The sequence below is a fragment of the Eleutherodactylus coqui genome, chromosome 10, assembly GCF_035609145.1.
Source record: "Eleutherodactylus coqui strain aEleCoq1 chromosome 10, aEleCoq1.hap1, whole genome shotgun sequence".
NCBI classification, from domain to species: domain Eukaryota; kingdom Metazoa; phylum Chordata; class Amphibia; order Anura; family Eleutherodactylidae; genus Eleutherodactylus; species Eleutherodactylus coqui.
Genome location: NC_089846.1, coordinates 58,115,365 through 58,187,453, shown reverse-complemented (window position 1 = coordinate 58,187,453; position 72,089 = coordinate 58,115,365). Strand labels below are relative to the sequence as shown.

The 72,089-nt window shown below is 45.7% G+C and overlaps 1 protein-coding gene across 5 annotated transcripts; it reads right to left on the bottom strand.

The window, feature by feature from the left end:
* Positions 1 to 29,099: 29,099 nt before the first annotated feature.
* Positions 29,100 to 69,889, bottom strand: LOC136580482 (N-acetyllactosaminide alpha-1,3-galactosyltransferase-like). Of its 5 annotated transcripts, XM_066581077.1 has the most exons (6): positions 46,469 to 46,496; positions 37,544 to 37,617; positions 36,568 to 36,656; positions 33,284 to 33,421; positions 32,620 to 32,890; positions 29,100 to 30,190 (listed from the first exon to the last, which is right to left on the bottom strand). In XM_066581077.1, exons 3-6 carry the CDS (start codon positions 36,573 to 36,575, stop codon positions 29,783 to 29,785), a joined length of 825 nt encoding a protein of 274 aa, XP_066437174.1. In that variant the 5' UTR covers positions 36,576 to 36,656; positions 37,544 to 37,617; positions 46,469 to 46,496; the 3' UTR covers positions 29,100 to 29,782. The 5 variants fall into 5 exon arrangements, with proteins under 5 accessions (XP_066437174.1, XP_066437173.1, XP_066437172.1 ...); XM_066581076.1 differs by lacking the exons at positions 36,568 to 36,656; positions 46,469 to 46,496 and adding an exon at positions 69,578 to 69,889; XM_066581075.1 differs by lacking the exon at positions 36,568 to 36,656 and having other exon boundaries at positions 46,469 to 46,581.
* Between the last annotated feature and the right edge of the window lie 2,200 nt (positions 69,890 to 72,089).

The window sequence follows — 72,089 nt, the reverse complement described above, 5'->3', positions numbered from 1 at the left end:
GGGTACCCATGCTGCTTGCCTGTCATACTTTCAGCGTGTATGGCCGGAGGAGGAGGAGGATCCTGAAAGTGATCTTCCTAGTGAGGACAGCCATGTGTTGCGTACAGGTACCCTGGCACACATGGCTGACTTCATGTTAGGATGCCTTTCTCGTGACCCTCGCGTTACACTCATTCTGGCCACTACGGATTACTGGGTGTACACACTGCTCGACCCACGGTATAAGGAGAACCTTTCCACTCTCATTCCCGAAGAGAAAGGGGTTCGAGAATGATGCTATACCACAGGGCGCTGGTGGACAAACTGATGGTAAACTTCCCATCTGACAGCGCTAGTGGCAGAAGGCGCAGTTCCGAGGGCCAGGTAGCAGGGGAGGCGCAGAGATCAGGCAGCATGTACAGCGCAGGCAGGGGAACATTCTCCAAGGCCTTTGCCAGCTTTATGGCTCCCCAGCAAGACTATGTCACCGCTCCCCAGTCAAGGCTGAGTTGGCGGGAGCACTGTAAAAGGATGGTGAGGGAGTACGTAGCCGATCGCACGACCGTCCTCGGTGACGCCTCTGCCCCCTACAACTACTGGGTGTCGAAGCTGGACACGTGGCCTGAACTCGCGCTGTATGTCCTGGAGGTGCTTGCTTGTCCTGCGGCTAGCGTCTTGTCAGAGAGGGTGTTTAGTGCGGCTGGGGGAATCATCACGGATAAGCGTACCCGCCTGTCAACCGACAGTGCCGACAGGCTTACACTCATCAAGATGAACAAAGCCTGGATTTCCCCAGACTTCTCTTCTTCACCAGCGGACAGCAGCGATACCTAAGCAATATGTAGGCTGCACCCGCGGATGGAAGCATCGTTCTCTATCACCATCAAAAACGGGGAGATTTGTGCTTCATCAATCTGTGTATTATATTCATCCTCCTCCTCCTGCTCCTCTTCCTGAAACCTCACGGAATCACGCCGAACGGGCAATTTTTCTTAGGCCCACAAGGCTCAGTCATGTAATTTTTCTAAACAATTTTTATACGTTTCAATGCTCATTAAAGCGTTGAAACTTGCACCTGAACCAATTTTTATTTTAACTGGGCTGCCTCCAGGCCTAGTTACCAATTAAGCCACATTAACCAAAGCGATTAATGGGTTTCACCTGCCCTCTTGGTTGGGCATGGGCAATTTTTCTGAGGTACATTAGTACTGTTGGTACACCAATTTTTTGGGGCCCTTGCCTACAGTCTAATCCAATTAATTTTTTGCCCACCTACATTACAGCTGACGTTACATCAGCTGTGCTGGGCACTGCAATGGGATATATTTATGTACCGCCGGTGGGTTCCAGGGAGCCACCCATGCTGTGGGTCCACAGGAAGTTGTAACTACATGTGTCCACTTCTAAAGAGCCCCAGTCTGACTGGGGCATGCAGTGTGGGCCGAAGCCCACCTGCATTAAACATGACATTACCTCAGCTGTGATAGGCAATGCTATGGGATATATTTATGTGCCGCCAGTGGCTTCCTGGCACCCACCCATGCTGTCGGTCCACAGGGACTTCACAATAGGGAGTTGTACCTGCCTGTGTCTTTGAATTAAAAAGCCCGGTCAGGTTGGGGCATGCAGTGTGGGCCGAAGCCCACCTGCATTTAATCTGACGTTAGCTCTGCTGTCCAGGGCACTGCAATGGGATACATTTATGTACAGCCGGTGGGTTCCAGGGAGCCACCCATGCTGTGGGTGCACACGGAATTCCCATTGCGGAGTTGGGGATTCCCAGTTGTACCTGCCTGTGACTATTTATAAAAAACTGCGGTCTGACTGGGGCATGCAGACACCTTGACAGAATGAATAGTGTGTGGCACATAGGTTCCCCATTGCTATGCCCACGTGTGCAGCTCCTGATGGCGGTGGCACAGGATTATATTTCTCATTGCTTCTGTACAGCATTGTGGGCTATCGCCCCGCCCCTTTTAAAGAGGGTCGCTGCCTAGCCGTGCCAACCCTCTGCAGTGTGTGCCTGCGGTTCCTCCTCATGGCAGACGCACTTATAAATAGACATGAGTGTGGCGTGGCATGAGGGCAGCTGAAGGCTGCGCAGGGACAATTTGGTGTGCGCTGTGGACACTGGGTCGTGCAGGGGGGGGGGGGGTTGGGCAGCATGTAACCCAGGAGAAGTGGCAGCGGAGTGTCATGCAGGCAGTGATTGTGCTTTGTTGGAAGTAGTGTGGTGCTTAGCTAAGGTATGCATTGCTAATGAGGGCTTTTCAGAAGTACAAATTGTTGGCGGGGGGGGGGGCCCACTCTTGCCGCTATTGTGGCTTAATAGTGGGACCTGGGAACTTGAGATGCAGGCCAACATGTAGCCCCTCGCCTGCCCTATCCGTTGCTGTGTCGTTCCCATCACTTTCTTGAATTGCCCAGATTTTCACAAATGGAAACCTTAGCGAGCATCGGCGATATACAAAAATGCTCGGGTCGCCCATTGACTTCAATGGGGTTCGTTACTCGAAACGAACCCCCGAGCATCGCGATAATTTCGTCCCGAGTAACGAGCATCCGAGCATTTTGGTGCTCGCTCATCTCTATTGGGCAGCATTCAATTCCGAGAAGGCTCTGGTACTATCAGTGCGCAGAATCCTATAGTGAGTTTATCTTTATAGTTCAAATACTAACTATATAAACTTATACTTCCTATAAACTAAACTGTATCTTTACTATAGTATCTATATAGTAAGTATAAGCCACTTTTAACTCTGGACACCTGTTCTCAGAAAAGACATTGCCGTGCTTGAGGGGGTACAAAGAAGGGCAACTAAATTAATAAATGGAATGAGGGGACTGGAATACCCAGAGAGGCTATCAAAAATTGGGATTATTCACCCTAGAAAAAAGACAGCTAAGGGGCGACCAAATAACTATGTATAAATACATGAGGGGACAATAGGAGGATCTCTCCCATGATCTGTTTATACCCAGGACTGTGACTGTAACAAGAGGGCATCCGCTACATTTAGAGGAAAGAAGGTTTCATCACCAACACAGAAGGGGGTTCTTTACTGTAAGAGCAGTGAGACTGTGGAACTCTCTGGCTGAGGACGTGATGATGGCAAAATCAATAGAGGGGTTTAAGAGGGGACTAGACTTTGTTTAAAGAGCTACAACATTACAGGATAAGGACATTAAATAACCAGTGGGGTAACCAGGTAGAAACTTCAGAAACGTTGATCCAGGGATTATTCTGACTACCGTTATGGAGTCAAGAAAGAATTGTTTTCCTCCAAAAAGGGCTAAATTGGCTTCTGTCTCATTGGCGGTTTTTTTTTTTTGCCTACCTCTGGATCAACAAGGGGGGTGGAAACAGGCTGAAGTGGATGGACATTGTCTTATTTCAGCCTAGCATACTATGTTACTATGCTTTATAGTATAGTCATTATTTATACTATAAAGATAAACTCACTATGAAGATTCTGCGCACCGGTGCCTTCTCTGAATATAATAGTCACATGACCGTCCCTGCGCTGTGCAGCATGGCTGGTCACATGACTGTCATTCACTGAAGGTTCTGAAAGTAAAGAACCGCTTGCAGGTAAAGGTTAGGGCAGCAGTAGTGGCACTGCTAGAGTGAAATGACTGTGCTGCGCATAGTCAGGTCACAGTCTGTGGACCACAAGATTGTCGAGACTAGATATAATTAAAACAAACCCTCACCTGTGAGCATTATTAAGGGGCTTTCCAACACGGGGGCCATAAATGTCTTAGGGATCTTTCACACGGGATGTAATAGGTTTGTGGCAGTGTAATTCCTATGAAGCTTAAATTCGGCCTGTCTTTACTTCAAAACCGCAAGATTAAATTCCGCAGCGGAAAAGCTTTGTGCTGTAGAATTAAGAACGTCATGTGAAATTGTTTTTGTGGATCTCTAACATACAAGAAAATGAAATTCCACAATTAAAGAATGTGGAAAAAAACACAATAAATTCCGCAAGATGTTCTGCAAAACGCATTCCACAGTTATAAAACGCAACAAAATCCGCACTAATTGACAAACTCCACACCTGCGTTGCGTCGTGCTGTCAATTCAGCCCTGTGTGAAAGTTCCCTTAGGGCTCCTTCTCACTGGCGAGGGCGATATCAGGCTGTGAATCTTGGCCCGATTATTTCCCCCGTCATCCATGTGAAAGCCCCGAGGATACGAGCGATTTCCACGTGGTAACAGCCGCGCATCACTGCAGAGATGAAGGAAATTCCCCGCTATGGCAGTCACAGCCGCAGCAGAAGATCGCGGAGTTTTCCCATTGTTTTCGATTGGGTCGACGCTGCTGCCACCCATTGAAAACAATGGGCGATATCGCACAAAGAAAGAACAAGCTGCAATTTTTTTTTTACGCAACATCACATGAGTGAACAAAAAAATCGTAAATGGGAATGAAGCCTTTGAAAATCATCGCATAATGTGATTTTATCGCCACAGCACAGGTGTATTTTTGCAATAATTTTCGCAACATTTAGTGAGAAGTGAAATAACAAAAAAAATTTAAGTAGTAGAATCCTGTATACGCGCAGCATCAAAAAACATTTTAACCCTTTGCAATCCAATTTTGGATTCAGGGATTCCTAGGGGGTTTCCTCTTTCTGCCGTTTTACAATGGCGCCATCTTCTGGCTAGAGGCAGTACTGTGGTATGGGACATGCTGGAAAAACCCCCGACAACAAAGCGGCCAGTAATCTACAGTAGGAATACCCTGTTGGACGTCCTCCGACATCAAAGCTGTACAGCTTTCAATCAGAATGTCTTTAAACGTCAGACAGTGGATTGGAAAGGGTTAACTTAGTCTTCCCCAAGCTTCCTCCTTACATGCAAGCAATGATTGTCCATTGTTTCAGTCATTGATTCATTAAAGAAGCACACTCTATCCCAATCTTCAGAACTCAAATTCTTAGGCCTCATTTACAAGAGTGTGAAAATCACGCCAAAGTTACCCGTGCTAAGAAATTGGAGTGAATGGATGATTTACTGAAATCAAGCCACGAGCGTAATTAGCAATGAAATTGCCCATTTACAGGATCAGGAGCTGCCCGCTTTTTCCTTTTTCTCCCCTGCAGTCTTCTTATGCAGCATAGTGGGTAACGCGGCTGCAGGGGACTGGGGGCGGAGCTTTAGGGTAATAGCGAGCTAGAAAGGGGGGAGGAGCTTAGAACGGAAGGGGGGAAGAAGAAAGGAAGAGGAACAGAAGTGAAGAAGCAAGTGAAGAGAGAAGACGGAGCCGGGCAAGACAGTGACGAGATACGTGGATTACAAATTCGTGGATTACAATATTCTTAAAAACAGAGCAAGCGGAGCGGAGGAGTAGTTTAAAGAAAAACGAGAAACTTACTGCGGAGGACGGGAGACGTCGGGAGAAGAGGAGAAGAGGATTCCGGCAAGGAGACAAGAAGAAAGAAAATGGAGGACCTGCGGGCGAAAATTCAGGAGGCGGTTATCCAGGATGGCACTGGCTGGCTGGAGGAATTGCTGCTGAGCTGCAGGACGATCGCGGGTGCAGCAGAGCCGGAGGGATCCGGGACGCCACGGAGCGGAGCCAGCGAAGCGCCGCCGGAAGGAGAGGAGCAGCTGCGGGGAAGACCGCAGCGAAGGAAGCAGCCGCCAGCGAGGCTCAGCCCGAGCCCGGCGAACAAGCGACGCGGGCGGAGGAACAGCAAGGGAGAAGACGGAGCGGCGGCCGCCGCAAAAACCGGAAACAAGATGGCGCCGGGTTCAAACCGTTTGGCGGGAAAACGGCCCGCCACGAGGCAGCGCTCACCGCCGGCGAGCGGGAGCAGAAGAATAGAAATTCAGTCATCTGCTGCAGCAGCGGCAGCAGCATCCACAACAGCAGGGCAGCGCGCGCCGGGACGCAAGACAGCGCAGACAAGGAGTGGTGAGGCCAGGAACCAGACAGAGATGAGAGGGAACACGCGGGGAGGGCGCGTACCCCGCCAGCACCACAGAGCATCGCAGCCAGAGCGCAGCGCGGCAGAAGGTAGGCAACAGAAAGGCAGGGGGCCAAGTAAGAGGGGGAACATCCCGAGAGCAGCAGCCACCTGTAGCACCCCCACTAGCAGCCCCACGAGCAGCCCCGCTAGCAGCCCAAGCCCTGCCATTTTAAGCCCAGGAAGGGCACAACGAGGGGGAGGTAGCCAGTTTTCGGGGTCACGTAGCCCGACCCCGAGCCCCCATGCAGCTACCCAACCGGGACATATCCACAGTATGCCATCTTACTATGGCGGTAGTAGACCGGAGGCTTCCCTATATCCGGGACAGCAAGGGGGGGTATACACCACCCAGAGGCCAAGCAGACACACTTCATTAGTGCAGCCACCCGCTACGGGCATGCAGCATCGGTGTTTCGTTAACCCGAGATACCTCGACCCAAGGCTGCAAGAAACGTTGGGTTATTCATCCCAAGCATCTGGCAATTACGCTAGCAGTGGCCGCCAAGGGCAGGGCGCTAGGCGCAGGGACAGAACCAGGGCAATAAGACAAGAAGCCAGGCGTTCTGGGCAGCTAGAGCAGGCGAGCAGCGCTTCAAGTAGCAGCAGCGGCAGGGCAAGAGGAGACAACAGAATAGATAGGAGCAGCTCAGAAGATAGACGGGACTCAGAAGAACGTCGGCACCCACTCAATGTACAAGCCAAGCAAAGCTCAAGAGACTACAGGAGCTACAGAAGTCAAGGCCACTCGCATGGACGGTCGTGCGGACACCAGCCTGGTTTGGCCCATCGGCAGAGGGCGCAGGAGGCTACGCAAAAGGACAGTCGTCAGCCGACGCCAGACCACAGGATCCGGAGGAGGAATACGGCTGGGACATCACCCTTGGCGTTGCCGGAGGTCGGTCGAGCTGGTGAGTTATCATTACATAATGCTTGGTGTAATGTGATGGATCCCGCGAAGGGCGCGGAAAAACAAGATTTGGTCACGGTGTTGAAGTCATTGTTGAGCAAGGTGGATCCGCAAGAAGGGCTTGCAGGATCCGGTGGTTCACCGGGGGGCAGAGGCCCGCCTGGGAGTAATGTGTCTGGAAGCTCAACCTTGTGTATGGAGGGTGACCCAACGGAAGGTTTAAAATATGCAGATTCAATGTTCTGCGGTGTTGCCCCGCTAGGGGTAGGTTTGGCTGAGGATGTTACGGAAAGGATCAAAAAAGGTTTATACGTGGATATTTGGTCCTTATTGTCGGTGGACCACGTTATGGTGGACAAGGAACGGTTGTCCGAACGTGGAACAGAAAAGAAGCCAAAGATTGCCAAGACGTTCGGCAATTGGCTTCAAGCGTATTTGGTTTTGGCTCATGTGGTGTGTCAGCATCAGCCGAGTAAAGGACCGGAGTTGATGGTCTATTTAAATACTATATACAGCGCCTACAAGCTGCACGGTGGGTCAGCTTGGTGGCGCTATGATGAGGATTTCCGCAGGCGCGTATCCGGAATGAGTCACATAAGCTGGGCCACAAAAGCGACTGACGTGTGGATCCAGCTGATCCTAGCACAACGGCCCGCCAGAGCGTCCTTTCCGACGGGAGCCGCGGGAGGCGGGCAACAGCCCCCCGCGGCATCACAGAGACCTAACGGCACATGTTGGCTCTTTAACGAGGGCCATTGCAGGTTTTACGCCACCTGCAAATTCCGACATGAATGCTCGGTTTGCGGTGGGCAGCACGCAGCAGTTCGCTGCTTTAAAAAACAAAGAGCGTCTGCCACAGTGGGTGGTGCCGGTGGAGCACCGAACCCCAGTGAAAAGTCGGGTCCTGCATCAGTGGTTAGACATTTACCACAGGAAGCAGGCGGCAAAAATGCTTAAAGATGGTTTTTCCGAGGGTTTCGTGATTCCGTTCGTTTTTTCTCCCGCGTCTATGTTTTCCCCGAATTTAAAATCGGCATTAGATAACATTAGCTTGGTCAAAGAAAAGTTGATAAAAGAAGTGGAGCTGGGCCTTTCGAAACACCGCCCTTTACCAATTTGCGTGTTTCCCCCTTGGGTTTAGTACCTAAAAAGGAAACCGGTAAATTCCGTTTAATTCATCCCCTTTCTTTCCCCGCCGGTGACTCGGTTAACGACGGTATATCGAAAGATCAGGCGGCGGTGACGTATACGTCTTTTGATTGCGCGGTGCGCTTGGTTAGGGCGGCGGGCAAGCGAGCTCAGCTGGCGAAGACGGACATTGAGTCCGCTTTCCGGTTGTTACCGATACATCCCGAATGTTTCCACCTTCTGGGGTGCCGGGTCGAGAATCAATTTTTCATAGACATGTGTCTACCGATGGGATGCTCGATTTCGTGTTATTATTTCGAATTGTTTAGTTCTTTCCTGGAGTGGTTACTCAAGCATGAGACGGGCATCTCATCGGTGATACATTATTTAGATGATGTTTTGTTTGTGGGCTCGGAAAAATCGGCCGATTGCGTAATTTTGCTAAACACCTTCCAGTCTCTCATGCGTCGGGTGGGGGTCCCGTTATCAGAGGAAAAAACGGTGGGCCCGTTAACACGGATCACTTTCCTAGGATATGGTTTTTAGGCTACCAGTGGAGAAAGTAGCAAGGCTGAACCAGGTGGTCAATGAAGTGTCCAGCTGCAGGAAGGTCATCCTGCGCCAGATACAGAGGCTGGCAGGTCTGCTTAACTTTGCCTGTAAAGTTATCCCCATGGGGCGGGTCTTCTCGAGAAGACTAACTTTAGCCATGACGGGAATTCGGGAGCCCCACCATTTCGTGCGGGTGACTCATGGGATGAGAGCTGATTTACATATCTGGAAGGTGTTTTTGCAATCCTTCAACGGGCAGGTGATATGCCCTAAGGAGGAGGTGACCGGAAGCGACATATGCCTGTTTGCGGACGCTGCGGGATCAGGAGGTTTTGGGGTCATTTTCAATAACCATTGGTGCCGGGAACCCTGGCCCCAGAGTTGGTTGCTTAGAAAGTGGACCAAAAACGTGACACTGTTGGAGTTTTTTCCCGTGGTGGTAGCTTTGGAATTGTGGATCTCGGAGTTTCAGGACCGCAAGGTCTGTTTCTGGTCAGATAATGCGGCGGTGGTCCATGTTATCAATAAGCAGACATCGGCTTCTCCACCCGTGTTGGCGTTGTTGAGATACGTGGTTTTGAAATGTCTACAAAGCAATATCTACTTGCGAGCCAGGCATGTTCCGGGTCGTGACAATGGGGCGGCTGACGCACTCTCTCGTTTTCAGATGGAGGCGTTCAGGGACCGTCATCCCCAGGCGGAGGCCGAGGGGGCACGATGCCCCCCTCACTTATGGAAGCTGGTAGAGCAGAATTACTGAAGCTGGTGGAGGCATCGGTTACGCGTGCGACGTGGAACAGTTATAATTCTACTTGGTTACATTGGCTTTCATTGTCAGGCGGTTTCGTCGCCGACGGCGAGAAGGCGCGGGCGGCGACGCTGGATATGCTGGCAGCATTGCGGGAAAAACGGCGGTCCGTCGGAGTAGCAAAAAAGCACTTAGCCGGCGTAGCGTTTTTATTAAAACTACACGGCAAGGCGGATGTCACGAAGGATTTTATTTTCCGCCAAGTAATACGCGGCTGGAAAAAGGAGAAGACGCACATTGACAAGCGACGGCCGATTACGTTTTCCTTGTTAGTAAGGCTATTAGAACTATTAGAAAGTGTTTGCGACAACAGCTCGGAAGCGTTGCTATTCAGGGCAGCTTTTTCGGTGGCGTTTTTCGCGGCATTGCGCATCGGTGAGTTGGTCCCGGCAAGTAAAAACAAGCCGGGCGGCCTTCGCCACAACGACGTTATTCCCTCGGGAGAGTCTTTGCGGGTATGCATTAGAAAGTCCAAAACGGACATGTATGGCAGAGGCGAGTGGTTAGCGATTAACAGCCTTGGCTCCAAGTGGTGCCCGGTAGCCACGGTACGTGAGTATATGTGCTCGCGTAACATCTGTGACCAATTTTTTGTTCATGCGTCGGGCACACCCCTCACCCGGTTCCAATTTTCGGCGTTTTTTCGTTCAGCCCTACGCGCGGCAGGTCTAAATGCATCCGAATTCGGTACGCATTCTTTTAGAATAGGGGCGGCAACCATGGCTGACGCACATGGTATGAAGGAGGAGGACGTGAAACGTCTGGGTAGATGGAAGTCGCAGGCCTATAAATCATACATCAGACCAGACCTAGTATTATAAGAATTAGGAGTTGCAAGGTTTTTTCTGTCTGTTGGTTAATTCGTTTCGGTTGGCCGGTATGGGTTCTGTTTTCTTTGTTTCTATTTTTCAGCTGCGGAACCGTGGAAAATATGGATTGTCGGTCACTCATTTGTGTATTGGGCCGAAAGGAGGGCAGCAACTCGGCCACTAGGAAGGAGCCTGGGATTGACGGACACGGTGGTCAACTGGTATGGAGTTAGAGGCCTGCAGTGGCCCAGTTTGCTGAAAATTATCACGGAAATCAGCAGGTGGACCCCCCGGCGAGTCATTCTGGTCGTGCACGCCGGGGGGAACGACCTAGGAAAAGTAAAGTTGGGCGATTTACTCGTCCTAATAAAACAGGACATGCTCCGTTTTAGGGAGTGCTTTCAAGAGTCCGTGCTGGTCTGGTCGGATATTATCGCCAGGAGATGTTGGAGGGGGGCAAAAAGCCCCGAAGCGATTGAGAATGTCCGGAAGGTGATCAACCAAAGGGTTTCGAAGTTTGTGCATTCCCTGGGCGGGATTGCTATACGACATTGGGAGTTGGAGGACAGAGAGAGAGGTGCACTGAGGAATGACGGCGTACACCTGAACGAAGTCGGTTTGGACACTTTCTTGTCAGGACTGCAGGATGGAGTCGAGGCTGCGCTAGCTCGGGTTCGTGGGGTGGGGCGGTATGCGCCGTAGGTAAGACGGCGCATGCCGCGTGGCCTGAACTTTCCATGCTGGTTTGAAGGAAGGTTTACAAGCCCAAGGAAAGCGGGCTTACAAACGTCCAGTGGAACTGTTAAAGTTGAATTCAGTTAAGTTAAGCGGGTTGGAGCATGGGAAGGGTTAGCGAGTTAGAAATAATAGGTAGTAAAGGTTAAATCTTGAATAAAGCTGTGGCCTACCCCACATTTGACACTAAAGAAGTTGTCGGTAAGTTTTTGTTATTAGTTGGTAAGGGAGCGTCAGTCAGGCTGATGCCCCCAGTCTCTTATGCAGCATAGTGGGTAACGCGGCTGCAGGGGACTGGGGGCGGAGCTTTAGGGTAATAGCGAGCTAGAAAGGGGGGAGGAGCTTAGAACGGAAGGGGGGAAGAAGAAAGGAAGAGGAACAGAAGTGAAGAAGCAAGTGAAGAGAGAAGACGGAGCCGGGCAAGACACCCACCCACCCGCCCGGGGGATTGGGCGAGGAGAGACTTTATAGGACTTTAGTTGTTGGAAGTCATCACAGCTGGTTTTTGCCTGAACTTTCCATGCTGGTTTGAAGGAAGGTTTACAAGCCCAAGGAAAGCGGGCTTACAAACGTCCAGTGGAACTGTTAAAGTTGAATTCAGTTAAGTTAAGCGGGTTGGAGCATGGGAAGGGTTAGCGAGTTAGAAATAATAGGTAGTAAAGGTTAAATCTTGAATAAAGCTGTGGCCTACCCCACATTTGACACTAAAGAAGTTGTCGGTAAGTTTTTGTTATTAGTTGGTAAGGGAGCGTCAGTCAGACTGATGCCCCCAGTCCCCTCTAGCCCTACCCTCTCTCCCTTGCTCTGTGGGAAGCCCTGTAACCCCTCCCTTCCCTCTCTCCTCACCATGGCATTCCCTTGTTCTCCTCTGCAGGGGAATGCGTTCTCTCCGCTGCTGCTGTTCTGATTTTGGGGAGAGCTACACGGCAAGTTTAATATGTCCAGCTGTAAACTCCTGGTAGCCCCCGCTGTAAAGAGGGGAAGCCCTGGGGAAACCCTCATCCCTGCGGGGACTAACAGGAGCTTAGAGCGGGACATTTAAAATGTGCTTCTGTGTTTGGTGGCGCAGCAGCACTCCCTCCCCCTTATCTCCCTTCCTCTCCCATTCCTATTGTTTTAGAAGTTTACACTCAATAACTGGAATGTTTAGCTAATCTCCCCCCTTGCTTGTTATCTAAAGATAGTTTTCACACATCTCAATCACACAGGTCTTATTATTTTAGGTGCAATTTTTTTTAACGCACTTAAGATTCTTTCGTCTGACTGTTTCCAAAGGATTCCATTGGTTCTAATAAATGCAATTTTTTAAAGCACATACTTCTTGCACAGTTTTTTAAAGTGTTTGGCCCAACTAAGGGATTTAGCCTTCATTTATGGAGTCAAAATCCGCTTCTTCTTGGATAGATAAGCTTGGTAACCAGCATTGTCGCCTCCTCCTCACACTCCTGCAGCTTAAAGGGGTTGCCCAGGGTTAGAAAAACATGGCTTTCTTCCAAACACAGCACCACCCTTGTCCATGGGTTATCTCTGGTATTGCAGCTTACTCCAATGCAGCTTCGCTGCAATACCACACACAACCCTATGGTCAAGGGTGGCGCTGTGTTTGGAAGAAAGCAGCCATGTTTTTCTAATCCTGGGCAACCCCTTTAACTTGACACCACTTAGTTCTATTTTCAGCATCAGAGATTTGGAGGATGCCTTCTGATTTTTCAGGCACAGTTTTAAAAGTAATCTGTCGTAACTAGGGCTGATGATTAGTTCTGTTCACTGACAAATCCGGACCCACATCCAGTTGCTTATTTTATCTTGGACACCACTGATTGATTTACAAATTATTCTCTACCTATTTCGGACCGGGTCATTGAAGTATTTTGAAACAACTCTTCAGTTTTCCCCATTTACATGGGGAGATATCACACTTTCTCCCCATTTTTGCAAAATTGACAATAATGTTGTACAGTAGAATAAAAGACAAGCCACAACACGAAGAGGCAAATTCTGTGCATGCGTAGTAGCGTCTCTCCACCAAGATTCCATGCAAGACCATACAGTAAGTAACGGCGCCGGCCGTAGCGCCCAGAAAATTCCAACCAATAGCATATTTTTACAACAAAACTACTACTAAAACACACGGGGCCTCATTTATCAAAACTGTCTAATAGGAAAATTGTCTTTGTTGCCCATAGCAGCCAATCAGAGCCCAGCTTTAATTTCTGAAACTGCTCCGGTAAAATGGATGCTGCGCTGTGATTGGTTGCTACGGGCAACAAAGAAATTTTTTTAGACAGTTTTGGAGAGTGAGGCCAACTCTATAGGAATACAAGATTTAATAGTATGCTATTATTTTGGCCAGCAGTGTATCCTCAGCCATGTCATACTGGAGCCCCCTGTACAACTGTATGCAAGTATTACCTGATCCCCATTCACAAACCCCTCATTGCTGTATTCTTCATGTACTTCAATAGAAAGGTGGCTGCACTGGCGTGTGGGCCGGTTTCCACTGAAGTCTATGGAAAATGTGACAGGTGGGAATTGGAAGACTTCCATTCAGACAATATATGTAGATCTTGTGTTGAGCTCATACAGAGGGGTGATGGACTGGGGGCCCACCATAGCTCAGGACCAACCGGGAGACTATCCTGTTCCCATGTGGGCCAGTCCAAGCCTGATCCTTAGGATAGGTCATCGGCATAAGATGGTTTGAGGTCTGTTTGAGGTGCTTAGAACCTGTATCAATTAGCTGTGTTGAAGAGGCCACGCCGCGGTCCCTTCTTAGGCCAGTGATTCCTTCGTCACACGGCCTCAGTTAAACAAAATCCCATTCAATGAATGAGATTGAACTGCTTCGCCAGGCATCACCTCTACAGAGTGTATAGCGCTGTGATTGGTTTGCAGTGAGGAAGCCATGGCGCTCATCCTAGCACTGCAGCCTCCTCAGATAGCTGATTGTCGGGGGGCCTCGAGTAGCAGACCCGCCACGATCTTGTATTGATAACCTATCCTCCTATCCTGAGAATAGGTCATCAATATTCAAGTCCCAGAAAATCCTGTAATCTCTTCAGGACAAGAAATTATTATTATTTTTTTTTTGTCCCCCACCTTCCAAGAACCAGAACCTTTTATATATTTCCATTGACATTGCAGTAAGAGGACTTGCTTTTGTGGGACGAGTTGTATTTGTTAATGCCTACGTTTATTGTCATTATCATAATGATATAGTATAGGGAAAAACGTTTTAAAAAGTTTAAGTGGGAAGAAATTAATTTAAAAAAATTAACTTCTGCCGTTTTATGTGAGGAGGGAGTTGTTTTTAGGGTTTATTTACCCAAGCGTATATCGGCCAGCCTATATACGCTTCCATCTAAGCAGTTCCCCCTTCACTGGCTTTCTGCCTCTCTCCTCCACTCTAGCATTTGCGATGGGAGGGGTCAGGGCGGAGCTAAGCTCCCATCTGTCCCACCCACTCCCATTGCTGGCTATGGACAAGAGGAGGGGGCAGGAGCTTAGCTCCGCTTATGCCCCACCCACTCCCATTGCAAACTGCTCGGAGGGGAGGGGGGACTGCTCAGATGGAAGCGTATATTGGACGGCCATAAAAATGCCGTCAGATATACGCTCGTGTAAATAAGCCCTTAAAGCGTTAAAAATAACATTAAATGTGTTCCATGGGTCAGTCCAATTGCGGCGCCACGAAATTTATATAGTTCTTTAATGTCTTTCTATTTTCAAAAAGTAAATAAAGTTTTTTCTTACTCAAAAATTACTTTCCGTCTCCATATTCTGAGACAGCTAACTTTTTAATATTTTTAAAGATAGAGATGTTTGAGGGATCGTTTTTTGTGGGGTGGGATGTAGTTTTAATTAGTGACATTTTGGGAAACGTCTTTTTTTATTATAACATTTACTTTTTTTTACTGTTAACAAAAACCTTTTAAACCTTTTTTCACACTTTTTAAAATTTCCCACAGGGTACTTGGACTTGCGATAATTTGAACACTTGTACTATATATGCAACACTTCAGTTTTGTTCAGTATATAGTGATGTTTGATGTAGTATATCAAGCCCAGCACTGCTTGCAACTAGAGATGAGTGAGCACGCTCGGATAAGCCAGTTACTCGAGCGAGCCTTGCTTTTCTCGAGTAACTGCATTCTTGTCCGAGCGTTCTCTTACTCTCACCCCTGCTACCCCCTACTATGCCCCCCCCCCCCGAGCACGCTCGGACAAGAATGCAGTTACTTGAGAAGAGCAAGGCTCGCTCGAGTAACTGGCTTATCCGAGCGTGCTCGCTCATCTCTACTTGCAACACGCATCTACATATGGCAGTCCTGTTCAGCAGGCTCTAGGTTGCCATATAAGAGCCTCGACCGCATTACGGTTGGTGCCAGATAGGATCATTCCCCAACTGCTTAGATGAGCAATCAGCTTTGATCGTGGTATCCAAAAAGTTAACTGTCATGATCAGACCTAATTAATCGTGGTAATCCTGTCAGTTCTAAAAACAGCTGATAGCCACTGGGCAGGGAGCAGACTTGGCTCCTGAGCCTACTCCATACTCACTTCATGACCGCCCAACATAAATTTACATCAAGCGATAAAGGGGTAAAAGAGTACCTGCACTTTTTTACAAAATTTTGACATATCAGAGAGACATGGCAAACGTTTTGAATAGTTGGGGATCTGGGTCCTGAGACCCCCACTAATCACTGAAATGAGGGACTGCAGCGTTCACCCAAGCCCTTAGCCCTTTGGTGTGTCTTCACTTCCTGTTGACTGATCTCCACAGCTGCAGACGGACGCATAGAGGGTTATAGAAGATGCTTCTAGACCTCGAACAGAGTCCTTCAGCTGCCTAGAGGTCGACAGGTGAGCGCTGCAGCCCTCTTGTTTCAGCGATCAACGGGGGTTTCAGCACCCGGACCACCACTGATCAAACTTTTGACCTATTGCTCCAAAATGTCAAAAGTTTGTAAAACGTGTGAGTACTCTAAGACCTCATGTCCACGGGGAAAATAAAATTTAAATCCGCAGCGGATCACCCGCGCGCGTGATCCGCACCTAAAATTTCCCATTGGAATGCATTGACCACCCGCGGGTAGATAAATAGCCATGGATGGTATTTTAAAGTGACTTAAAAATTTCATGAGCATGAAAAAAACCGCGACATGCTCCATTTAAGTGCGGATCACGTGGGCGGGAGTTCATAGCTCAATTGATCTCCAGCATGAAAAAAAAAGGAATTTAGGCTCATCCGCACTGCATCCGCAGCAGAAATCCGCGTTACATATCCGCAGCGGATCTGATTTTCCCCGTGGACATGAGGCCTAAGGGCTCACTCAGTGCACAGCAAATATGCATGTGTATTTGCTGCTTATTTCATACCCCCCCATAGCCTATATTGCATATGCAGTACGCACCACAATAGGACGTGCTGCATTTTTCTCGTAAGCATGTGAAAAAAACCCCCTGCAGGTCTGAGTGGCCCAACATAGTTTAATAGGCTTTTAGGACTGTGTAGTTCACAAAGTGGGCGACTTGGACTCAGTTACCTGGAATTACCAAAGTAGACATTCCATACGCCTCCGGGGGTGGAATAGATGGCTGGTTAATAGATTGTACAGATTTCCCATGGAAACAAGATTCTTCCTGTGCAGGGGAATACAGGCTATTGTTCTCTGTTATCAGCTCTGGCTATCACAGTGCAGCACCATTATAAGCAGCTGACTTCAGGATTTCCGTTCTGTTATAGAAAAATCTAAATTTCTTTTGATTAATAAATTTTTTTTTTCATAATGATCTACAGGGAATCCAGCACTCTGAGGAAATGCAGCTGTCTGACTCAGTGCAGCATTCACACCCAGGCCCAACCCAGAGACCTCCACCTCTGCATTCCATAAGGCTGGGTTTCCGCAGTCTGTTTTGCTAAAAATGCCATATTCTTTGCAGCTTTGACGTAGTGCCACTTTTTTCTGGTGTTTGCTGAAGGTCAACAGTAAAAGTCCTATAAATGCTAGTAGTGGCATTTTTTTCTGACTTTTGCTGTGTTTTTTGCAAATTGCAGCACGCCCTGGTATGGCATTTTATTCATTGCTTTTGGGGGAAAAAAATTCCCCCCCCCCCCCCAAAAAAATTGTGTGAATTAAAAACGCCACCAAAAATACGGAAGGAATAAGATTAAAGCTTCATACGAAAATGCAATTATTTCTGTCATCCTAGCTGGGGAAGACATCTGCAGGGGTTACCCACAATACCGTGCAACCATTTACAATCAAATTCCTTTATCTGCGCTCAATGAGAAGGCTGTGCTAAATTTCTTGTGGCGCAATTTTGCTGCAAAGTGTAAACGTGGCCTACATAATTTTGATAACTTCTCTGGGTTTTGTAGTCCGACCAGTCCGTTTCTTACTTTATTTGCCACCCTTTGTACCCACTCAACCTTTGATATGTCCTTCTTGAGTACCGGGGCCCACAACTGTACACAATATTCTACGTGAGGTCAGACCAGTGACTTGTAAAGAGGAAATGTTCTCGTCATGTGCCCCTAGGCCTCTTCTGATGCACCCCATGATTGTTTTTGCCTTGGCAGCAGCTGTCTGACACTGGTTGCTTCAGTTAAAGGGGTTGTCCCGCGAAAGCAAGTGGGTCTATACACTTCTGTATGGCCATATTAATGCACTTTGTAATGTACATTGTGCATTAATTATGAGCCATACAGAAGTTATCAAAAGTTTTTCACTTACCTGTTCCGTTGCTGGCGTCCTCGTCTCCATGGTTGCCGTCTAATTTTCAGTGTCTAATGGCCAAATTAGACACGCTTGCGCAGTCCGGGTCTTCTCCTTTTCTCAATGGGGCTCCGTGTAGCTCCGTGTAGCTCCGCCCCGTCACGTGCCGATTCCAGCCAATCAGGAGGCTGGAATCGGCAATGGACCGCACAGAAGCCCTGCGGTCCACCGAGGGAGAAGATGCCGGCGGCCATCTTCAGCAGGTAAGTAAGAAGTCACCGGAGCGCGGGGATTCAGGTAAGCGCTGTCCGGTGTTCTTTTTTAACCCCTGCATCGGGGTTGTCTCGCGCCGAACGGGGGGGGGGGGGGTTGTAAAAAAAAAAAACCCCGTTTCGGCGCGGGACAACCCCTTTAAGATTGCAGCTAACTAAAACCCCAGGTCCTCTTCTATGTCAGTTTTGCCCAGTGGTTTCTCATTCTGTGTGTAATGGTGACATGTATTTTCCCTGCACATGTGCAGAACCTTACATTTATCAGTATTAGTCCACTTCCACACGGGCGACAAAGTCGCGTGATTTTCTTGTGATGCTGCAGTGCTACAAATCGCATGTATGTGAAGCCCATACATTCCAGTGGGTTCTTCCACATTAGCGATGTTTTTAGCCTACTACATTAGGAGAATACAAAATCGTGGGATGCTCTATACAGCCGCGATTTATGATGCTTTGTATCCCATGTTTCCCTATGGAGTCCTCCTTTCTGTTGCATTGCACGAAAATGCGCTCTTTTGTGTGGTGCGATGCAACTTTTACAGTAGGAAATCCTACTGTAAAAGCCCTAAAATAAGCCCTATCTGCATAAAAATAATAATACATCACCTATCAGGCGTTGTCAGCTCCGGCATGCGTCTTCTCTGTAGCCCCGACACACTTTTCTGTAGTCTTCAGGCAGCCCCTCCTGGATTGGAGGTTTAAAATCCCCGCCTCCAGGTTCCATTGGCTGTGATTAGTTCTCGAGCGCTGGCTCTGATTGGCTGAGCCAGCACTCGATGAACCAATAATAATAATCTTTATTTATATAGCGCCAACATATTCCGCAGCGCAATCAGAGGCAGCGCTTCCTGGAGGCAGGGTTTTTCAAATTCCTGACTAAGAAGCAATGCCGGAGGACTTCAAACAAGTGACGGAGATGCAGAGGAGAAGTGCGGTGGAGCCGGACAGCTCCTCTTAGGTGATGTATTGTTTTCTCTTTTTTTTCATATAGCTATGGCTTATTTTTGAGGTAGGGCTTTCAAGACCCCCCCCCCCCCCCCGAAAATCCTGATAAAAGAGCGCTACAAAGTTGCACGACTTTGTAGCGACACAAAATCACAATATTGCAGCGAGAAAACACAGTGATATCGCGCAAAACACACATGCGATTTTGCTGAGACTTTCTCACGGCGATATCACGTCACCCGTGTGGAAGCGGCCTTAAACCTCATTTGCCCAAATCCCCAACTTATCCAGATCCATTTGCTACAACATTCTGTTCTCATGTGTTAATTACTTTACATAGCTTAGTATCATCTGCAAATATTTCTATATTACTGTGTAATTCTTCTACCAGGTTATTAATAATTATATTAAATAGAATAGAGTCCAAAATCGACCCCTGATGTAATCCAGTAGTAACGGTGACCCAGAGTATGTACCATTAATGGAGCTGAGCGAACATACTCTGCCGAGCTTCATGCTCGTTCGAGTATTAGCGTACTCGATGGTGCTCATTAGAGATGAACGAGCGTACTCGCAAAGGCAAACTACTTGAGCGAGTAGTGCCTTATGCGAGTACCTGCCCGCTTGTCTCTAAAGATTCAGGTGCCAGCGGGGAACAGCGGTGAGTTGCGGGAGTATGCAGGGTGGAGTGTGGGGGGGGGGGGAGAGTGAGAGTGAGAGATCTACCCCCTGTCCCTCCCCGCTCTCCCCCGCCGCTCCCCGCCCCCCACCGTCACCCGAGCGGGCAGATACTCGCATAAGGCACTACTTGCTCGAGTAGTTTGCCTTAGCGAGTACGCTCACTCATCTCTAGTGCTCGTTACTCGAACGAGCATCAAGCCGTGTTCGACCTCACACCAGTTTTTGGCTCCTCCCTGCTGTGACATGCCTGTTTTGGCCCCTCCCTGCCGCGACGCAGCGCGCGTCAATGGCAATGTTTTTGTCTGGCAGGCAGGGGAGAGAGAGAGAGAGAGAGAGAGAGAGAGAGAGAGAGAGAGAGAGAGAGAGGAACCTAGAAAAAAAAAAAAAAAAGCTCGGCACCCGGCATCCCATTGTAGTCAATGGGGTTCGTTATTCGAGTAGAGCTCTCGAATTTTACGAAAAGCTCGACTCAAATAACGCGGATCTGAGCATTTGGGTGCTCGCTCATCTCTAACCATTAATAATCACCCTCCACTTTCTATTATTGAGACAGTGACTTACCTACTTACATACATTCTCATTTTATATACCAACCTTTTTATGTGGTACAGTATCAAATGCTCTGGAAAAGTCAAGATACACAAAATTCAGTGACTCTCTCCGGTCCAGTCTAGAACTTACCTCCTAGGAAGCAACAGAGCAAATAGCGAAGGAGCTAGGGACTGGGGGGCGTGAGGGCAAGAAAGGGTTAATAGAAGAAGCGACCAGGGAGGAGGGTCTTACAGTAGAGGATGTAGGGAGAGGAAGAGGAGGAGTCAGCAGTCCACGAGGAGAAGAAGAAGAGAGAAGACGTGTCTGGACCCAAGTCTGTAAAAGAGTGCTATGGAGCAATTAATGCAGCAAATCAAAGAAGCGTTGGCCAGCCAAGGACCCCAGTGGCTGCTGCAGATGGCCGCTGAAGTGGGGGCCACGTCGCCGAGGGAAGCCGGGGCAGAGAGGAACCCTCCGGAGCCGGATGCCAACCTGGAGCCCCGCGGAAGACCCATCAGAAGAAGGCTCCCCCCTGCCAGGCTGAGCCCTAGCCCAGCCGCGAAGAAGGAAGGCAGAAGGAGCAGTCCAGGAGGGAAAAGATCCAGCGGGAGCGGTGTGGCGTGGCCGCAGCGCGGGAGGAAGAGCCGCAGCCTGGGCGCACTTGGAAGCGGCGCTGAAGCTTTGCCAACGGAAGATCAGGGACTTACCGGAACTGCACGGGCTGAGGTTGGAGGTGGTAAGTCCGGTGCGGGAGGGGGGTTCCCCGTGGCTGTCCGACGAGCTGTAGAGGGAGAGCCGGAACAGCCCTCGCACGGTACAGGCGGAGGGATCTGCGAGCGGGATATAGTCCCGGCGCAGGCAGAGACTTATGCCGCGGGAGCAACGGGGGCTACAGGAGCGAGTCCCCTTACAGCCCGGAGCGGGACAATGCTCGGGACTTACTCCAAAGGAACAGAAAGGCCAGCGGAGGTGCAGTAAAAAGCATACGGCCAGCGGTTAGGAGCAGGAGCGGCAGGGGGGAGGGGGAGGGAAAGGGAAAGTAGCGCGGAAAGCAGCAGCAGCATGGCGCCGGCCATACACGGGCTTCCCCCTATCTTACCACGGGACAAAACGTCCCGTGCCACAGCGGCCACCAGCAGGCGGTGCATGGAGCGCGCAGCAGAGGGAGCAGCCAGGGGATTATATGGGGGGGGGGGGGCATGCAAGTTGTAACGAATTAGCAGGCATTTCTCCTCACATGGATACTAGGGGGTATGACTCACAGGGCACAGGGCGCACCCAAGGGGTGAGCGAGGGTTGGCAGGGCATAGCGCAGCAGGCAAGAGAAGGGCTAGAAGGGATATGCAATCTAGTTCGTCGTCGCAGTTTCAGGGGAAGAATGCACCAGCTGCAGGAGAACCCCTTCCGCGGGGCAACGCGAGCGTGCAGAAGTGGGGCAACACGGCAGCGGGCGTAGCAGCCAAGTGGTAGAGGCTTGGGCTCCGCGGTCCACTTTACATGTGTCCCCAGCTTCTTCCGCAGATATTAGGCGAGCCAGCCATAGCGGCATGCAACGCGAGGCGGTTGCGGCCTGCGGGGCTTCAGGCGCGCGAAGCCCAGGAAACCGTGGTGTCGCCCACAGCAGGGCTCCGTCACGACACACGGCCCCGAGTCCTATGGTTCACAGAGCGAGACCACCCGCCCCCGTTTATCCCTTGGCAGGGCCGGAGGACAACAGAGCGGGTGAGTCAGCATGTGGTAGAGTGTGGGGCGGTTCATCGCCCGGTGGTGTTAACGATTTTATGGTAGCGCTCAAAGCGCTGGTAAAACAATTTGATCAAAAAGGACTACCAGTGTCCTATGCGCATCCAGGGAGCCATGGCTCGCCTGAGGTTGGTTTGTTGGCTCGCGCACCCGGTCTTCGCCTACGGGGGCGAGTGGGACAAGAGAAGAGCTTGGTAAAGATGGTTTGAGGTTTGCGGATTCTTTATTTTGTGGCGTGGCCCCGTTGGGTGTGGGCCTCGCGGATGATGTGGTGGAAAAAATAAAGTGCGGTTGTTACGTCGACATTTGGTCGCTCCTGTCGGTGGAGCATGTCGCAGTGGACAAGGAACGTTTTTCGGAACGGAGCGGGGAGAAAAAACCCAAGATTGCGAAAACGTTTAGTAACTGGTTGCAAACAATCTTGACCCTGGCCCATGTGGTATGCCAGCAACATCCGCAAAAAGGTCCGGTGCTGCTGGTGTACATTAATACCATACATAGCGCCTACAAGCTGCATGGAGGTTCAGCTTGGTGGCGCTATGACGAGGATTTTCATTGTCAGATTTCGGGAGTAAAAAATGTCAGTTGGGCTACAAAGGCAACTGACGCCTGGATTCAGCTAATCCTGGAGCAGACTCCCGGGCGACTCAGTCAACGACGGGATTTCAAAAGACCAAACGGCGGTGTCGTATACGTCTTTCGATAGGGCGATATACTTAGTCCGGCAGGCGGGTCCCGGAGTCCTTCTGGCGAAGGTGGATATTGAATCGGCCTTTCGTCTGCTCCCACTGCACCCTGACTGTTTCCATTTACTGGGTTGCCGCGTTGACGGTTTATATTTCGTAGACGTGTCTGCCGATGGGTTGCTCTATCTTGTGCTACTATTTCGAAGTTTTCAGTTCCTTTTTGGAATGGATGCTTAGATTCGAGATGGGCATCTCATTGGCGCTACATTACTTGGACGATTTTTTGTTTGTCGGGCCGTCGGATTCAAAAGTGTGCGGTTTTCTACTCTCGTCATTTCAAGCGCTGAAGGAGAAAGCGGGTGTCCCACTATCGCATGACAAAACGGTCGGTCCTTCGTCGTGCCTCACCTTTTTGGGCATAGAAATAGACACGCGCGAGATGGTTTTCCGGCTACCGGAAGATAAAGTGGCGAGGCTGCGGCAAACGGTAAAAATGGTTGGCAGTTCGCGCAAGGCTACACTGCACCAGTTTCAAGTGTTGATCGGTTTGCTAAATTTTGCGTGTCGGGTCATTCCCATGGGCCGCCCATTTGCTAGGCGTTTGTCGTTGGCAACGACGGGGGTTAGAGAGAAGCACCATTTCGTCAGAGTGACGAAAGGAATCCGGGCGGACCTACACGTATGGCAGATTTTTCTCCAGACTTTTAACGGTCAGGTGATTTGCCAATCGGGAGAAGTGGCAAACGAGAATTTGTGCCTTTTTGCAGACACGTCGGGCTCTTGGGGCTTTGGAGTTATATTGGGAAACAGTTGGTGCAACGCTCCATGGCCAGCGGAGTGGGTGTCAAAACGATGGGTGAAGAACATTGCGCTATTGGAAATTTTTCCTTTGATGGTAGCCATGGAGATCTGGGGACCAGTGTTGGAGGATAAAAATATCTGTTTCTGGTCGGATAATCAGACGGTGGTCAGAGCGGTAAACAAGCAGTCGTCTTCATCCTTACTGGTTTTGGCGGTGCTTCGCCACTTGGTCCTAAGATGTTTGCAATATAACATTAAGTTGAAGGCAATACATGTGCGTGGTATCTTCAATAGAACTGCTGAAGCTCTTTCTCGTTTCCAGATGGAGAGTTTCAGGGAGCTGCACCCGACGGCGGACGACGAGGGGGTATGTTGCACGGCTTTCTTGTGGGAGATAGTAGAAGAGAGCTCCTAACTCTGATTCGCAATTCAGTGGCGGAATCAACGTGGAAGCGGTACAATACTATTTGGAGCACATGAATGGCGGCAGCAGGGGGTCAATTTCCCGATGGAGAACAGGCTAGATCGGTGACACTGAATACGTTAACGGAGTTGCGTAAGCGGGGCGCATCGGCGGACGCGGCGCGGAAGCATTTAACAGCAATCGCCTTTTTGCTTAGATTACACGGTGCACGTGATGTAACCAAAGATTTCGTCTTTGGTCAGATAATAAAAGGTTGGAGAAAAGTGAAGTCGTCTAAAGACGACAGGAGACCGATAACTTTTGAATTACTTGGCGCAATGCTAGAAGTACTGGAGTCGGTTTGCAGCGACGAGCAGGAGGTGGCGTTGTTTCGGGCAGCTTTTTTGCTCGCTTTTTTTGCAGCGCTGAGGCATGGGGAGCTAGTATCCCTAAGCAGGAGGAGACAGGGCAGCCTGTCTTTCGCGGACGTCATGTGTAGTGATCAAGATTTAAAGCTATGTATCAGGAAGTCCAAAACGGACGTCTATGGCGCAGGCGAATGGCTGCGAATAGCAGCCCTGGGATCCAGATGGTGCCCAATAGTCTTACTAAGAGAGTTCATGGCAACACAGAGGATCGGGACCGCTCTTTGCGCACGCGTCAGGTTCCTCATTGACGAAATTCCAGTTTGGGGCAGTCATGCGCGCATGCTTGTCTAAGTTAGGCTTTGAACCAAGTGAGTTCGGCACTCACTCCTTTAGAATCGGCGCAGCGATGTCGGCTTTTGCTTGCGGCTTAAAAGGGGAAAAGGTGAAAAGGGTGGGCCGATGGAGGTCGGAGGCATACAGGTCATACGTCCGACCTGATCGGAGAGTGTTTTGATAGCCCCGTAGCAAATGGGGATTGTGTGCCGTGTTGGTGCTTTCTTTTGTTTTCCTTTTACAGAATCGGGCTGGACAGTTTGGGTGGTCGTTCATTCGTATGTCTATTGGGCCGAAAAACGAGCAGGGTCCAGGCCCATTGGTGCGAACCTAGGAATACAGGATGCTCAAGTGAGATGGCATGGCATCAGGGGTTTGCAATGGGCCAGGCTGCTCCACGAAGTCTTATGTATCAGCAGATGGTCTTCTGAAAAGGTGGTGCTAGTTATTCATGCCGGAGGAAACGATTTAGGAAGGGTGAAGGTAGCGGAGTTAACAACATTAATGAAGGAGGACATGGTTCGTTTTAAAAAGTTTTTAAAAAAAGTTATATTAGTGTGGTCTGATATTGTTGCGAGGAGATTTTGGAAGGAAGCAAGGGATGCAGAAGCCATCGAGAGGGTGAGGAGAAGCATTAATTTTATGATGTCTAAATTTGTAAGATCGCTAGGTGGAGTAACTATCAGGCATTTGGAGCTAGAAAGGAGGGAGCCAGGGATGATGAGGTGCGACGGGGTGCACCTCAGCGATATAGGAATGGATACATTCCTTTCAGGGCTACAGGACAGAGTCGAGGCGGCTCTGTCGCTGGCATGTGGGGGGCAGAGTGCAGCGTAGGTTTACGCTGCATCCTTCTTGGCGGTAGAAATTGGACTTTCCATGCCAGCTGGGGAAGGAAGGCGTTTACAGGCCATTATGGGCTTTCTCACGCTTGTTTACAGTTAGTGGACTATCAGCGAGTTTAACAAGACGTTTGTAGGCATGGGAAAAAATAGGAGTGAAAGTTAAATGTTCTGTTATATATAAAAAAATTTAAATAAAGCTGTGGCCTTCACACAAAATTTATGCCAGCAACTTTTATGGTCTTGTCATTATTATTGGGGAGCGAGTTAAAGGGATGGGGAAGTCCTCCCAGTCTAGAATAGGCTATTCAGATTGGTTTGACAGGAATGATCTCTCATTAACCCATGCTGATACTGAGTTATACAACCACCTGTAGTTTCTGGGCTCACTCTTTGACCCATTTTTGAATACTGGCACCACATTGGATATGTGCCAATCCAGTGGCACAGACCCCGTCACCATAGAGTCGTTAAATATAAGAAACAACAGTCTGCTATCATATTACTCAAGTCCCTTAGAACCCAGGGGTATATGCTATCAGGAACCTGTGATTTGTTTATTTTAATCTTTTTAAGGTGGCTCTGCACTTCTTCTTTGGTTAAACTGGTGACATTTAATGGTGAGTTTACTTTATTCCTCTGCATCTCATCTGATATATTCTTTTCCTCTGTGACTACACTGGAGAAAAAACTATTAAATACATAGAATTGCTTTCTCATCATCGTCCTCTTGAATTTTTCCAAAGTCCAAAATAGATTCTGTTATAAAGGAGCCTGGAATGTCGCTCTTCCTCTAACCCCTCGAAGCTTGCAGCTACAGGCTCTTGTTTACTCCCACGAGACCAACATTGTTCTAGGATAAAATACTCAAGGCCCTTTTACACAAGCCAATCCTCATTCAAATTTTCGCTGGATTGGGGGAATTTGAACAATAATCATTCAGTGTAAATACCGGCAGCGGCCCAACGTTTGTTGTTCAGTTTCTGTAGGCGTAAAAATCAAACGAAAATTGGCCTGTGTAACCAGGCTGTCGCTCATCTGGTTTACAGTGAATGGAGGCAGGCGGCTGGAGCAACCTCTGGCCGGCTCCACCTCCACTCACTGAGTGATTATCGCTGGAAAGATCAGCGTAAAAGGGCCCAAGTGTCGTCATTTACATATTTTGTACAACTGTTTCAAGTGAGAGCATATCACTTATTAGGCAATTATCTATGCTTCTTGGAATACTACACTAGATTGCGCATTTCCTTTCCCCCCCCTCTTTTTAAATGCATTCATTAACAGCTCAAGAGGTTTTCAACAAGGCAGACTATGATACATGTGTCAAACACAACCAAATACTTCTTTTCCTTCAACCCTTTACATGTGCATGGTATTGAACAAATTACCAAATATGGGACTGACAAGGCAACTGTTAGGTGGATTCACAACTGGCTGAGTGATCGTACTCAAAGAGTGGTCATAAATGGCTGCACATCCAAGTGGAAGAATGTATCAAGTGGGGTACCACAAGGCTCTGTCCTAGGAGCAGTGGTGTTCAACATTTTTATAAATGATCTGTAGAAGGGAATTGATGGGAAACTGATCAAATTTGCTGATGACACAAAGCTAGGAGGGATAGCTAATAGGGATGAGCGAGCGTACTCGGAAAAGCACTACTCGCTCGAGTAATTTGCTTTATCCGAGTATCGCTGTGCTTGTCCCTGAAGATTCGGGTGCCGGCACGGAGCGGGGAGCTGCAGGGGAGAGCGGGGAGGAACGGAGGGGAGATCTTTCTCTCCCTCTCTCCCGCCCGCTCTCCCCTGCGACTCACCTGTCAGCCGCAGCGGCACCCAAATCTTCAGGGACGAGCACAGCGATACTCGGATAAAGCAAATTACTCGAGCGAGTAGTGCTTTTCCGAGTACGCTCGCTCATCTCTAATAGCTAACACTAGGGAAGAGAGAGTATTCAAAAAGATCTAGAAAATCTTGAACAGTGGGCGGCAACTAACAGAATGGTATTTAACAAGAAGAAATGCAAAGTCCTATATCTGGGGAAGAAAAATGAAAAAAAAAACACATACAGAATGGGAGGAATTGGGCTAAGCAGCAGCACACGTGAAAAAGACTTGGGTACACTAATAGATCATAGACTGAACATGAGTCAACAATGTGATGCAGCAGCAAAAAAGGTAAACACAATTCTGGGATGTATTAAGAGAAGAATAGAGTCTAGATCACATGAGGTAATTATCCGCCTCTACTCTTCCTTAGTCAGACCTCATCTGGAATACTGTGTCCAGTTCTGGGCACCCCATTTTAAAAAAGACATAGACAAACTGGAGCAAGTTCAGAGAAGAGTTACCAAGATGGTGAGCGGTCTACAAATCATATCCTATGAGGAACGGTTAAAGGATCTGGGAATGTTTAGCTTGCAAAAAGAAGACTGAGAGGAGACTTAATAGCTGTCTACAACTATCTGAAGGGCTGTCACAGTGCAGAGGGATCAGCCCTATTCTCATCTACACAAGGAAAGACTAGAAGCAATGGGATGAAACTGAAAGGGAGGAGACACAGATTAGATATTAGAAAAAAACTTTCTGACAGTGAGGGTGATCAATGAGTGGAACAGGTTGCTACGGGAGGAGGTGAGTTCTCCTTCAATGGAAGTGTTCAAACAGAGGCTGGACAGACATCTGTCTGGGATGATTTAGTGAATCCTGCACTGAGCAGGGGGTTGGACCCGATGACCCTGGAGGTCCCTTCCAACTCTACCATTCTAGGATTCTATAACTACTCCTTGAGTCATGAACAGAGGCTATAGCGCTTATGATATAGCAATAACCTCTTTCCGTGACATAAGAAGCAGTCATACCATACACAGGTGGAAGAAAAATCATATTCGGCCATGGGCCATAAGTTTGACGACTATGGATACTAAAATATGTAGAAAGTAGCGGCAGCATCCATATGGGAGTATACAGGTAGTTATAAAATAACCTTTATATATTAGGCCTGCTTTACACAGGCGACAGTGATATTGCTGCTACAAAATCACTGCAATATCGCATCAGTCAAGGTTTTTTCCTGGAAAAAATGTAGCATTGCATCGCTGCTACCCGTGATTTTCTTGCGCAATGAAATCTGAAGATTTTTTAGCTAGAAAGTTAATAGGAGTTACTAACGTTGAAATCATATTGCATCGCACGAAAATTGCAAGTTCATGCAATGCAATACAGTAGGAGCTCCATAGGGAAATATGGGCTACAAAACATTGCGGGTCGTGGGCATATCTAGCAACACACGATTTTTTTTCTCGCAATGTCGCAGGCTACAAAACATTGCTAATGTAGAGGAACCCATAGGAAAGCATGGGCTTCACATAAATGCGATTTCCGTACTGTCACATCATGAGAAAATCGTGCGATGAAACAGGCCTTAAGCTTAAAAAAAAGAAAAAAGACACCTACCATCTTGACCGGCACGGGTGCATTTGTCAAACTGGCTGTGAACTTATTTATCTGTCTTGAAAAGCAAAAAATCCCTGACAGATCCATTTGTTTTTGTACAAGACAGCGGAATGCTACAAGGTAGGGATAGGCTTTATCTTGCATCCTGTTGCACAACCCAATCAGTTTCTTTTAACAATGATAAAAAAAGGGACATTTCAATAGGATGAAACAATGTGGTGTGACCCTGGCCTTCTCCAGACTTCAATGACACCCAGTTACAGCTTTACTACACCAAAAATAAAAAGTTAACAAAAAACATTACTTCTAAAAAGTACAAGTTTCATGACCTGGGTATAACAGAGTCGTTCCCCAGCTGTAGCCTTAAACCTTTTTACCTCTACCCATTTCCCCTCAAATATCCCAATAATGACATATCACTTACTTTTGGATAATTTATCCACAGCAGCCATTTTATTACATAAATACATAACATAAAAATAACATATTGTGAACCCCAATCTAACCATAAGAGGGGAAGTCCTTGGCGCCCCCCACCATCTGTCGCCTCACCATTTTGGGAAATATCCGTACTGCCTCCCGCTGCACAGTAGCTGACTTGGGAGACCCAATTTTCCAATTGGCTCCCTCTGCGAACCAACTGACTCAGGAGCCACACACTCCACCGTCTCCGCCCTGTCAGAGCTAAAAGGCAACAGAACCACCCTAGCCATACCAATGTGAAGCAGATGGACTCCAATGAAAGGGAATATGTCTTGTGCCCTGTAACATGGACAAACTTATCACAAAGATAGAAAAGGCCAGAGTGGAGGCCTGCAAGGCTGTGGGAGAAGTCCGCCCATGATGAGGCTAACGAGGAGTGGGAAGGGAGTGGTTAACAAAAGGAAGAGGGGGCAGAGTTAGGAAGTCCAAGGAAGAAAGAAAAGAAGGAACACAAGAGCGGGAAGGACAGTTGGAGAAGGAAGAGGGAACAGCAAGGAGAAGTTTCAGTCTTTGTGAGGACACAAAGACATATTCCCTTCCATTGGAGTCCATCTGCTTCACGTTGGTCACTCACTGTCCAGTCACTTAGGATAAGTAACCACCTCGTGGCTTCCTTTGTCTGGGTCATACTCGTGTTTTCTCATAGCTTTTTTTTGCCCAGCGCAGTTTGTGATACCTCAGCCATAACCTGTTGTCCCAGCAATACTCAGGGGATAGCACCTTTGATGGTAAATATTCCAGAGCTAGGTACCTGTTGAGGTGGCTTTCATCATGCCAGATGGCCTCCACGCCACTTTTTTTGTCCTTTAAGATACCATTTAGACAGCTAGAGGTGAGGTTAGTGAGGCGAGCCAGCGATCCGCCAAACACAGCTGCATGGTAGTAAAATATACCCATTGTGGGAGGTATGAAGGCTGCAGATAGAGAGTTTGTTTCATATGGAAGCTCCTCTCTGCTTTGTAAGTAATATCCAGAATGTAGCTGAGCCACAAGGTCATCGAGAGTCTCCGGTCCATAATTAGAAGAGAATATCTAAAGATATGTAGAGAAAGAAGAAAATATAAGGGTATTGTCCTAGACTGTCCACATATCCATTTGGCATTGAAATGGGTGTTTATTTGTTGGAGTACGTTCTTTAAAAGCGATCCTCCAGTTTTGGGATAAAATCTGTCCGGGAACTGGAGGGATGGAAAGGATGGAAATTACCTGCAGTAGTAGTTCTCGGCCATCACTCCAATCTGACGGTTCTGGGTCCCATTTTCAGTTGCAATTTTCTAACTAGCTAATGCACACTGTGCACTACTTTCTGATTGGCCAGCTTTGATCACGTGAGCAGTGCTTGCCAATCAGAGAGCAGGTATAGTACATTGATTATATCTATATATCCAAATAGCCAATCTCCAATAAGGGGAGTGCACAGAGAACAATACCAAGCCAGTTTCTGAGAAATGCAATGTGGAAAAAACGATGTATAGAGCTCCATCACATCTACTGATAAATTAATCTTTATTAGAATATATCCATAAAAAAGTAAAAATGCTGACATGTGAGAACAGGGACCTGTGCGTTTCGGCAAAAAACTAAGCCTTAATCATAGCATATAGCCTGTATAAGAAGCAAGTAATTTAAAGGTAACAGGATATGACATAACAAAAGCATGACCACTCCTACTAATGAATAATGACCAGTCCTACTAATTAATAAATAATGAGGAAATGAAACACATGAAAACCAATAGAAAATAATACAAAAACAGTATATAAACATAAGATCAGATCTAAGGTTAAGACTATGTGGAAATCTGTTTTTTAACTGCATAATCCAATAAATCTCTCTTGAAAGCACATCTTTAAACCAATCTCTACCTCTTGCCAGGCAGAACACCTTTTCTATGCCAGTGACTTTAAGTGAGAATATATCCCTATAGTAGATTTGCAACAAATGTCTGGATGCTGTGAATGGGTAACGTGATGTCTCAATATACCTGAGGAGTGATCAGGAGCAAATATTTGCTCAGCAATAGGTAGTTCTGATTTATGTGATGTACATCTGCCGTATTACTCACAACAGATAGTACATTCAGTAACAAAATACCAGGAGTGGTGATATCATCTCTAAATAATTATAAAAAGTCTGGGATGTCGTAGAGGAAGAAAATATTATAATAAGGAGCACAGATGGCATCTTGGTTGGACACATCTGAAACAACTTGCTGGAGCTATATACATATAGATTTTTGCACATAGTACATTGGTAGTCTAACACTGCCAATGCACTGTGGGGCATCAATAGTCTGAAAATTGCATTGGCCATCTTGAACAGCCAATATTGGGACCAGGAACCGGCAGATTGGAGGGACAGCAGGATAATTGCAGGTAATATGCATCCCGCTGGAGGATCGCTTTAAAGATTGTTAAATATAAAGTATCAACAGGGAGATAAGTGATGGGTCAAATGGAAGTAGGTAGTGAATTTGAGAGGAAGTGGTGTCATCTTCTGATTTCGTAGTTGATGTGAGACACAGAGAGACCTAGAAAAAGTAACTCCCATGCATCTGGGTGAGAAGGTGTGTCACAGAACAGAGAAATTACATTTGAGAAGGAGAAAAAAGACTGGAAAGGATTCTGGTTGTGGGACTGTACTACTCAAATTAGAGGGTTTGTACCAGAAACACAAGTTATCTCCTATCCACAGGATAGAGATAACTTGCTGATCAGTGGGGGGCCTCAGCACAGAGAATCCCAGTATTCTGAGAACAGGCTCCAAAATCCCCCTCCTCCTGTCACTGTGGGGTCATTTCACCCCCCCCCCCCCCTTCCCGTAGTGCTGTCAGAATGTCTAGAGTGCTGGCTTAGCATGCACACCTACTGCTACTCGGCTAACTACGGGAGTCCACTGAAAATTAATTTAGCAGTAGTGCGCCTGCATGACTAACACTCCATTCAGTCTCCTGCTCACTGCGGAGGTGCAGTAATTCCGCAGTAAAGAGGATGGGAGACACAGGATGCCCATTCTCGAAATTAGTGGGAACCTCAGCAGTTGAACCCCAACCAATCGGCAAGTTATCTCCTCTCCTATGGATAGGGAATAACTTGTGGTTCTAGTACAACCCCTTTAAAAACCATTGTAGTACCACATGCTTAGAATGATTGGCGAATGACTGTGAAAAGGGACTAGTTTTGCCTACTGTTGTGCTACAGACATTATAATGGTTATTAGTAAAAGCATGTTTTCAAACAAAGCATGTGTTGTCAATGTCATTCTGTGCCAGCATCTTGACTGGTTCCCCTTCACCCGTGCAACAGGTGGTTCTGGAAAAGTTGTGTGGCTGTGAGGAGTGAGCTAAGCCATCCTTTCTAAGCCCAGTCCTTACTGAAGCAGTGCCACCCCTACTGACGGTATGTCTTCATATCTATCTAATCATCTCTTCTTATTTATCGCCCACAACGTAGTCATCATACCTGATCAACATCCATGCAGAAAAGGTAATCCACTTGACCACGAGCAAGAGGCAGCACTATATCTTGCAGATCCATCATGCGCATCATAGAGATGTCCTGCCAGCGATGCCGGAGAGGCACCTGTAGGATGGTGATGGACATAGCAGGGCGCACATGGATTGTGGGCACATCTTTTGGATTGTCAGTAAGGATATAGACTATGCAGGGCAGGCTGGGCATGAAGTAGCGATTGGCCGAAACCAGGAAGTCTTCAAGGTAAGTCTCAAGATACCTAAAGAGAGCAGAGCAGAAATGACATTAAAACACCAATGTACCCTAATGCAGTATACATGGGCACCCAGAAATGTAAATATATTCCTAAAATACCAAATTGATGAATTACAGGCACAAAAAATAAATCCTACTGCAATCAGGGGCACGAACGTACACCTATTGTTGGCCATCTTGGATCTAGGTCTTCTAGTCACCCACCAGTTTCCAAATATGCACCGTCTTTCTTGCTTGCACTTCACTACCCTCCATGTTAGTCTATCTTATATATATTATTCCCTCTTTCAAGCTGGTATCCATCCTGGCTGCTTGGATATGGCCCTCCTATACTGTGGTATAAACTGCCCACGTATATTCTGTAAGAGGCTTTAGAAAACAGATCATGTCCACTCACTTTCCAACTGCAAATACCGAGAGACCAACAACAGTTCCATGATCCTGATGAAAGCGATTTTCCTCCTCGTGATCAAATGTTCCTTCCCACACGATAGGTGCTCCCCAAGATGTTGTAGAAGGCACCTTAGGAGAGCAACTAAAAGAACATGCCAAGTATAAAACAGAGTGAATACCACCATATTAATTACCACATATGAAGCTTCATACAACTACATTGCAACTTTGGGTTGCACAGCAATCACGGGGAAGTTGCCGTTTACTGTGACCACTATGCAAACTCAATGGGCATATCCACTAAGCTTCGTAAGCCAGTTTGCTGGCATACAACAGACGCAGTTTTCACAAAAGTGCGAAATTGTGATTTTTTTTTAAGGCTTTTATGTTGGGCCCTGACACTTTTTCAAAAAGTGGACAGGGTCTAGTGGGTTAAGCAACTGCACATTCCTGTATTAATCGGGTAGTGCAGCCATTCTAAATTCTTATTTTAAATGGCCGCCAGGTTGGTGGTCTAAGTGTCTACAGCTATTACACTGTTCAAAAGTTGACTAAAAAACCTGAAGTCTCAGGTGAAGACTGAGATCATGCAAAAGAAAAGCAAAAAGGGTGCAACATTTACCAAACCAATAAACCATATGTATGTAAATCAGTCCTAAAGTGGTTTAAAGGGGTTGTCCTCATGGTCTATGAGGGGGCTTGGCCATCTCTGAGGGAAGTTCCCTGCTGGAAGGAATAGCTCCTGCTGTGGAAGACTAGGTGCAATCAGGATGGGGAGGTTCCACTTCTAGGACCTCCACTGATCCTGAGATTAAAGGTCACAGCACTAGTTTGTCCTTGGGGAACCCTTGAAGTTTTTCCTGCACAACCACTGTGAATTGTGCAGAGCTGCATTGGAGGTTGAGAAAGTAGAGGCTCCATGTGGAAATGATGTGGTTTATAGCAAACATGAAAAACCAGTTTGGTTTGTTTGTAACAAAAGCAAGTCACTTTCCATCCTGCAAACTCAGTTCTTTGACAATCCTTGTCACAGGTTCTAGTCAGTAAATTAACCCCTTAATGATCAGATTTTAATCACTCCTAAATGACCAAACACTTGAGTGATTTTACGCATATAGTGGTTTAACACCCCTAATTTTTCCTCTTTGGATTAGTAATTATTTTTGTGGCATAGGACTGTTTTTTAATACCTTTATTACATACATTTATCTTTTTTTCATTTTAGTCTGGGTAATGTGTACAAATCATTTTTTAAATTTCTAGTTCTTAAAATGCTGTTACACCCAGGCCCAGGAGCCTTAGGGAGCCTATAAGGCCTGTCTTCTCTATATAGGGAGCCCAGTACTATGAATAAAGCATTATAGTTGGGGGCCCTGTTACAGGTTTTGCATTGGGGCCCAGAAGCTTCAATTTACACCTCTGGATGCGAGAAATTAACCTTGGAAGGAGCAAGCACCCCAAACCCCAGCCAGGCAAACTGTCTAAAGCCTAATGGTCCTTTTACATGGGACGAGCTGTTGACAAATGATGTCCAGGAGTGAGTATCGTTGGCATCACTCACAGCGCTGCTGGCATGGAGGCTGAGCTGGCTGGGGAGCATTCTTCCCCCCACCGGCTCTAATTACTGTAAGCAAGCAGTTGTATAAAAATAAACCACTGCCGTTTACACTGAACGGTGCGCTGTTCAGTTTTCTGCATGCAGAAACTGAACGTCTAAACGGGTCTTGTTCAGTTGCTGCATGTGTTTACGTGGAAATCTGAATGATTCTTTACAGAAGGCAATGCTGGGTCACAATATATGTCCTTATGTATGGAGAAGAGGTAGACCAGCATGGGGCGGGTGCCCAGAGGGCTAGAGAAGAAAAGGTGGCAAAAAGAGGTAGACCTTTGTCTGGGGATAAGGAAAGGTAGCACAATGGGGTAGGAAGTCCATCTACAGCAGGACACAGCAAAAAATGCCGACCCAGTAGAGCACCTCACGAAAATATGCAATGTTGACCATGATTAGTGATTTTTTATTTTTTTCAAGTGTGGCCTGCGGTGGCCTTGTGGCACTGTGTTGGGAGAGAGGCAGCATTCGGAAACACAGAGCTTAGCAGTAAAGCTGTTAATGGCAGAGCTAAGAGTTACAAGGGCTACTCCCCCAGGATAAAAGCTATCACGTATGCTCTCAGCAACTAGCGGTACAGCTGTCAGCGGCAGAGCAGTGTAGTAAAGGAGGCCATACCTGCGGGTGGGTGCGCCTTACAGTGGAGCTCAAGGCAGGCAGCAAATGGGCCCATGAGACTTAGCAGTATTACTATTGGTAGCAGAGCTAAGGAATTTATGAGGAGGCTTAGCAGTATTGCTGTCGGCAGCAGAGGTAAGGGATAGAAGGGCCCCCATCCCTCTAGGGTGAAAGCCATGTGGGGCTAGCAGTACTGCTTTAGGTGGCAAAGCAGGACTGTAGAGGAGGCCACTCCTGATGGTGGGCGGGCATCATAATGGTGTCTAATGAGCATGGAGGGTTGCATGGCTGACTGTGAGCCTCAGAGTCGGGCAGTAAGTGAGGCTTGATTAGCTTCAAGGGGCCAGGCAACAGGTTGAGACCTGGCCCATTGATGTCTATAAAAGCATTGCAGTTCCGCAATTGGCATCGGGCTCTCCTTGGAGTCTGTTTTTTCTAATAAAGTGAGATTTTCTGCTACAATTGTCCAAAACAAGGATTGTATCAGAGTCTTCACTGACCAGCTACTGTGGACGTTGTAGATGAGAGAATGCAGAAAGACCCATGGGGGAGGAATAGTGGACTCCTGCCCTTAATATTTTTGTCACAATGTCATTTTTTTTATTTTGCAGTTTTCCACTGTAGCTGCAGCATCCATAGGAGTCCCAGTTACAGATGAAAATATCCTCTTATGGTGATATTAGTCACTGGCAGAACTGTGCCATGTCAGATGGCACTTGGCGATCATGTCATCACCAGGTTGAATAGAGGAAACATCACTTCATGGTACTTATTAAGCACTGTGTTTCCCGAAAGAGAGGAATTAGAAGTAGTTATATACCGGATTCCATCTTCTCCTCAGGGTTCCTGGCTATTTCTGAAATTTGGGCACCCAACCTGCTCCTGTTAGGTTGCAGGAGCTTTAAACCCGCGCCATTTACAGTAGTGTGAGTTTAAAGCCCAGGACCAAGTGTCCTACATATATAGTGTTTGGTCCCCTAATGGGGTTGAAGAAACACTTTGTATGGGATTATCGGTTAATTATATGTACAGTATTAAAGGGGTAGTAAAAAAATACTAACAAAAACATGCAACTGATGAGAGCCTTCTTGTGCAGGAGGAATTCATTGCTTCCACATTTCCTTCTCCATTTGATATTTCACTGTATTATCTGCAATGAAAAACCAAACAAGCTAAGCCCCACCCTTTTTGTCTAAAGCCCACCCCTGAGGTATACACTAAGGGTTGAATGTTGCAGAACAATAATTATTAGGTATTTTTTTCTTCATCAATTTATTTTTGTTTACCGTCCTTTTAACAAGACTGTAGTAGTTATTATTTGGAAAAGAGGAGGGGCTGTGACAGCTTAGTTTCAGAATGCTAAACTGCTGAAGGCTGAACCATAAAATTATAATATCACAATTGGATTTGGTGGTATGATCAGTCTAATGTGTTGGAGGTATGCGATTGATGACCACAGTCCAAATTTTATGTGAACACCTTACGTTTTGCAACTCTCCTGAGTCTCCATCACAATCTTCATATTTAACTTCCACCTTTTTTCATTCCACCCACTCTTCACCCCCATTTTCTTCTCCTCTCCTCCCCCGGTTTCTCTTTGTACTATTCTACCTCCACTTTACTCCCAGAATTTACCTTGCTTGGTCTCCACTGCAGACAGAACAGTGGGAGGAGATTACTGCTGCTGCAAGCTGCATCTTAGCTTGACCAGACCGGAACCAGAGGCATAACTTGAAGCTTCCGCGCCCCAATGCTAAAATTTGAAATAGGGCTCCCAAATATAATATTTTATTCATAGTACTAGGCTCCGTATATAGAGAAGAGAGGCCTTATGAGCCCCCCAAGGCTCCTGGTCCCGGGTGCAACCGCGTCCTCTGCATCCACTATACTTACGCCCCTGACCGGAACCAGTCATAGCTCCTCCTCTTTTCTAAGTGTTAGCACTGGAGCCAGACATATGCATTTGTAGCATTTTTTGCTTTTAGATCTTTGGAAATTATGGTAGCATTTAAAATCTGTTAGTATTTTCATACTCACATTAAGGATCTCATGTAGATAACATAGGTTAGAGACATAAGCAGTATGCAGCAGAGTAGCCTTTGCTTGGTAGTCTGTATCGAGAGACATTTGGATGAAAACAGATTATTAAGAAACTTAAGCCCAAAAACCTCAAAAATAGGTGTAAAGAGTTAACCGTGTGGGCATCAGGTTGATCCACTATCTGCACATGCTATTCAAATCACTACGATAATTAATACTAGAGATGAGCGAGTACCCAAATGCTCGGGTCCGCGTTATTCGAGTCCAGCTTTTCGTAAAATTCAAGATCTCTACTCGAGTAACAAACCCCATTGGCTACAATGGGAGACTTGAGCATTTTTGTATGTGGGATGACGGGTCCCGAGCTTTTTTTTTTTCTTGGTTTGTGTGTGTCTCTCTCCTTCTACCAGACAAAGAATTTGCCAATGGCGCACGCTGCGTCACGGTGGGGAGGGGCCAAAACAGGCACGTCACAGTGGGGAGGAGCCAAAAACTGGGGCGGGGTCGAGCACGGCTTGATGCTCGTTCGAGTAACGAGCACCATCGAGTACGCTAATACTCAAATGAGCATCAAGCTCGGCAGAGTATGTTCGCTCAACTCTAATTAATACCCTATTATTCATTAGTTAAGTAATAACACATTAACACAGCCAAAATCTTAAAACTGCGAACATATATCCAACAGGGCCATTTTAAGTAAATGTAATCCTACATGCAGTGCACTGTATTAAAGGGATTAAAGAGAATCTGTTAGCTCTAATGAGCCTCATACACTAAGGCCGGCAAATCACGCCGTCTGAACCTTTCCATAGCGTTGCTATGAAAAGCGACGGGCCCCTGTCTATGAGCGGAGAATCATTGTGATTCTCCGCTCGAGGCCGGCAATTGCTGTGAATTGATGCGATTCTCCGCGATCAGCCTATCTGTCAGATAGGCTGACAGCGGAGATCTGTCTGCCGGCTCCTGCTCCTGGGTGGCGGCTTCTGCGGTGGAGATCCGCCGCGGAATACCGCAAAGCCCATGGACAGGGGGCCTTAACTTCATAGCTTTTAAAATGCTGAATCTGAGGAAGAGGGTCTTAGGCGGGGCTCACATGACTGGATTTACATTGTGGATTCCATGATCGGCATCCGCGCAGACTTCCTGTAGTAAAACGTGTGAAGTGAGAGGCATGCATTTTTGATTTTTGCTTCACACTTGCGGATACGAATTGCGTATTCCACGAACATAAGAAAATTCACAGCATGCTCCATTTTGCCATGGAATCCGTGCAGACGGCCTCCATTGAAGTCAATAGAGGTGCCCAATCAGCAGCCCAGATGCAATTAACGTATATTGCAGTCATATTTCTGACTAAAATGCTTGGAGACACTATGTTTCTGGCATCACTTAGATATGTTGAAGCGGTGTTGGTTGATTCTGACTGTTAAAGCATTAGTTGTATGACCAATGTAGCGTAAACCACATGTACACTCTAATAGGTAAGCATGACTGCAATATAAAGGACTTAAAGGGGTTGTCCCGCAATAGCAAGTGGGGTTATGCACTTCTGTATGGCCATATTAATGCACTTTTGGGCATTATCAAAATCTTTCCAAAAAAGAAAAAAGAGCTCTAAGAACACTGGAAGAAGACAAGAGTATAACAATAAAACCTGCAGATAAAGGGGGGAACATTGTAGTAATGGACACGCAGTACTATAAGGAGATGTGCCTAACCCTTCTTAAAGATGCCAAAAGCTATGGTCGCCTGGACCATGCTCCAACTGATAAATATCAAAAAGAGCTCAAAGAACTGCTGGAACAGGCCCTAAAAGACTGCCTTATCAGCACTCAAGAATATGGGTTTCTACTCATAAAACATCCACAGATAGCTACATTCTACTCTATACCGAAAATACATAAAGGTACGTCACTACTCAAAGGACGTCCTATAGTATCAGGGATAGAAAGCATTACACAGAATATCAGTCAATACATTGACGTAATCTTGCGTCCTTTTGTGGAGGCATTGCCCTCTTATGTCCAGGATACAACGGACGTCCTAAGACATCTGAATGGCATATACGTTCCAGAAGGAGTACTACTAGCAAGCCTGGACGTTGAAGCCCTGTACACATCTATACCACACAATGGAGGTCTGGGAGCGGTTACATTTTTCCTCGAACAAAGAGGGACAAATTACCACCAACACAATGTCCTTGTATTGAGGCTATTGGAATTCGTCCTCAGCCACAATTACTTTCTGTTCTATGGAAAATTCTCCCACCAGCTCAGGGGGACCGCGATGGGGAGCCCTTGTGCCCCCAGTTATGCAAATCTCTACCTGGGCTGGTGGGAGGAGAAAACCGTCTTCACTGAGGCGTACCAAGCATGGACGTCTAAAATTGACCTTTGGCTCAGATCTATCGATGACATATTGATATTATGGTCAGGACAGAGAGCCGAGTTCAATGAATTTGTGAAGATTCTAAATATCAACGAATTGGGTCTGTTTTTTTACGAGCGAGATACAACAGGACAGCATCACATTTCTGGATATCAAAATCACCAAAACATCCACGGGGCTTCTAGACAGCTCACTTTATCGTAAACTAACTTCAACAAACTCTGTTGCGCTATGAAAGTCACCATCCATGGTCTCTTAAAAAAGGGATACCAAAGGGACAATTTTTGAGAACTAAAAGGAACTGTTCTAATGATCTTGACTTTCAAATAAAGGCAAATGATATGGCCAAGAGATTCAGACAGAGAGGATATCCTGTGGATGTCATTTCAGAGGCACGACACACAGTATCAGAGATGCCAAGAGAACAACTTCTGATGGGCAGAAAAGAGAATCGCACAAACACTGAGGAGAACAAAATAAGGCTTGTTAGTACGTACAATGTGGAACATAGCGAGACGAGGAGGATAATCTCTAAATACTGGGAATTAATGGGAAGAGACACAGATCTAGTCAGCTGTCTGCATGAGCGGCCCAACATCACGTACCGTAGAGGGAGGAACTTACGGGACAGACTAGAGCACAGCCATTTCACCCGAACACTAGAGGATACTGGCTCGGCAGGAACTCGCTAAAGGGGTCATACCCGTGTTCGGGTTGCAAGGCGTGCATATTTATGGAGAGAGCTAAGACATTCCGCAGTGCCAGCACTGGACAAGAATTTGAGATCAAAGATTTCATCAATTGCCGTTCCACTGCGGTAGTCTATCTAGGAACATGTCCGTGCCCGCACAATTATGTAGGAAAAAACATGCAGCAGTTGCGCAAAAGAGTCCTAGCACACATAGGAAATATCAACAGAAAGGAACGAACAAGTTTGGCAAACCATGTCCGCGACGCCCACCAAAACAATCCAAACGTATTGAAATTTAAAGGTATAGAATTGATAAGATCAACGGGCAGAAGAGGCAACATGGATCGTAAACTTATGCAAAAAGAAACGGCCTGGATTGATCGGCTAAAAAGAAGTGCACCGGAAGGCCTGAATGAATCACTATCTTTTGCAGTCTTCATTTAAAATCTTCAATATAAAGACATCGAAAAATTATTGCATCACGAGTACTATAATCGTTAAGAGTAAAACACTTATGCAGATAAACAGTTGAGGCTATAACGCAATGTCATCGTAATGAGTTAAACATAGATTGGTCTAACACTAGTTTCCTTAAAATTGGCATATTGGTAATCTATCAGGTTTATACGGCCTAAAGAGGTGAGACTATATGTCTACTGAATAATAATAAATAAACCTAGAATTATCCAATATGCTGCACCAACTCAGCATTTTTTCTAGACATTGGCTGGGCTGTACAGTCTTATCTATACGCAAAACCCTTTACTCAGATTTCTCCCCCCCCCCCCTCTTACCTCTCGGGGAAGGGGGAGGAGAATCTATGACAGCCAAGGGAGGAGCTACTCCTTCATAAGTGGAGGGGCAGGCGTCTCATACCAGGACTGTCTGAGCAGGCATGAGCACATGCTGTGTCTAGCTCCTAGCACCATAGATAGGTAGTGCAACTGCAGGCAGATATATATGTCTATCGACTGCTTTACTGATTACTGGCAAAGGATAATAGAAAGCAGGATAACAGTAATACCTGCATGCTAGCCATTCTAACAGGGTTTATGCTGGAATCAAAATTTCCAGCATAGTCTGTATAAAGCCCTGGGGTGCTTATGAGCGGGGCTCTGAATACTAGGGACCTGATTCCCATGTGGCATACAACATACTCTATCTAAGTTGTACACATGGCAGTCAGCTCATTTGCATGAGGCTTCCACAGGTAGACTGACAGCACAGGGCCCAAGTGCCTGGTACTGCATACACTAGAAACAACTGTCAGTATTACAGCAAAGTGGGAGAGCCTCATTTTCCTATTGAAGAGATAATATCTACTCTCTCAATAGTATTCAGCCCTATATAATTATGGAGGCATGTCTGCGTCTGAAATATTCCTATCAGGACACATTTAAAAACTACTCCTACTAGGATATATCTTGGTTTATGATACAAATATGTCTTTAAACAGGGGAAATAGATGCTACTCTTCCACTAGCAAAGCAAGTTATGGATCCTGATGAACTAGCCTAATGTATGAATAAGGCTAGGGAAACGCGTTGATCCACATAAGATCCACATAAAAAATTAAGAATAGAATTTGATCTATATTTGACCTAAAACTATATCACTTACGGTCTACAACTTAGGACCCTAGTACCACTCTGGGCCCTATACAAGACGTAACGGGTCGGTATATATTCTAGCTTGACCCCCCCATACTGTGGAGTCGTCCTTGACCACCGACTGACTTTTTTCTAAGTGTCCACCTATATAAGGACCAATACCCTTAGATTGAGAGGTCCAGTCCGAAAACTAACTACCCTATGCCTTACTGTGGAAGGACCCACAATAGAAACACGGTGTAATCACAAACTAGTGGTACACATATCTGCCCATGAGGCCAGAAAAGTGAAGAGAGAAGAATTATCATCAGTAGTCTAAGCACTGCCACTCTGGGGCTGAGTAACCAAGCACTAACCCCCCAAGAGAACCCGCACACAATTGACCAATCGTGTATAGAGATGAGCGAATATACTCGTTTCGAGTAATTACTCGATCAAGCACCGCGATTTTCGAGTACTACCGTACTCGAGTGAAAAGATTCGGGAGGTGCCGGGGGGCGGGGGGAGGTATGGCGGAGCAGGGGGTAGCAGCGGGGAACAGGGGGGAGCCCTCTCTCTCTCCCTCACCCCCCACTCACCGCTGCAACCCCCCACTCACCCACGGCACCCCCCGAATCTTTTCGCCCGAGTACGGAAGTACTCGAAAATCGCGGCGCTCGGGCAAAAAAGGGGCGTGGCCGAGTAGGTTCGCTCATCTCTAATCGTGTATAAATGTACCTCTGATAATCCATAAAGGGGCTCATCCACACCATTGCAGGTGTATATACAATATTGAAAACTTCAACCTCCCATTTAAGACATAGTGGTAAAAAAGATATCTGTTATGTATGTTGAGTTTATGTTTTGTGAGTGTGCATGTGCATGTGCTTGATTTTAGTCATTATACCTTTTCATATCCCTCTATTATGAGATTATGCATATTTCCTATTTTTAATAGGTGGTACCTAATATTTTTAGAGATTAATTTACAAGTGTAGCTATTAATCCTATTTACATTTTAATATTCCTTCTACAACATTTGGATGGGCTTTACATTATATACCATCAATAATTATTTAGTGAATCAATCCTTTTTAAAAAAAACTTAAAAAAATAAAACTTTTATTATTTTTTGAATTGTTATATATTATCTTCTTAATGGAGGACTGCTTGTATGGATAGTATTTTTTTATTTATAAGCAGTGTGGTCATTCTATGTACATTGACATGGCTATTGATTTCAAATAATAATGCTCATTAAGTGGGAGAGTAGAGGTTGGCTCATGTGACACTGAGTGACACGCACGTCTGCGTTCCACCTTGATTAGTCCACATGGTTTCAGTGGACCCCTTCTCCTGCGTACCTCTGTTACGTGATGAGCCATGTGACGGCTGTCATGTGACCCAAACCCCCACCCCATCACGCACCTTACGTGCCTCCGTATCAGTGATGCGACGGCAGTCACGTGGCGCATAATCCCGCCCACCTCACGCACCCATGTGCCCCCGTAATACGGCATTGTTCATGTGACGGCAGTCGGATGACGCACAACCCCCGCCTCTTTCACATCAGAACAATGGCACCTTGCACCGAACGGCACGTGACGTTAGATTATTATATATATGCTAGAAATTAGGCATGTATTTTTATACTTGAAAAAGGCTTTATAGCCGAAACGCGTTGTATGTGTGTGTGTTTTCTGACTCCCCTGTTGGAGAGTCTTTTGTTGTCTGTTTCATGAAATTGGACCCTTTATTATATGGAGTGGCTGTGGATCTTGATGGACCTGGCGTAGCACCATATTTATACAAGGCTCTTCTGGACCCACAGGGGGGAGAGATCTACCTGGTTGCTGCTGGGTTTATTTTCTTCCCTCTCCTGAGTGAGTATTCTACTATTCATTTTTGTTTGAAGCACAGTAGGGTCACTCAGAATTTGAATGTATGACCCCCACCAGTTCTTGATAGGGGGTTTATTTTTGTTTACTATTGCAGCTCTCCACTAAGTGGATCGCATGTGGATTGGACATTCTCTCTCGGCATTCACCCTATCACCACTTTCTGTCAAAAGCCCACGGGGCTGTCCCTATTACTCTTCTACATGACATGAGATGGATATATTCACAGACATTAACTCTTCATCCACTGCAGCTGTGCAACACACATAACAAATGACAAGACAGTTTCTGCACAGTGCATCTACACAAGACATTACATGTATGACATTTATGGAGGCGCCAAGAATATTTATTCTGGGCCACTACACTTAGATGAGGTAACATATTAGTGCTTAGATGAGGTAACATAGTAGTGCCTAGGTGTTTGTTCCACCATTCCTAAGCCTGTAAAGGTAAGGGCACACGGAGACGCCTAGATTTACTTTTAAGCTTTTTCCAAGCAAATCTCGATATGAATATTTTACATGGGGCTGGTCAATGTTTATGCTCAAGAGAGAACGGCTCCAATTCAGAATTTTCTATGGGGCCCATCCCTTTCTAGTTACACACATACCTGTCAGAACAATTTTTTTTATTGTTCCCAGTGAAGGGGAGGAGGGTGTGGAGACGTCGGGTACATTCTTTTCACTGTGGTCGTTGGTACTCTGTGTACCCTCATATCAATACACAATCATATCACATCGTCTTCCAAAAGCCATAACTTTTTTAATTCTTCCGCCGACACATGAGCATTTGTTTATGGAAGAATGAGTTATATTATTTAGCGGTACCATTTTATGTACTGTATTAAAATGCTTTTAAAACTTTTTAAGTGCCATTGTTTTTTAACTTGTGTTTTTAGAACATACATAGTGTGAGTTATAATGATGTTTAACTTATTGCTACCATTTTGGGGTTTTACAACTTTCTGAGCACTTTTTAAACAATTTCATCTTTTTTGAAGACGGGGTTTGGCCTTCCTTGCACCAAACTCTCCCCTCTCCTATCCATACTAAATGCGGCAGCTAGACTCATCTTTCTATCAAACTTGTCAGGGTTGGTTAGGAACGGAAGACTGGAAGTCCCTAACAACCAACCCTCTCCCCTGTCCCTACCTAGTTGCCCAACTAGGCTAAACCCCATGGCGACAACTAGGCGGCGGTCCCTACTCTGCACTAATGGGGATCCAAGGACAAGGAGAGGAGAGAGCAACTAACAGAGAGACAAATTGTACCAATAACGGAGGACTAGAGCGCCTAGTAATCAAAGTACAAACAAGGAACAGACTAAATCCAAGTCAGAGCAAAACCGGGTCAGCAGACTGGAGGAGAAACCTGAGCAGGTGTTAGCTGGAGAACAAGCAAACACTGGTAGGGACTGACAGAGTCTGTGGAGCTAAATACCAAAAGCCCCGCTTAGGTCAGGGCAGGACTTGGTGACACGCTGGCCGGTAATGCGCATAGACCGGCCCTCCTCCGGCCGCACCCCCCAACAGGGGAACTCCGAGTCTGGCCGCAGAGGCCCTGCCCAGCAGCGCCACGGACCTCACGCCTGACCCTAGACCGGACGCCAACCTGACCAGACGACCCCCGGGCGACACCATAACTGCCCCCCCACGCCTGCGCCACACACCCCACTCCAACAACCGCAAGTCTCCTCCTAACACAACTGCTTCTCAGATGCTTTTGCACTATGCCAGTCGCTGCAATGGCTGCCTATACACTACAGAACTCAATTTAAACTCATCACCCTCACCTACAAAGCTCCCCATGGCGCTGTACCACCGTTTATCGCTTTCCTCCTGTCCATACATCACCCACCCCATGCGCTCCGGTCTGCCAACACAGTCAGACTAGATGTCCCCCTAATACGAACCTCACACACTCGCCTCCAGGACTTCTCTAGAGCAGCGCTGATCCTCAGGAATGCTTTACCCCAAAACATCCAGACAATTCTGGTCACGTGGAACTTCAGACTCACCTCTTTAAAGAAACATACCATACCTCCTGATCTAGTCCCCCACCCCTGCAATACGCCCCTTGCCCCTCCCTATGGCTTTCCACTTTTGCCTATCATTTACCCTTCCTGCCCCACACCTCCTATACTACCCCCACCTTGTTTGTGTCTTAAAAACTATATATCACATGTTATCGTCACATTGCTGTGTTCCCACTTGCTCCACCGCCTGCCCCTGTACTTGTTGTATCACCGCCACCTGTAACCCCAGAGAAAAGGACAGGAATCCCATGTAATAAACAGAATCAGAGATCAACTTCTGAATAAAAAGCATAATATCAAGTATATGAAGGAGGCTCACCATGTTCTCCGTCCAGAAGTCGACCTTCTTGTATATACTTTCCCAGTAAGTCTCGCAGATATGTATAGGTGGAGAATAAGTAGGAGGTGCAGCCTCTCATGTTTCATCTCTAGCCTGTGGCTCTTTGTGCTCAAACTAAACTAATGTTCATGTCCTAACGAGGAATCTCAAGAAGTAACAATGAGAGAAAAAAATGCAAAGAAAATGGAGAAGGGAAATGGATAGACATGGACTGCTCAGGAGGAACCTGTCGTCGCTCAAGGAAATAAAATAGGTGCAAGATGAGTTAGAGCTTAATCACACGACTGATATTCACGCGTAGGAATTATGCATGTGCACAAAACTTGCACAAACATGAAATCCATTCTTTTGAATGGATTCATTAAAGGCATTTTCAATGGAAATACTATTAATGACCTATTGCAGCATCCCAAAGGGTGACCCTGGACACATGGCATACGCTGAGGAGCTGGAGGGCAAGATGCTGGCTTGTCACAGCAGCACTTACCATGCTCACTCCCGGAGGGAAGCACGTAGCCAAGGCCGGGGCAGTGCTGGGCCTCTGGGATGCCCAATAAACAGGAAAACAGGTGCAGAGCTTGTCACGGGTGACACCACTGTTTCAGTACACCCCCGGTATGGATATCAGCGGGGAAATAAATGAGCCACAGACAGTTCTATAGTACCTCAGGTCCCTGGGGAATGGTCAGGGCCTGGAACAACTTTAGCAGCATACAAGGCACGATTGGAAGTAATGACAATGCAGGCAATTTAAAGAGACTTGATCGTAGCACCTCCATACGGTGACCCAGACTTCAGATCAACCCATGTGTGACAGACAGAAGGGGTGTACCTCTATGCGGTGATCTAGACTTCAGATGGCCGCGTAGGAAAATATAAAAAGTATGATGTTTAATCACACCATTTCTTCTCATGGATCAAACAAAGATGTTAAAGCCCTTGTATATGCATTTGAAAAAAGTAAAAAGAACAAACTAAGAGTCTGGTGGGATATGAGCAGTTTGTCTAGATATTTAGAACTGCAGATGATACCGAGAGGTCTGAGAATTAGAAAATCTCCCACCACCAAATTTTCAAAAGAATTCATAGCTGAATGGAACAAAATTCTATCTGAATGATCCATTAAATAAATTAGTTTGATTATCAAATATGAAAATTTAAAACTTGATTCAGTAAGAAATGATATTAAAACAACAGAGACCACACTGATGGATTCCATGAAAACAGAGGAGTTTGAAACCATGCATAAGAAATTAAAGGAGAATCTAAGAAGCATGGAAGATACTATCATGATGGGAAAGAAAAAGAAGTTAGAAAGGGATCAGAAGGATTGCGAATAGAGATGAGCGAGCACCCAAATGCTCGGGTCCGCGTTATTCCAGTCAAGCTTTTCGTAAAATTTGAGAGCTCTACTCGAGTAACGAACCCCATTGACTACATTAAACAAATTCACGGAGAGGCAGCAAGTCTTTTCAAAATTATAAAGGCCCTGTCACAGAAAAGACGAACGTAAAAGAGATAAATTTTATTGAAGTTTCATTAAAAACTGCACTTAGGGCACAACATATAACACACACAAATGGTGTCGCCAAGACAAGAGGAAGTGGCGCACCTACTACACTTGGACAAACATTCACACATACGGTCTGAGCCCCACCGGCTAGGGTTATTAATAGTGTGTCGGATGAACTGAGGGTCCGACAGTAGGCTGCGGAGAGGCCTAGTGGTGAATTAGAAGAAATGCCAATACGGGCTTAACAACTCGTTTATGGCCTCCACGCTTAAAGTCTTTCACTCAGACTAAAGACCCTTTGTGAAATTCATTCAATAGAAATTGATAGGGTCTTGTTTATAGAGAGTGCCTGGGCTGGTGGGGTCTCGGATAGAAGTGTTTTAATTACTAAAAAGACTGAATCTACGGTCTTATTTTCAAATAGAATGCTACAGAGAGTGTGTCTCCAAGTACCCCAATGGTATGTAAAGGTAAGTATGTTATTCCTGAGTAATGAATTTCAATGGAGAATGTCTCTGTAGGTGACCAGCTCATTAAAAACTTCGTACAGATTGTGTATGCTGTGTGGTTAAGCTCTTTAGTATATAATTCTGCTCGTTTACTTCAACTATAAACGGTTTAGACTCTACGCGTTTCGCCACTCCATGTGTGTGGCTCTTCAGGAGGATTCGTATTTTAGATATACAGAGCAGCTAAAGAAGAGTTTTAGTCTAATAGAGCTTAGAACAAGGTAGAATCAAAATCAAAGCGATGTTAGTCCAATGTTGAACATCTACTATCAAGATTCTCTCAAAGCTATAAGGGGATGAACTTAGATACTAGCTGGGGTGCGGATCATGTCCTAACCCTGTCTGGTTCACTGATGGGTTCTAGCTAATACAGAAGCCCATCTGGTCTCCAAACCCAATATGCAATCTCTAAAAAGATTCAGAGAATATAGAGAAAAGACGAGAATAGCTCAATTGTTAGAGCTGTCCTCAGAGCTAGACTGAGTTCTTTTAATGTTGAAGCTTGTCAGTATATAAAGCTGAGTAAAAAAAAAAGACTGTTAGGGGTATGAGACAAAATTAGTACTCATGGCCTAAAGTCTTACGCATGGATACCGCAGCTTTTAGATTTCTGACATTAATCAGATAGTCAGGCTGTGTATAGGATAGCGTGGACCTGAAGGAGAGGATTCTCCTCCTATCCAAAAACCCTTTCAATAAAGAGTACAGCCGCTGTCTGAATAGCTCAGTGCTAGGTCAAAAAATCTAGACCAACAAAGCTAGAAAAAATATCCCCATTAGATATAAGTAGCTTAAAGAGAGAGTAAAATAAAAAATGGTAGCTCCCACAGCCTTTCCCTGGCCTACCATCAAGGCTGTGGGAGCTACCATTCTCTGTTTTCACTTCTCTGATTGCAAATATTCATTTGCCTGTTCATATATCCTTGCTTGAATAATGTAGGAGTAGGAGGTAACTCTCATGTTTTTAATTAGTTTTAATTACATAGGCTTCATAAGGAAGCTATGTTTGCACAAGATCATAGGTGACCAAGGTCTTTCATAGACCGAAACGCATCCTTCTTTTGCTATGTAAGCTGTAACACTTGTAATAAAGGCTCTGTTTTATTCACAATACAGATGGCTAACTTTCTTTAGACTTATTCTGCCAATATAAAACGTAGTTAGTACCTCTGCACTGGGCCTTGATATGCACTTGCTCACAACTGCTCTTGCTCTGGCTCTTCTCAGATGGGTCTCTCACTCCTTCTCTCCTCACAAATACATCCACGACAGGAAACCTCTCCTCCTCTTCTATGCTTCACTTCATGAGGGCTGAAGGTGCCCCCATGCAGCTGGACCTCCCAACTACCACTCCTGAAGACATGGAACTCCTTTCCCCGCTCTCAAACACTCACATTTATAACCTCATTTATACCACGTGACAGGATTAAATTGATACATTTAGGGCTCACACCCACTTGCGTTTTTTAAACGCTGCGATATAGCTGCATTTTTTTAACGCCATTATCAATGGGACTTTCTAATTTTAAAAACGTATCGCAAGTTGGTGCTTTGCAATTTTTGTACGATGCATTTTTAACATTAGTAAGTCACATTGACAATTGCGTGAAAAAACGCAGCGATATCGCGTGAAAAAAACGTGCAGGAAAAACGCAAGTGTGCAGGAGCCCTTACAGGCAGTCAACTCACACTTTGCAGATATTTAACCCATCACATGCTGCAGCTGTGCAATACACATAACACAATGACAAGACAGATTTTGCACAGAGCATTTGCATAAGATATACATGTATGACATTATGGAGGGGGCCAGGAAAGCATGTACTGGGCCACTACACTATCATCAGGATAGGTCATCAATAGTTGGTTGGCTGGAGTCAGTCGCTCGGGACCCCGACCGATCAGCTGTGCTGGCGAATGCTTTCAGCGCCGCATTCACAAAAGAGGTTGGAGCGAAACCTCCGTGCTGACCTCCGTGTCGTGGCCGGCACTTGTAAATGCAGGCATAGCTCCCATTGATTTTAATGAGAGCCGTGCCTGCAGTTACAAGTGCCGGCCACTACATAGGAGGTCAGCACGGAGGTTTTGCTCCAACCTCTTTAGTGTATGCGGCAAAGACAGCATGCGCCCCCTCAGTTGATGACCTAAAAAGTCATTGTATGATCCGAACAGAACAGGAAAGGGGAATCCCCAGGGCAGATGTGAAAGCACGCTACCTTTTCTACACTACAAAATAAACAATCCTATATTTTTATAGCTTGAATTTTATGGGTGCAGCAATACGAATAATGCCTATTTTTTATTGTTTGAATTTTTATGAGAAAAGTTTTTTTTCTTGAAATTTTAAATAGATTTTATAATATATTTTTACAGTTTTACTAAAATTAATTTTCCTTTTTTCTCTACCTCCGACTAGGGACTGCTCGATCACTTGTGCAATATATTGCACCCTTATTAAATTGTTTGGCTTGGGTCCCATCTGAAGTATTTCCACAAATGCGCTCTCCAGTATGGCATTACATTATACTGAAGGAGCGATCAAAGCATCGCTAGTTGTTGTCCCCTCTGGGGACTAAAACAAAATTTAAAAAAAGATTAATAAAGTTAAAAAACCACCCTTTTGCCATAAAAGAATCTAAATAATAAACAAAAATACATATTTGGTATCACTGCGACCGTAATGCATTATTTACCCCCCATGATAAATGTCGTCACAGTAAACCCGCCCAAATGTGCCAGAAAAAATGCAATAATAAGTTATCTAAAAGTCATATGTATTTGAAAATACCAACGCAAACTACAGGATGTCCTCCAATAAATGAGCCCTTGCACAACTATGCCGACGGAAAAATATAAAAGCTATTGCGAGCAGAACATTATACAGTACATTATATGGTACATTAAATAGTACCATTAAAAAATACAACTTGTCCCGCAAAAAACAAACCCTCATACAGTGACGTCTATGGATAAATAAAGAAGTTACGATGTATTAAAAACAGTAAGGAAAAAATGAAAATCGAAAAAAAGAAAAAAGCTTGGTCACTAAGGGGTTAAAGGAGTCAAGGGAGGGTATGCATAGGCTAGTAGTTGGGCTTGAAGGGTGTCTAAGTGAGGCAGGTAGGGGGTAATAGTTAGGAGCAGTGGAGGGTGGACCAGAATTGGAAGAGATATCCTATGCTGCTAGAACCCGTAGGATAACGAGGGTGAGCAGGTGGTAGGAGATTTATGAGGACAGCTGTTATGTTTCTCAGTGGCATTAGGGGGTTTGAGGCGTAGTAAAAAAGTAAAGAATGCATGTGAACTGTACATGGGTGAAGAAAGGTGAGAGGAGCTGATGTGAATAGAATGCACCAGAGGTGGGCTTTGGAAATAGGTTCTAAAGCTAACAGCAAAGATGAGGATAGAAGTTGCATTAGTAAGTATCAGGCCTCCTTCCCACGAACGGATTTCCGCCGCGTAATTCGTGGCAAAAATCCGCTGCGTTGCCCACAGCTATTTGGTTCTATTGAACCTAATAGCTCAGGGCACACGGTGCGGAATTCCACCGCGGAATTACGCACCGTGAAATCTCCCGTCCTCACCCGCGGCATGCTCTATTTGCCGCGGGTGTACGCGCTGACGGCTTCCATTGCAGTCAATGGAAGCCGTCCGTTCACGCTATCTCCCTCTGTAACACAGCAGAAAATAGCTTGAAAACGCTTTCCAGCCTACCGCCGCCGCATCATATGACGCGGCCGGCGCGTCACATGACACGGCCGGCTGCGTCATGTGACGCGGTGGGCGTGTCATGTGACGCGGCAGTAGGCGGGGAAGTGTCATACGGGAGCGAAGACGCCGGATACGCTAGTAAGTATGGGGTCTCTGGGGGGCGCCGTGACGGGCTTCGCCGCGGAATATTCCGCGGCGGAGCCCATCACGCTCGTGTGCAGCCGACCTTAGGGATAGTGGGGAAGTGCAAGGTATTTAAGCAATATATGTGCAACAGCCGAGCTGAGCACGCCAAAGTGTGTGTGTGTGTGGGGGGGGGGGGGGGGGGGACCACAGGGATTGTAAAATGATGGTCACAGATGGCTCTGTAAACCCTCCCCACAGTGGTGATAATTAGATCTCCTCACTGCTGGAAGAACAAGGGAGTGGAAAGGGACCTCGCTGCTCTTGAAAGGCTTGTTGAATCTTTGCACGCTCAGCTGCAGTGCTAAGGCCGGCTGCACACAGCTGTGACGGGCTCCGCGGCGAAGCCCGTCACGGCGCCCCCCAGAGACCCCATACTTACCAGCGGATATGGTGTCCTGGGTCACGCATGACGCTTTGGCGTGACGTGCCGAAGCGTCATGTGACACGCCGGCCACGCCACAAGACACGCCCACAGTGGCACATGATGCGGCGGCGGTGGGCGGAGAGGCGATTTCACGCTATCTTCCGCTGTGCTACAGCGGAAGATAGCGTGAGCGGACGGCTTCCATTGACTGCAATGGAAGCCGGCCGCGTGTACACCCGTGGCAAATAGAGCATGCCGCAGGTGAGGACGGGAGATTTCGCGGTGCGGAATTCCGCGATGGATTCAATAGAACCTAATAGCTGCGGGCAACGAAGCGGATTTTCGCCGCGTATTTTTGCGGCGGAAATCCGTCCATAGGAAGGAGGCCTAACACACTTCCTCCTCCAACCACGACTTGCTGCACACTCTCTCTCCACTGACTGCTCTCTCTGAGCAGTCAGTGGAGAGAGAGTGTGCAGCACTCCTCCTTCATTTCCTCTCTCTTCCCACACTTTCTCCTACTCTCCTCCCCCTCTGCATAGAGACCCATACTAATGTTTCCCACTCTGGACTCTCCCACCAATCAGCGGAGGCTTGACATATAGCCAATAGGTAACCAGCTATTGTCAGCACTAAGCTCTGAGCTTAGGAAGAGGCGTGACTTATATTAAAACTCAAATTTTTAATAAGATACGATTAAAAAACGAAGAAAGGGCACAACACTGACAAACATACAAAAACAAGGAACCAGGTGAGGTAGACCACGAAACAAATAGTGGTACCCGTAGCGACCTGGATTATGACACTCGATGAGTGTTTACGAACACTCCACTAGGACAGGAATCTAAAAGACCCCAACAGAGCAAGAGTGGAAGTTAAACGGGCTCATTTAATTGTGGTAGTACCAGAGCCCGGATAGAGTTTTTTAGAATCTCTAAGCTCCACTTTGTCTCTGTGAAGAAGCGTATTAGACAGGTATCTATTCGCATCGAACGTGTATCGTTCGGTGCAAATTAAGATTTATAGGTCCTATCTGGACAAAATATGGTGGGGTGTAATAGTGTAATCACCCAACCCCAATATTTATAAAGCATCTGTATGTAATAAAAAAAAATGCTTAGGGTCAGTTAGAACTCAATATATTGTACTGGTAGTGTTTCTTTTCTCCAGATATTTGAGTACAAGACTCTAGATAACCAAGAGGAAATGTATATACGATTGTACTTTATTCCTCTATATGCTAAAAGGAGCTGAGAATTGATGATGCAATGATGGTATCTGCTTTCAGCAGTTAATGCGTGGAAGTAGTACTTTAGACTCTACGCGTTTCACCACATAGTCTTTGTGGATCATCAGGAGATATAGTACTCAAGCTATAGATAACGAATTTGTGTATATTCACAAGAAGATGAGATTGTATCACGTCACAGAGTATCATAAAGGATTAACAACTGAAATAGGTGATAAACTCTCAGTTTCACTAATAAGAAAAATAGGTCACTTAAGGTAAGTGAACTATTTAAAGAGTCTTAGGAGATGGATCCTGACTCAGAAGTGCCAATAGCTCCTGCTCCTAACTGAGGAAAAATGAGCTATTTCTAGGTCAGAGGGACTATGACGCGATAGTCATGCTATAGAGGTAGTCAAGCGGCCTGATATTAACAAAAGTGAAGCACTAGAAGGGGAGACAGCAATATGTGTCTGTTAGCCCCAATCTTAGTTGAATGTCAAAGAAGACAAAAGGAGAGAAACTAGTGCTTCAAAATAAGCCTAGAGGCTGCCGCAATGTCTTTAGAGAAAATCGGGCTTATTTTGGTACAAATAAATACTCGGGGACTGAGCCAAGTTCCTCAGAAACGGAACAGTCTGATACTGAGGTTGCTCGATCTCGTACATTAAATTACTCACGTCCCAATCGAGTACGTAACAAAGGTCGAGGCAGGGGACGACCACACCAACAACCACCTCAAGACTTCCCTATCTCACAGTATTTTTTACGGGGGCGCAGAGATCAGCCACCGAGCTACTGACACTATCTGAGGAGCCTGAGATAAATCAGGCAATTTCTAGTAACTCGCCAGCTGACGAAGAAATGAAAATTGTCAATCTATCCTCACACGTATTAACTAGTCAAGAAACTACAGTGCTGAAGAGGGGGCTGTCCTTTGTCCCGACGACCCGTTATCAACCGTTCGTCTGGGCAAAGGACATCTCCCTCTTCGTTAGAAAACTGCGCTGGAGGAAATTTTTCTCCATTCAGGATGAGAAACTAGCCAAGGATCTTGGCATTGACAAATCTGATATTCCAGCAGTCAGAATCCTCCAGAGTCTTGAAGATGAGATGACTATACCCCTAGCGAGTACCGATTGTAAACTCCGTAATAAAACCAACCCACCAGCCATTAATTGTCCAGAACTGGACTTATTTGAAAAATTGGTGTTAAGAGACCTGAAAAAAATCAGGCCAGAACACAGTAAAGCTCTAAATATGACAAGACTCGAAAAGTCAGCCCTAAGGGATCTTGAAAGTAACGAAAGTTTGGTGATTAAACAATCCGACAAAGGGGGTAATGTAGTCGTATTAGACAGGAGCAAGTATATCCAAATGTGTATGGATCTCCTGAGTGATGGATCTACATATGCCACACTTAAAGAAGATCCAACTAATGCCTTCCAAACAGCCCTTAATAAAATTCTACTTGGGGGTAAAGAATTGAAGTGCATCAGTGAGACAGAATTCAAATTTATGACCCCAGTAACTCCGAGAATAGCAGTTTTCTACGCTTTACCTAAAATTCACAAGGGCACTAGCCCACTGAAAGGACGTCCGATCGTATCCGGCATTGACAATATCACCCAGAATTCCAGTGTTTATCTGGACCGTATGCTGAGACCATTTGTCTCAGCACTTCCATCATTCGCACAGGATACGATGGACGTCCTTCGTCAAATTGAAGGAATCACAGTCAGTTCGGATACATGGGTGGCAAGTCTCGATGTCGAAGCACTTTACAGCTCAATCCCCCATCAAGTGGGATTACGAGCTGTTACTCACTTCCTATCTCAGAGAGGGATGATGTATCAGGCTCAAAACGAATTTATTCTACAACTATTAGAATTCGTGTTGACACATAACTATTTCCTGTTTAACAGGAAGTTCTTCCACCAGCTCAGGGGCACCGCGATGGGGACGCCATGTGCCCCCACGTATGCCAACTTGCTCCTGGGCTGGTGGGAGGAGAAATGTGTCTTCTCCACCGAGAACTGTGCCTGGTCCACGTATATCTTGTCTTGGATAAGATATATCGATGACATACTCATCCTTTGGACAGGTTCTGAATCACAGTTTTTTGAGTTCGTGACTTGGCTCAATAGCAACGAGCTTAATCTGAGATTTACGGCCGATATCAGTAAAACATCCATGACTTTTCTTGACATAACTATTGTAATCCAACCAGATGGCAAAATCTCGACCAACCTTTATCGTAAAAGTACAGCTACCAATAGCTTACTTTCCTGGAACAGTTTCCACCCACAACCCCTTAAAAAAGGTATTCCTAAGGGGCAATTCTTGAGAATCAGACGGAATTGTTCCGAAGAAAGTACCTTTAACATTGAATGTAAAAAATTGAGGGATAGATTCCTACAAAGAGGCTATCCCATTCACATTTTGGATCAAGCAGAACATTTTGCACGCAGTTGCAACAGGAATGAGCTGCTTATCCCAAAAACAAGGAACGAGACATCAGAAATGCGTATTGTGGGAACTTACGATACCGGACGGGAAAAAATACTTGAGATTTTGCATACATATTGGGATGTCCTTCAAAATGACAAAGACATTAGTACCTGTATTCCAGCATATCCGAAAGTGACGTACCGTCGGGGCCGTAATATCAAAGACCATGTAGTTAAAAGCTTCCTAAAACCATCTACACCTCAAAGTGATTGGCTTTCACGCTCCATCCCCAATGGGACCTTCTCATGCGCTAAATGCTTAGCTTGTGGATTTATCAAAAAAGGAGACACCTTCAGATCAAGTACAACAGGGACAGAATACACTATACGAGATTTTGTTAACTGTCTCTCTACAAATGTTGTCTACATTATCACCTGTGTCTGTCAGAAACAATATATTGGGAAAACGAGGCAGCAATTTCGCCGTAGGATCCTGGCACACGTAGGCAACATTGGCAGAAATGAAGCAACTTCAGTCTCCACCCATGTGTTGGAGCAACATGGGGGGGATGCTAGCTGTTTAAAGTTCCAGGGGATGGAAATTGTTAAGTCCGATGGGAGAAGAGGTAACATAGATTCACTGCTTCTGCAAAAAGAAGCAGCTTGGATATATAGATGCGATACAGTTCAACCTGCTGGTCTTAATGAACAACTTCTGTTTAACTGCTTTCTCTAATGTTGACTGCTGTTGGCATAATCTGTAATCCTGATCCACGTAGTCCGTTCGTGTGCAAAATATTTCTTTATTTCAGCATCATTATATTTATATGCTCTAATTGAGCCTCTATCTCTTATCAGGTATCAAATCATATCTTTATTCATGAATCGATGCATACTATCAGTCTATAAGAAAAGGGGTAAGACACTAGAATATACTCATAATTAACGACCAGTGATCTCAGTGCATTCAGCATCTCACGTTTAAATAAAACTGAGCTTCTATATATTCTATATTTTTAATATAAGTGTGTACTTGTTGCATCAGTATACACTTTTTTATCAACTCCTCCTCCTTTGGTGACAATAAAGATACACTAGCAATAATACTTACCTACAAGATTGCTAGTCATATACCTCATGTGCAATCAAAAGCTAAATACCTTAATTAAACAGTTATGTACATTGAATAGTGCAGTTACCATTACGCTGCACTACTATTGATACGCAAGTTACGTATCAATCTCCGATAGCAGCGCAGCAAATACGAGACGCCCCCTGACGCTTAGGCGTCATGGCGCTCTGACACGATGTCGGCGGTGAGACGCAGCGCACACACGCCCCGTATGGGCGAGACTCTATTGGTAGGTGCGCTCCTGACGTGGTGACATCACACACGCCGCACCGGCAGAGAGCTGCGTCCTACGTCACGCCGCCTACGGACTGAGATTCAGTCCGCAGGAACTCCCCCTTGCGTGGTGACGTCATACGCTCTGCCCAGCCTCTTCGGCGACGTCAGGCGCCTCCGTCACGCCCACCAACCCCGTCCGCTTGTTTACAGGCTACGATCTAATATTTACATCAAGCGGTCAGGATAGATCTGCACTGCGATCGGTCCCTATGGTGAGCGATTACGCATGTATGAACTGTTGGATAGAGATGTGCTATAACTTCCCCAAGATCGGCAATTTTTTTTTTTTTTTTGCACATGGCTATTGTTGATGTTGTTTCCTGATCCTATTGGAGGGATCTGTCTTAACCAAACCCATTGTGGGAGGAGCCACTTATATATAAGGAGCTCAGTTAATGACCATCCTCATTCCCTAGCCTACCATCAAGGCGACGGGTTACTCTCTCTGCTATGCTCCTGCTGGGGCTCTTTTTTTCTTTTACATGAGGGCATTAGCTACTACTTGCGGGGCTCTTAACCAACTTGCTTATCTCAAAATCCACCATCGGGATTTGAGACTTAGACCTTGCGGCAGCCTCTAGGCTTATTTTTTCTAATAAGAAGCACTAGTTCCCCTCTTGCTTATCTCAAAATCCATCATTGGGATTTGAGACTTAGACATTGCGGCAGCCTCTAGGCTTATTTTGAAGCACTAGTTTCTCTCCTTTTGTCTTCTTTGACATTCAACTAAGATTGGGGCTAACAGACACATATTGCTGTCTCCCCTTCTAGTGCTTCACTTTTGTTAATATCAGGCCGCTTGACTACCTCTATAGCATGACTATCGCGTCATAGTCCCTCTGACCTAGAAATAGCTCATTTTTCCTCAGTTAGGAGCAGGAGCTATTGGCACTTCTGAGTCAGGATCCATCTCCTAAGACTCTTTAAATAGTTCACTTACCTTAAGTGACCTATTTTTCTTATTAGTGAAACTGAGAGTTTATCACCTATTTCAGTTGTTAATCCTTTATGATACTCTGTGACGTGATACAATCTCATCTTCTTGTGAATATACACAAATTCGTTATCTATAGCTTGAGTACTATATCTCCTGATGATCCACAAAGACTATGTGGTGAAACGCGTAGAGTCTAAAGTACTACTTCCACGCATTAACTGCTGAAAGCAGATACCATCATTGCATCATCAATTCTCAGCTCCTTTTAGCATATAGAGGAATAAAGTACAATCGTATATACATTTCCTCTTGGTTATCTAGAGTCTTGTACTCAAATATCTGGAGAAAAGAAACACTACCAGTACAATATATTGAGTTCTAACTGACCCTAAGCATTTTTTTATTACATACAGATGCTTTATAAATATTGGGGTTGGGTGATTACACTATTACACCCCACCATATTTTGTCCAGATAGGACCTATAAATCTTAATTTGCACCGAACGATACACGTTCGATGCGAATAGATACCTGTCTAATACGCTTCTTCACAGAGACAGAGTGGAGCTTAGAGATTCTAAAAAACTCTATCCGGGCTCTGGTACTACCACAATTAAATGAGCCCGTTTAACTTCCACTCTTGCTCTGTTGGGGTCTTTTAGATTCCTGTCCTAGTGGAGTGTTCGTAAACACTCATCGAGTGTCATAATCCAGGTCGCTACGGGTACCACTATTTGATTCGTGGTCTACCTCACCTGGTTCCTTGTTTTTGTATGTTTGTCAGTGTTGTGCCCTTTCTTCGTTTTTTAATCGTATCTTATTAAAAATTTGAGTTTTAATATAAGTCACGTCTGTGAATTGGGCTTTAAATCTACCTAGTCTGACTTCAACTGCCTACCCTCTGTGAATCCTTTACTTGACTATTCATGGCAGGTTTCCTTTCCCGAAATATTTGCACATCCGATTGGGTATCCGAAGCCAATTCTGTCTTCTCCGAAGAAGGCTACACCCCCAGTACTGATAATATCTCCATTAGACCTACTTTCAAAGAGCTAACAAAAGTGTATAAAGAATACGTCCGATGTTGGTGGGAGATACAGGGCCTGTCTAAGTATCAGGAACATAAAATTGTACCAAGAGGTTTGAGAGTCTCAGTGCTGCCTCCTGTTCGTTGCCGTAACCCCGAATTCCTCAAAAAATGGGAGACCGAAGCAACTAATTCATCACTCAGACTCATCAACCTCTTACTTGAAGAGGAAAAAATTACCCTCGTTAAAAATCAGAAACAACTTGAGGATCTGATAGAAAAATCAAAAATCTTTCTGACAGACCCTGAGTATTCTACCCTAGAAAAAACTTTACAAGATAACATCTCAAAGTATACCCAACATATCAAGGATAGAAAGCATTCTTTGTTCATGAGAGATCTGGCAGACTTTAGAGAAAATCGGGCTTATTTTGGTACAAATAAATACTCGGGGACTGAGCCAAGTTCCTCAGAAACGGAACAGTCTGATACTGAGGTTGCTCGATCTCGTACATTAAATTACTCACGTCCCAATCGAGTACGTAACAAAGGTCGAGGCAGGGGACGACCACACCAACAACCACCTCAAGACTTCCCTATCTCACAGTATTTTTTACGGGGGCGCAGAGATCAGCCACCGAGCTACTGACACTATCTGAGGAGCCTGAGATAAATCAGGCAATTTCTAGTAACTCGCCAGCTGACGAAGAAATGAAAATTGTCAATCTATCCTCACACGTATTAACTAGTCAAGAAACTACAGTGCTGAAGAGGGGGCTGTCCTTTGTCCCGACGACCCGTTATCAACCGTTCGTCTGGGCAAAGGACATCTCCCTCTTCGTTAGAAAACTGCGCTGGAGGAAATTTTTCTCCATTCAGGATGAGAAACTAGCCAAGGATCTTGGCATTGACAAATCTGATATTCCAGCAGTCAGAATCCTCCAGAGTCTTGAAGATGAGATGACTATACCCCTAGCGAGTACCGATTGTAAACTCCGTAATAAAACCAACCCACCAGCCATTAATTGTCCAGAACTGGACTTATTTGAAAAATTGGTGTTAAGAGACCTGAAAAAAATCAGGCCAGAACACAGTAAAGCTCTAAATATGACAAGACTCGAAAAGTCAGCCCTAAGGGATCTTGAAAGTAACGAAAGTTTGGTGATTAAACAATCCGACAAAGGGGGTAATGTAGTCGTATTAGACAGGAGCAAGTATATCCAAATGTGTATGGATCTCCTGAGTGATGGATCTACATATGCCACACTTAAAGAAGATCCAACTAATGCCTTCCAAACAGCCCTTAATAAAATTCTACTTGGGGGTAAAGAATTGAAGTGCATCAGTGAGACAGAATTCAAATTTATGACCCCAGTAACTCCGAGAATAGCAGTTTTCTACGCTTTACCTAAAATTCACAAGGGCACTAGCCCACTGAAAGGACGTCCGATCGTATCCGGCATTGACAATATCACCCAGAATTCCAGTGTTTATCTGGACCGTATGCTGAGACCATTTGTCTCAGCACTTCCATCATTCGCACAGGATACGATGGACGTCCTTCGTCAAATTGAAGGAATCACAGTCAGTTCGGATACATGGGTGGCAAGTCTCGATGTCGAAGCACTTTACAGCTCAATCCCCCATCAAGTGGGATTACGAGCTGTTACTCACTTCCTATCTCAGAGAGGGATGATGTATCAGGCTCAAAACGAATTTATTCTACAACTATTAGAATTCGTGTTGACACATAACTATTTCCTGTTTAACAGGAAGTTCTTCCACCAGCTCAGGGGCACCGCGATGGGGACGCCATGTGCCCCCACGTATGCCAACTTGCTCCTGGGCTGGTGGGAGGAGAAATGTGTCTTCTCCACCGAGAACTGTGCCTGGTCCACGTATATCTTGTCTTGGATAAGATATATCGATGACATACTCATCCTTTGGACAGGTTCTGAATCACAGTTTTTTGAGTTCGTGACTTGGCTCAATAGCAACGAGCTTAATCTGAGATTTACGGCCGATATCAGTAAAACATCCATGACTTTTCTTGACATAACTATTGTAATCCAACCAGATGGCAAAATCTCGACCAACCTTTATCGTAAAAGTACAGCTACCAATAGCTTACTTTCCTGGAACAGTTTCCACCCACAACCCCTTAAAAAAGGTATTCCTAAGGGGCAATTCTTGAGAATCAGACGGAATTGTTCCGAAGAAAGTACCTTTAACATTGAATGTAAAAAATTGAGGGATAGATTCCTACAAAGAGGCTATCCCATTCACATTTTGGATCAAGCAGAACATTTTGCACGCAGTTGCAACAGGAATGAGCTGCTTATCCCAAAAACAAGGAACGAGACATCAGAAATGCGTATTGTGGGAACTTACGATACCGGACGGGAAAAAATACTTGAGATTTTGCATACATATTGGGATGTCCTTCAAAATGACAAAGACATTAGTACCTGTATTCCAGCATATCCGAAAGTGACGTACCGTCGGGGCCGTAATATCAAAGACCATGTAGTTAAAAGCTTCCTAAAACCATCTACACCTCAAAGTGATTGGCTTTCACGCTCCATCCCCAATGGGACCTTCTCATGCGCTAAATGCTTAGCTTGTGGATTTATCAAAAAAGGAGACACCTTCAGATCAAGTACAACAGGGACAGAATACACTATACGAGATTTTGTTAACTGTCTCTCTACAAATGTTGTCTACATTATCACCTGTGTCTGTCAGAAACAATATATTGGGAAAACGAGGCAGCAATTTCGCCGTAGGATCCTGGCACACGTAGGCAACATTGGCAGAAATGAAGCAACTTCAGTCTCCACCCATGTGTTGGAGCAACATGGGGGGGATGCTAGCTGTTTAAAGTTCCAGGGGATGGAAATTGTTAAGTCCGATGGGAGAAGAGGTAACATAGATTCACTGCTTCTGCAAAAAGAAGCAGCTTGGATATATAGATGCGATACAGTTCAACCTGCTGGTCTTAATGAACAACTTCTGTTTAACTGCTTTCTCTAATGTTGACTGCTGTTGGCATAATCTGTAATCCTGATCCACGTAGTCCGTTCGTGTGCAAAATATTTCTTTATTTCAGCATCATTATATTTATATGCTCTAATTGAGCCTCTATCTCTTATCAGGTATCAAATCATATCTTTATTCATGAATCGATGCATACTATCAGTCTATAAGAAAAGGGGTAAGACACTAGAATATACTCATAATTAACGACCAGTGATCTCAGTGCATTCAGCATCTCACGTTTAAATAAAACTGAGCTTCTATATATTCTATATTTTTAATATAAGTGTGTACTTGTTGCATCAGTATACACTTTTTTATCAACTCCTCCTCCTTTGGTGACAATAAAGATACACTAGCAATAATACTTACCTACAAGATTGCTAGTCATATACCTCATGTGCAATCAAAAGCTAAATACCTTAATTAAACAGTTATGTACATTGAATAGTGCAGTTACCATTACGCTGCACTACTATTGATACGCAAGTTACGTATCAATCTCCGATAGCAGCGCAGCAAATACGAGACGCCCCCTGACGCTTAGGCGTCATGGCGCTCTGACACGATGTCGGCGGTGAGACGCAGCGCACACACGCCCCGTATGGGCGAGACTCTATTGGTAGGTGCGCTCCTGACGTGGTGACATCACACACGCCGCACCGGCAGAGAGCTGCGTCCTACGTCACGCCGCCTACGGACTGAGATTCAGTCCGCAGGAACTCCCCCTTGCGTGGTGACGTCATACGCTCTGCCCAGCCTCTTCGGCGACGTCAGGCGCCTCCGTCACGCCCACCAACCCCGTCCGCTTGTTTACAGGCTACGATCTAATATTTACATCAAGCGGTCAGGATAGATCTGCACTGCGATCGGTCCCTATGGTGAGCGATTACGCATGTATGAACTGTTGGATAGAGATGTGCTATAACTTCCCCAAGATCGGCAATTTTTTTTTTTTTTTTGCACATGGCTATTGTTGATGTTGTTTCCTGATCCTATTGGAGGGATCTGTCTTAACCAAACCCATTGTGGGAGGAGCCACTTATATATAAGGAGCTCAGTTAATGACCATCCTCATTCCCTAGCCTACCATCAAGGCGACGGGTTACTCTCTCTGCTATGCTCCTGCTGGGGCTCTTTTTTTCTTTTACATGAGGGCATTAGCTACTACTTGCGGGGCTCTTAACCAACTTGCTTATCTCAAAATCCACCATCGGGATTTGAGACTTAGACCTTGCGGCAGCCTCTAGGCTTATTTTTTCTAATAAGAAGCACTAGTTCCCCTCTTGCTTCTCTCAAAATCCATCATTGGGATTTGAGACTTAGACATTGCGGCAGCCTCTAGGCTTATTTTGAAGCACTAGTTTCTCTCCTTTTGTCTTCTTTGACATTCAACTAAGATTGGGGCTAACAGACACATATTGCTGTCTCCCCTTCTAGTGCTTCACTTTTGTTAATATCAGGCCGCTTGACTACCTCTATAGCATGACTATCGCGTCATAGTCCCTCTGACCTAGAAATAGCTCATTTTTCCTCAGTTAGGAGCAGGAGCTATTGGCACTTCTGAGTCAGGATCCATCTCCTAAGACTCTTTAAATAGTTCACTTACCTTAAGTGACCTATTTTTCTTATTAGTGAAACTGAGAGTTTATCACCTATTTCAGTTGTTAATCCTTTATGATACTCTGTGACGTGATACAATCTCATCTTCTTGTGAATATACACAAATTCGTTATCTATAGCTTGAGTACTATATCTCCTGATGATCCACAAAGACTATGTGGTGAAACGCGTAGAGTCTAAAGTACTACTTCCACGCATTAACTGCTGAAAGCAGATACCATCATTGCATCATCAATTCTCAGCTCCTTTTAGCATATAGAGGAATAAAGTACAATCGTATATACATTTCCTCTTGGTTATCTAGAGTCTTGTACTCAAATATCTGGAGAAAAGAAACACTACCAGTACAATATATTGAGTTCTAACTGACCCTAAGCATTTTTTTATTACATACAGATGCTTTATAAATATTGGGGTTGGGTGATTACACTATTACACCCCACCATATTTTGTCCAGATAGGACCTATAAATCTTAATTTGCACCGAACGATACACGTTCGATGCGAATAGATACCTGTCTAATACGCTTCTTCACAGAGACAGAGTGGAGCTTAGAGATTCTAAAAAACTCTATCCGGGCTCTGGTACTACCACAATTAAATGAGCCCGTTTAACTTCCACTCTTGCTCTGTTGGGGTCTTTTAGATTCCTGTCCTAGTGGAGTGTTCGTAAACACTCATCGAGTGTCATAATCCAGGTCGCTACGGGTACCACTATTTGATTCGTGGTCTACCTCACCTGGTTCCTTGTTTTTGTATGTTTGTCAGTGTTGTGCCCTTTCTTCGTTTTTTAATCGTATCTTATTAAAAATTTGAGTTTTAATATAAGTCACGTCTGTGAATTGGGCTTTAAATCTACCTAGTCTGACTTCAACTGCCTACCCTCTGTGAATCCCGAGCTTAGGAAGAGGAAAACAAGGTTTCTCCAATGTGTGGCACCTTCTATGCCTACGGGAAGCACATAGACAGGTGGGACAGGACAAATGCTAGTGTGACTGTTCTGGAGGATGCTCCGAGCCACTACATATGTGGCCTACCTGTCTCCTGCCCTGTCGAACTGCCTTTTCTAACTGCGTGAAACACTTCATACGGCTTACACATGCGTGGTTTCCAACTTGCGTGGCTATGATGGTAACAATGATTTTATAATACAACATTAGGAATGTCTCTAACCAGCTAATCAAAGAACAATCACTTGTAAGATATGAATCAGTCCATGTTTGGATAATGCCTCCTCCCACATGGGAATAAATTATATTCCAGAAGATTTCACTGGTTTGCTCCAGATTGGTTATAATGAGAAGCTTCATGCATGAATATATGTATGTGAACTTAGGGGTACTCCCTTTAAGCCCCCATACCCTTCTGGTTTATTGTAAGGAAGTACAATATAGTTATACTGAATATGACACACCAATTACATGCATACCCCTTCCAACATCATAACAACTCACGATTGGCCTAGTATGTAAGGACGCTGATGATTAACATATGATTACATCCCAGGTGTATGTTGCTATGTGAACACCTAATTTCTAGGAAACGCAACTAGAATAGACTATCAATATCTCTGCCTGGACTAAGGAATCCAAGGGTGTAGATAAGGAGCAGCCCCCCTCTTATGAGCGGTTGGCATCACAGGTGTTTCTCACGAGAAACACATCCCAGGACCTTGTTGTCTTGAGAACTTGTGTAGGAGTGTATTTCAGGATACCAACATAAGAATGAACCAGTTAACCATTTCAGTGCTAGAGATTTTCTATGAAGGTGGATATATGAATATATACATACATATATTTGTATCGGCTGCTTTAAGAAACACATTTACATTATTATTACTACAGCATGTGCTATAGGTTTTCCCTTGAATGTAGACCTGCATGGAACAGACCATGTCTCTTACGTGGTTATGCGTTTCCCTTTTTTTTCAAATGACTGGCCTGTGCTTGCACGGACTGAGTCATGCCAACTAGTGATGAGCGAGCATACTCGCTAAGGGCAATTACTCGAGCGAGCATTGCCCTTAGCGAGTTCCTGCCCGCTCGAGACAAAAGGTTCGGGTGCCGGCGGCGGACAGGGAGCTGCGGGGGAGAACTGGGGGGAACGGAGGGGAGATCTCTCTCTCCCTTTCTCTCCCCACCCCCCTGCTCCCCCTGCTGACTACCGCTACTCACCTCTCCCCCGTACCGGCACCCGAACCTTTTGTCTCGAGTGGGCAGGTACTCACTAAGGGCAATGCTCCCTCGAGCAATTGCCCTTAGCGAGTAAGCTCGCTTATCTCTAATGCCTACCTTTCTTATCTTATCACAGGTTGTCCCATTGACCTGTGTTTAGTGCATTTACTATTGAAATTTTTTTTTGTAACACTACATATGTACTGCAACTAGTGGTGCTAGAATACAGCACAATGGATACTAAAAGAGACAGTGCTACTGATTAGAGATGAGCGAGCGTACTCGGAAAAGCACTACTCGCTCGAGTAATTTGCTTTATCCGAGTATCGCTGTGCTCGTCCCTGAAGATTCAGGAGCCGCCACAGCTGACAGGTGAGTCAGAGCGGGGAGCAGGGAAGAGTGGGCGGGAGAGAGGGAGAGAAAGATCTCCCCTCCGTTCCTCCCCGCTCTCCCTTGCAGCTCCCCGCTCCGTGCCGGCACCCAAATCTTCAGGGACGAGCACAGCGATACTCGGATAAAGCAAATTACTCGAGCGAGTAGTGCTTTTCCGAGTACGCTCGCTCATCTCTACTACTGATCCAAGTTGAGATTTATTGTTCACCCTGTTCATTGGGTTGTGATAACCCTGATGTTATTTATAAGGGTGGTTTAACATCTGCATTGGAACGTCCAGTTGGAGGTTCTGTTGCAGATCAGGTACAAACTACAAGAAGAAAAAACACTGCATGCAACACTTTTTCTTCTTGAAAAAAGCAGGGCAGCTGAGGGGAAGGCGACTGACCTCATAATAGTCAATGGGGTCTGTTCGGTTCCGTCCTGAGACAGAGCCATTTGGCCAGTGGATTCACCTTTCCTGCTCCCCGAACGGAGCAGTAAAACGGAACCCCCAACGCAGATGTGAAACCACCCTTACTGCGACAGTTGAGTAGCTATTGGTGGACATAAGGCTGTGCAGCCCAGTAGTTATGTCCACCTCTAACTGGAGAGCAAATGGAGAGGTAAGGTCCATTTAGACCCGATTATCGTTTAAAAGCCATCTTTTGAGCAATAATTATTGTGTCTAAACGCGCGGCCATCATGCACTGTTTGTGCACTATTTGTTCATCGCTGATTTCTAGCAAGCTAAAAATCAGCGATGAGCCTCATCAGCACCAAGCACTGAGTTCTCAGTGGGATACCAGCTGATAGCATTCTTTGAGCTGGTATCCCGCACGGAGCTCTCAGCTCCTGCTGTTCTCGGTGCTATCAGCTCAGCGTGATACCAAGAACAAAGCAGCTGTTTGCAGAAGACAGCACTCCCACTGTCTTCTGCACACACTTTGAGCCTTTATTTACACACTAGTAAGCTCTTAAGTAACTAATTAGCTACTTAGGAGCTTATGCAAAGTGATCACTCAAAACTGTCATTCAAACTGCAGCACCTTTAGTGATAGCTGGTTGAAGGGACAATTCGCGACTGTTGGCCGGCTGTAATGGAGAGGGCGAGATCAGGTCTGTGTTAAGCCGATGAAAATCTGTATCGCTAGGAGTACGGCCTGAGAAACAGAGCCATGAAAAGAGACAATCTGCTAGTGCAGAAAAAGGAGGACATCACACAGAGATACAGTTGCCAAAAGAAAGAAACTAAGTGACCCCATGTCTAAAAAGAGTCTCATCCTATGACTGAGAAGGATGGAGACCATTTTCTTTGATTTGCAAGAGAAATAACATTCACCACAAAGTAAATAATCACCAAGGTAGAGTAAAAGTGATTGGCTAAAAGCTGACTACGGACATGTATGTTTCCACTTGCTGGTGGATTACAGAAAACAAAGCGTCAAAAACAGATTCTTTAATGTGCGGTAGCCTAGTACAACAAAAACCCCACAGACGGCTGTTTATTAACAAGCACGGTTCTGGATATTATATGTTGTATATACGTTACTGTCAGGTGACTATTTACTGCAAGGAATGCTCCTGACACCCTTTACAAACTCATTCATAGGCTGATCATGAACGTTTGTGCAACCTAAAAAAAAAATTGTCACCATCATTATGGAAGGGGGAGGAGATGTGCTGCCAAAAATGATAAGTAATGTAGGGGAAAAACGATTATTTGTTCCCCATGCAGTCTGAATCTGTCTATGTGAAGCCCAGTTAAGTGATCACCAATTTGGCGCTCATCTTCCAGTTCATACCGAGCCATATAAAAGCACCCACTATAGATCAGACGATAATTCAACCTGGAGGCTGTGATGATCTAAGAAACCCCAGTGTAAGGACTGGCTAGAAACAGGAGGTTACGGAAGTCCCTATGCCAGCCCTCTCCTGTGTCCCTGCCTACTTGCCCCCCTGATCTAGGCCCCAGGGCGACAACTGGGCGACTGTCCCTACTCTGCACTAGGGACGTGACCCCCGGAAGGGAAGGGACAAGTGGAGAATAGTATGTGTAAATGTACAAGCTCAGTAGTACCAGGAAGCTGGGACAAACTAACTGAAAATGACAGACTAAAGGAGAAGACAAGCTCAGAGTCAGGGAATAGCAGGGTCAAAACCAACCAGGAACAAAAGACCAAGGGAGAAGACAAGCTCAGAGTCAGGAAACAGCAGGATCAGAACTAAAGGCAGACCGAAAATACGCGGGTGTTAGCTGGACGAAAACTAACCAAACACTGGCCAGGAGAGATGTGCTTCCGCGCGGTGTGTCATGCGCTGCCGGCCAGCCCAAGTGACCACCAGCACGAGAGAGCCCCGAGTGGGGATGCCCACATGACCACCAGCGGGGGAAGGGAGGACAGCATGCACCCACCAAGCGCCGGTGCCCCCAGTGGTAAGCTTCTCCCTAACACCCATACAAAGGATAAGAATGCCATGTACTAATGAGAATCAAAGATCAACTGCTGTAGAAAAAGCTGATTATCAAGTATATGAAGAAGACTCACCATGTTCTCAGTCCAGAAGTTGACAATCTTGTATGTAAGTTTCCAGTAATTCTCAGAGCTATTTGCCAGTGGATTATGAGTAGGTGGGGCAGCCTCTCATGTCTAATCTCTAGCTAGAGACTCTTTACAGTCAAAGTCCGTGCTGTATCTGTAATGAACTTTGGACAGACTTCATCTAATGATCTGAGTTCTGCCAGAAAAGGCTCTACGGTGTAGGGAAGGAAGAAAATCCATGCTGCAAGCAGGAAAATTGTGTCTATTGTAGACAATGAGATGAATAGATCAGGAGCAGCTACACGAATCCCTCTGCCAGTCTGCTGGAGTGTATCAGTCTGGAGTTCAGGCTATTGAGCTCACATTAGCAAAGTCTAGTCTGGAGACTGCGCAGGTGAGAGCAGGGCGAGCGATGTACAGGTGTGCTGCACGTGATTGTTAAAAGGAATGTTCTTAACAACAAAGGAGAAATACCGGCTCCTTAACAACACTTCTTTTATTCGATAAAATTGTAAATGATGAGTACCACGTGATACCACGTTTAGGAATATGGTCTCTTATTAGAGATGAACGAGCAGCAAAATGCTCGGGTGCTCGTTGCTCGAGTCGAGCTTTCCGCGATGCTCGAGAGTTCGTTTTGAGTATCGAACCCCATTGAAGGGAATGGGCGACTCGAGCATTTTTGTATATGACCGATGCTCGCTAAGGTTTTCATTTGTGAAAATCTGCGAAACCTACGAAAGTGATGGAAACTACACAGAAACGGATAGGGCAGACGAGGGGCAACATGCAGGGCTGCATCTCAGGTTCCCAGGTCCCACTAATAAGCCACAATAGCGGCAAGAGTGAGCCCCCCTAACAATTTTTACTTCGGACAAACCCTCATTAGCAAGGCACACCTTAGCTAAGCACCACACTACCACCAACCAAGCACAATCAGAGCCTGCGGGACACACCGCTGCCTCTTCTCCTGGGTTACATGCTGCCCAACCCCCCCCCCCCGACCCAGTGTCCATAATAGATTGACGTTCCCTCTTCATTCCAATCTTTTGCCACCTCCGTCAGGAGCTGCAAACGTGGGCATACAGTGGAGTCCGCTGCCAGCCCAGCACTTCTACACATCTCCACAATGCAGCAATACTCCGTGTGGGAAGTATGTGAGCGAGCCCTAGATCAGCCTCTGCCCCAGCAAACACCTTGTGTGGCCCAAGGTGCCGCGAGTGACATAGCAATGGGGACTCCCTGTGTCCACACACTACTCATTCTGTTTGGGTGAAATAGATGTTGGCTGCGGCCCACACGCCATGCCCTAGACATTCTGTTTGTTTTTTTTAAAGTGCCAGGCAGGTACAACTCCGCTATCGCAAGTCTGTGCGCACCCACAGCATGGTTGGCTAGCAGGAACACACAGACGGTACATAAAGAAATCCCATTGCAGTGCTCCGGATAGCTGAGGTTACTTAAGAGGAAATACATGTTGGCCTCAGCCCACAAACCATGCCCTAGTCAGATAGGTAGAACACCGCGATGGGAAGACTTAGTGCACCCATAGTATACACAGACCCCTGTAATATTCCTGTAGCAAAGGTATAAGCTGACCCTAGTAACAGTTATGTTGCAGAAGTCTAGGGAAACCCCAGTAACATTTCTGTAGTGACAGTATAGACAGACCCCAGTAACATTTCATTAGCAGAAGTATAGGCAGACCCCTGTAACATTTCTGCAGCAGAAGTATAGGCAGACCCCTGTAACATTTATGTGCCAGAAGTATAGGCAGAACCACAGTAACATTTTAGTAGCAGCAGTATGGGCAGACCCCTGTAACATTTATGTAGCAGCAGTATTGGCAGACCCCTGTAACATTTCAGTAGCAGCAGTATATGCAGACCCCTGTAACATTTCAGTAGCAGCAGTACAGGCAGAGCCCAGTATTTGTAACATTTCAGTAGTAACAGTATAGACAGAGCCGAGTAACATTTCTGTAGTAACAGTATAGGCAGACCCCAGTAACGTTTCTGTAGCAGCAGTATAGGCAGACCCCTGTAACATTTCTGTAGAAGCAGTATAAGCAGACCCCTGAAACATTTATGTAGCAGAAGCATAGGCAGACCCCTGTAATATTTTTGTAGCAGAAGTACACGCAGACCCCCTGTAACATTTACGTGGAAGAAGTATAGGCAGACCCCAGTAACATTATTGTTGCAGAAGTATAGACAGACTCCTGTAACATTTAAGTGGCAGCAGTATAGGCAGGATTCACTGAGAAAACCCACGACTTGTTTGATGAAAAATTAAAAATTAACTTTTAATAAGGATATTTAAAAAAGTGGAACTCACTATTACAAACACGAACACTTAATGCACATAGAGTGTCGAGAATTGCCCAGGTTATGCCCGTGGGTTTCAGCGACAAATACTGACCACTAAAGCAATTAATCAATTAAATACAGGTACTGGGTTATCATAGAGTAACAGGGAAGTTGATAAGAAAGTTTTCCTTGATAATTCCATCGCTTCC

Coding starts and splice junctions, on each gene's coding strand:
- LOC136580482 (XM_066581072.1), bottom strand. CDS start 46,095: ATGTTTTGGGGTAAAGCATTCCTGAGGATCAGCGCTGCTCTAGAGAAG. Junction 33,422..37,543: donor ATCTACATGAGATCCTTAAT/GTGAGTATGAAA, acceptor ATGTTCTTTTAG/TTGCTCTCCTAAGGTGCCTT. Junction 32,891..33,283: donor TCGGTATTTGCAGTTGGAAA/GTGAGTGGACAT, acceptor TGCTCTCTTTAG/GTATCTTGAGACTTACCTTG.